A 57287-nucleotide genomic window follows, 5' to 3' on the forward strand; every position below is an offset into this window, starting at 1 on the left:
CATGCACAACAAAAAATACACAAAAAGCAACGGAAAATAAGCTCAAAATCAAACTGATTAAATCATTAACTGCATCTGTAATTAAACTTCAAATACAACTTTCACATGCCTTAATTCAAGCTTGCTCCCGGCGGAACTAAGCCAATGATGTTGATAGAAGAAATCATTTAGAATAATACATATTTTTGAAATGATCAAAAACACTTCCTTGTTTAGAAGGAATCATTCTCTAATTACATATGTACTTCAATTACCAAACCTTTAAATACCTCAAACGTATAACCATAACACAGGTGTTTGTACGGATGTAAGTATACCTGTATGATACGTATTTTGCATTAAATAGTAAGTATATATTATATGTGCTAGTCTGTATTAATAATTGAAAATTGTAAGATTTGGTAGTTCAAAAATTCAAATCAAAACATCAATTTTCAAACATGTATGAACCAGAGACGTATAATACATATGTCTCTGTATGGACCAAAAACTATCATACAGAGATAAACCAATGTAATATATTAAATTACACAGGTACATGTACACTATTTATTGTACAATGCTTTTTTGTGATATTTTTACTTATTGTGTCTGTTTGTTATGTTCACACATTGTTGTCAATACAATGGACTTTGATGGGACTGTCATACAAGTGAGAGGTTTTAGGTAGCTTTAAAATCATGTTTAATTAACCATTTTCTACACAAGAAAATGCCGGTTCCAAGTCAGGAATAGTACAGTTGTTATCCATTCGTTTGATCTGTTTTAGCTTTTGACTTTGCCATTGGATTAGGAAGTTTCTGTTTTGAATTTTTCTCCGGAGTTCAGTATTTTTGTGATTTTACTTTTTATACATATAGTGATTAAGATTATAACACAAGATTGACTGCTGTATCCCTATTTTAGTTTTGTTCACACATCGTTGGCAATATAATTGAATTGTATGCGACTGTCATAGAAGTGGGAGGTTAGAAAACTATAAAACCAGGTTTAATACACCATTTTCTACATAAGGAGATGCCAGTCAGGAATATGACAGTTTTTTTGCATTCGTTTGATGTGTTTTTGAGCAATTGGTTATGCCATTTGATTAGATTTTGAAATTTTACCGGAGTTCGGTGATTTTGTTATTTTGCTTTTAAATCATGATTTTTCCCCCAAATCTCACAAATATTCAGTATGAAAATGAATATATTGCCCCAACGAGATGCTGGATGTAAAAACGAACAAAAAATTAATTAATTTTGCCACGCAAAAAAAAACCCACTTCAGGTGAAAATGAATATCCATTCAGAACATCCCCCAAAGATTATATACAAACATTTTCAGTCATACTTATTGGAATTTTTAAAGGAGAATTCAAAATGGTTTCCGTTATTTTTTAGCAATGCTAAAGAGACGTCCATTTTCACTGAACAACTAAACATTTTTATATAGGGGCCAGTTGAGTCCCACGGGTGCGTGATTTTCTCGCTGCGTTGAAGACAGATGTTGGCTGCTCTTTGGTCGGGTTGATGTCTCTTTGACATATTCCCCATTTCCATTCTCAATTTTAAACCTGTGGCTGAGGTCATGGTTTTTTGTTGTTCTCATGACAAAAATTGTTCTCACTTTACTACATGTATGATACTAAACACTATTTTGTAATTTGAATTAAATTATGATAAATTAATTGACAAAGCCAATTAAAAGTTAAAATGTAAAATTACAATTAAGAAAGTTTACACACAATTTCGAATTAAATGATTCGAATTCAATTCGAATTAAATGTACGTGTGAACGAGGCATGAAAATAATAGAAAACTTTGTTGATATTTAGAACAAGTTGCTTTAAAAAAAAATATCAATACGTGAACCTTAGAACTTTTTTTAAAGCTAATTCTTCTTTCAACTAAATTGTAAATTATATCTCAGTGTTTTCATTATCATGTGTGTGGAGAATATTATTTTCTTTTTATTGTAAATCAGGACAATTTGGGTATGTTGAGAGTGGTGTTAAATATAAAGTGAGGATATAAATAATGTTTTTATTTCGATATTAATTTTTACCAACGTGAAAGGTCAAACTACTACCAATGGACGACACTTCTATGGTTTTTATTGGTAGAGGTAATATTTTACCTAATTCCCTCAGTCATTTTATTTACTTTTCTGGCAAAGACATATTAAATAGATATAGGAAGATGTGGTATGAGTGTCAATGAGACAACTCTCCATCCAAGTAACAATTTATAAAAGTAAACCATTATAGGTCAAGGTACGGCTTTTTACACAGAGCCTTGACTCACACCGAACAGCAAGCTAAAAAGGGCCCGAGGAAAGCTAACGGTCTAATCTATCTAAAACCAGATAAAAACGAGAAACGAGAAACACGTATGAACTACATAAACAGACGACAACTACTGTACATCAGATTCCTGACTAAGGACAGGTGCAAACATTTGCAGCGGGATTAAACGTTGTTGTACGATTATTTTGTTTCATAGAATGTGGAATGTTTATTCCTACCAATAAGACAAAATTTAAGCTTCTTGCTAATCATTTGTTTTGTGCATGCCGTAAAACCCTGTTCCACATTAGAAATGGGTTTGGATCCAACTGATACAATCAATTTGCTGCTTATACATGTATATATATAGTTAATATACCTGTCCTAAATCAGGAGCCTGTTTTTTTGTTGTTGTTTGTTTTTGCATTTTATCGTGTCTGATTTTCGTTGTTTAGTACAAAACATTGCCATTCATTTGATGAAAATATGTGTATTATGGTGAAAATATACCACCCATGGGCGCTCTTATAACTTGTTTGTCATGATAACTGTCCATTAAACCGAAATTCATTGTTTCTTAGAAATAATTTAACAAATGCAGTTAAACCTTTTTTGTTGGTAATCTTTAAGGGATATTCTTGGGTATCAATTAATTCTACTACATTGATAACTGTTTCTTTTAAGTTAACAATAATCATATTTGTGCATCATAGGCAATAAGAATGCAATTCCATTTTTATCTTGTGTGACTATTTCATTAATGAAATCTGTTGTATCTAGATTTAAAAAGTTATGCCTCTTCAATAATGGTTTTATATTAGGTCAATTAATTTCTCAATTTCGATCCATCACGTGGGAGAGTTACACCTATTGATGATCGGTCGTAAGAAACCTTAATTAATGTACATTGTATCATACTAGTTGACCAGGTCGCAATGCATCATTAATTATTTCTAAATTAATTTTATGAATTTTTGGAAGACTGAAGTACATGTGTCCATGTTTTGAATCATTATAAAAAAATTATACGTATGGAAAAAGCTGTTTCGTTTTTTTCTATAAAGATTTTTATATTACTATATATATATTTTATTATCATATAGCAAATAAGTGAGTTAACGATCAGTGTAAAGTTCTTTATTGCCATGCTTTTAATATATGGAATACCCCGTATGGAGGTGCTCTTAATTGCAGGAAGCTAATACAGATAAGAAGAACAAATGTTCCGAATGAACAAAAAGAGAGTTTCCGGATATTTCTCCATAGACCATATTTCTAACTAATAAATATGCGTGAACCCTCAGGGGTCACGCAAACAACACCTGGTTAAATTTAACGAAACCGCGTCTACTCTCAATTCTATTATATTTGATGACTTAACAACAGTAGTATACCGCTGTTCGAAAGTAATAAATCGATTGAGAGAAAACAATCCGGGTTACAAACTAAACCGGAGGTAAACAATATTAATAATTGTCATGCGTAGTGTCTTATTCACCACAATGGCCGATTTTTTCGTCACAAACCCATCTTCATCCAAATCGGTTTCCGATGGCCAAAATATTTCATTAGCCGTTTCTTAAATTAACTCGAGTTGCTAATCACTTGTATCACATGCATCTGTATTGTACTGACCGCATTTTGAAAATTTATTTTGAAGATTATCATTGAATTACACATTGACTGTCCTTATCTTGACTTGGTACAGGAACTTTGGAGAAATGTTTGAATGAAACCGATTTCCTAACACATCAAGAGACCTTCCTTTCCTGTTTAATAACCTTTTTCAATCTCGCATTACTCATGCAACTTGTGTTGAATAAGATTGTTCAATTCATATTACATAATCTTTCAAGAAAATTAATACAAAATATTTATTTTTACAGATTGTTTGAAATCCGTTTATGGGAAATTGTATAAGGAAATGTCGTCATTATGACAATGATTCTATATATGCTGTGTCTGACATTTTTGATCGTGAACAGATCAGCAATGATTCAAGTTATACAGAAAGTACTATAAGAAGTGGACAGTCTGTAGGGCAACCTCCGTCAGTACTGTCGTTTAAAAACGAAAATGAGAACGCTACTGTATATATTGACAGTGACGTGTGTTTGATATGCTTAGAACAATATGACGACGGAGAACACAAGCCGGTCATTTTGCCTTGCGGACACATACTTTGTACTGCATGTGTCAGAATTATGGCACACAAACGTAGATATAAGTCCATTAAATGTCCTGTTGATAGGGAAAAGCACAATATCAGACAGACAAGTATACCAGGTATTAAGGCTATACTATAAAAGAAAGAAAATGCGAGTGTATTTTAATGTTTTAAGTCTAAATAAAAGTTAATGTTGAAAATAATAAAAATCATTACACTTAGTGTAAACAAGCAATAAATTATATTTACGATCGTTGTTACTAAATATAAAGCAACAGATTTACTCGTAAACCTATTTATAGAATAGAAACAATTCGCCTAAGTGAATCGGATAAACTCCGAATGTAGCAAATAAGAGTTTATCGACATTTTAAGCGTATCAAAATGCACGTCTACAGTACAAAATTATTAGCCTGGTAACTTTGATGAGTTTTTAGGAAGGACAGAACTTTTCTGTCAGTTTTACAACAAACTGAATTTCGTGAGGTTGTCGTATTCAAATTAGAGAACAATTAAAATTCAAAGAGAAAGAGAAAAAAAAACAATACAGTATGGCCGTTACTGAAGCGAAAACATAATTTAAATGTTTCTAAAAGATTAATATATCTCCAATTCGTACTTGCTTTTGGTGTACGAAATTATGCTGGAAAATGCACCAGTTCGAGGTAAGATAGATGAAATTGTGAGGCCAAATCAGAGGAGAATCGCTCCAGTATCAGAATCTTAAGAGGAATTTAATCGATCCGAGATGAATTAAAATGATTATATTATTGTATATTTTCAGAAGAAAGCGATGAAACTTATTCAGCTACAACTACATCGGCAGTAAATAATTTTCAAATACCGAGGATTAACCAGATGAACGACTTACATCCCCAATTACAACATTTAAGGCTGACAAATAACATAGATCCAATCCCGGACTACACTCCACCCTCGACGCCATAAACATGAATTCTGCAGGGTTAATTGATTCATGATTATTGTGAACCAAGAATAGAAGAGTCTGTCGTCTCTGTGATATTGTAGACGAACATCGTTACATTATGAATTGTAGAACATTAGAAGGACATGGAAAATGAGATGTCATATTACTTAACATTGTATCATATGTGTAGTTTTCTGCTATTTATCATTGTGTTACATTTTTAATATTATCAGATTATTACATGGCATTTTTCATATCGCATGTATTATCAGCCCTAGGTTCAATATCAGCCCAAGAGCCGCACGGCTCGAGGGCTGATATTGACCGAGGGCTGATAATACATGTGATATGAAAAATGACATGTTATGATCTTTTTATCATATGCTTCAACAGTACAGAAAAATAACAGATTCATATATTGATCCTTTTACGTGGTTCCCGAAGTTTAAAGAGTAAAAAAGTTCACGGCCGTCGGGCCTAAAATTTGATACATTAAATATACAACCTTTCTATCATATGCCTCAGAGAGAGAGAAAAAAACCATTTTAATATGGACGAATCGGCAAAAAAATAATTCAACAATATACCTAATGATCATTGTTTGGAAAAGTCAACTTTTTAAAGAAACTTTCTAAATTATGTTTCAGAAAAACTTAAAAAATGCATTTATTAAATAATTTGTTCGTTTTTTTTTTATTTTTATTTTTTTATTATTTTAAACAATATACTTTCCAGTATTCAACTAATTGTTTTGTACACTACTTTGTAATGTTTTTCACTGAAAACGTAGCATTGAGGTGTATTTTCCGGAATTGGCCGAGTATTACCGGAATGCCATGTGATAACGTTACGGAAAGGCATGTGATAACAATCGAAGCATGTGATAAACTTTTCATATCAGCCCGCTAAGTACCAATTCGAAAAATATGGAATTTACGTCAATTTAATGCTATTATCATACGGTAAAATTTATATGTTATTTAGTCTAAGTATATGATAAATATTTTGATTCAGCTACAGCATGAATTTTGTTTGTTGGCAAATTAACTTATATGTTTATTATGGGTCAGCATAAGAAAGTAATGAAAATGTTATCATTATCTCTTTTGCCGAGAAAAATACTACAGTTCCACCTGTAGGGATCACACTGTTGGAAAGCAATAAATGTGAAAAGCAAAATATGTGGTATGATTGCCAGTGAGAAAAATCTCCAACAAAAACCATAATTATGATATAAAACGTAACAACAACTAAATATCACTGTACGGTGTACAACAATGAATAAAACTCATAAGTAAGATATAAAATTTATATCACAAAAATATTGAACTCCTAAGAATATCCAAAAAGGAACGTCCTTAATCAAATGGCAAAATCAAACGCTCAAACGAAAGGATAACAACAGTCTTTTTCCGGACTTGGTTCGTGCATTTTCTTAAGTAGAAAATGGTGGATTAAACCTGGTTTTAAAGCTAGCTAAACCTCTCACTTGCATGACGGTCGCATCACATTCCATTATATTGACAACGAGGTGTGAACAAAACAAACAGACATGATCGGTAAAAATGTTAAAAATAGGGGTACAAGTCAAAACGGCATCTGATAATATTTGAAATGATATATATAAATAACTATTGATTAGTATAAATGATCTTTCTAGGTGGGATTTGTTTTATTCATTACATCGTAAAAATCATCACGTTATTTTAAAGCAGTTAATATACATAACGTAACGGTACCAAAATTGCACCAAGTACCCAAATTGCGTCTATTTAGCAAAAATAGCAGCGGAAATCAAGATTTCGTGGAGACTAAACAATTTGTATTTTTATCACTTGATGCTATATAAAGGCAACAGTAGTATACCGCTGTTTAAAACTCGTAAATCTATGGACAAAAAACAAAATCGGGGTAACAAACCAAAACTGAGGGAAAGGCATTAAATATAAGAGGAGAACAACGACACAACATTAAAATGTAACACACACAGAAACGGACTAAGCATTAGACACAATCCGATGAGAATAACAAATATAACATCAAAAGCAAATACATGAATTTGGGATAGAAAAGTACCGTGACACGTCTTATAGTAATGTGAATTCACACTAAAATATAAGAGAAAACAGAACGGCACAACGGAAACACAACGTAAAAATGTTACACACAGAAACGAATTATAATATAACAATGGCCATTTTCCTGACTTGGTACAGGACATTTTTAAAGAAAAAAATGGTGGGTTGAACCTGGTTTTGTGGCATGCCAAACCTCGCACTTTAATGGCAATGTTAAATATAACATTAAAATGACAACATAATATTACAGGACTACAACACAAATAATGCACGTATTTCAACACAGGTAAAATATTTAGATACACACAAAACGTTCACAGTATTTATCAACAGATGAAGTGTTTACTGATAAAGCAAAATGAACGGAAACGTCGCCATGCGACGTCATCAAGACGTCATTTTTTTAAATTAGCAAATACAATATGTTACAAGTATCCATTTTTTTAAAAATGAAGAGTAAACATGGACTAATATCCAATTGTTCAAAATATTTGAAGAAATTAAACACAAGCTCTGTTATTCGACTTTTGACGACCCGAATTTAAGCATCGATGCAATTTGGGTACTCCTCATTACAGAATCATTGATGGTTTGGAGGTCAGTTCAGAACAATTTTTCTTTGATTCCATATGGATTCAAAATTAAATTGGTGAAACCATATAGTAAATAATGATTCATCTACAAAATAAACACATAATGAAAACTTTTGTCTGAAGCATAAATAAACGTAGGTTAAAAAACTGTCAAAATAGGTGCAATTTTGTACCCTCATGTTAAGTTAATTGGTTGAAGTTTTCCAAACAATCTATGACTGATGTTTTGATTATTTTCTTTTGAATTAATTAAATATTAACTTTTACCAATTGAATAATTTATATGTTTGTTGTTTTAAATCTACACAGGTAGTTATTGATGTTTTCCTACAAACATTTAAATATAAAAACAATGAAGCCATAACCTAAGCTGTTATTAAATCATGAGAAAATTATAACCAATAAAAAAGGGAAACTATGAGCTCCCCTCATTACTATCACAATGTCAGACGACAGCTGTATTAAGTGTACCAAAGTACAACTGCAGTTAGGCCAAGACAAGAGTCAATTAAATGTGAAAGATGTTCAGGCTGGCAGCACAGAATCTGTAATACGGGTGAAATACATATGTTACACGTCAACAAACGACAACAACCACTTAATTACAGGCTCCTGACTTGGGCCAGACACATACATAAAGAATATGGTGGGGTTAAACATGTTAGCGGGATCCCCATCCCCCTAATCTGTGACAGTGGTGTATAACATAACATAAGAACGAGCTATACAAATCAGTCGAAAAAGGCTTAACTCACTAGATGAATACAAATAGAAACACATTTAACAAAAACACAGAGTGGCCGTGGCCGGATACTTGTATATCATATTAACAACATAAGGCAATAAGTACAGATCTTAGAATACTTTAAGTTACTGTCAACTAGTTCAAAGTCACTAATAACTAATAAAAAAATCACGCATCCTAGACCAAGATTCTTACCAAGATTTCTGTATATGTTGATTGAGACCCACTGGAAAGAAATCCACCACTATTATTCTGTGTAACAGAATGTCATTACTGCGTCAACAGCATTGATTTCACTTTTATATATTTTTTTTTACCTCATTTGAATTTTAAAAGTGTGAGAATTAATTATTTTTTTGTCCGAAAATACCGTGTGTTGCACTTTTGTTTTTAAAACATGCTAAATGTTTATAATTATATTGATGTCTAAATATATATTCAAATATTTTGATGAATTGCATTTATTCAAACGTGTCAGACGTGTCAGAAAACATGCAAACATATAGAGTAAGCTGACAATAGTTCAAGTAAAACAGGGGTGGGTGTATACAAATAGATATAGGAAGATGTGGTATGAGTGCCAATGAGACAACACTCCATCCAAATAACAATTCATAAAAGTAAACCATTATAGGTCAGGGTACGGCCTTCAGCACGGAGCCTTAGCTTATACCGAACAACAAGCTATAAAGGGCCCCAAAATTACTAGTGTAAAACCATTCAAACGGGAAAACCAACGGTCTAATCTATATAAAAAAACGAGAATCGAGAAACACGTATAAATTACATAAACAAACGACAACTACTGTACATCAGATTCCTGACTTAGGACAGGTGCAAACATTTGCAGGAGGATTAAACGTTTTAATGGCACCAAACATCCCTTTTTACAACGTAAGATATTGCTACTACCACGAAAAATAGCGCTAAGTAAATATTTTATAAGGAAATTTCCTTAGAAACACTGAAATAAATATTTCAAATTATATATGAAAATTAAGATTGTTTCTTAAATTTTCACATTATGATAGAGAAATAATAAAAATATAACATGCATAGGCTTCGGAAGACACAGATTATAAAAAAAAAAACGTTTGCTTAGCGTTGTCCCATGTAACAAACTCGAAACATTAAACTCGAACAATTCTCGAAATGTTTACGCAACTCTTCAAAATTTTGCATGAATGTTCTATGACGTGATATATTTCAGTATTGGTTCAAATGGCCGTCTCCATATAAAATTTGCATAAAAATTCTGAAAAGAATATGAATAAATGACTGTCCTAGGGGAAATTTAGTTTGGAAACTTGAACATTTCAGTTAAAAAAGTAAAATTTTGACATATAATTTATTAAATTGTAAAGCACCATCGTTTAGTACTAAGTGTAAGCTCCAAAAATTCAAATTAATAAATAAATTGAACTATATGTTCAATTCAAATCAATAAATTTGCAATGTCTTGTGGAAATGTCCGAGTTAAACTTCCATGGCTTCACAGAACTTTTACGGCGAAAAACAGAGATTTGATTCCGTGAAGATTATATTTTGGCTTTGATTACTATACCAATAAAAAGTACTTTAAAAGTTGAAGTTGTATTAAGATTACAGGGTTATCTTTAAAACATAAGGATTAATGAAAATGTCTTGCAAGGTTGTCCGTTAACATTATTTGACGTCGCCACAAGCGTAATATGGGACGGCATGAACTGCATTCGCGAGTTCCTTTCTCCACCTAATGTAAATGTCGTACTTTTAACAAAACGAAATGATGCACATATTACAAACATACACATCTATAAGACGAACTGTTTTTTGGCCGTAAAACTTCAGTGTCATAACTATAACTATAAGCCATTTAATTGTCTTTGCTTGAATAAAATCACACTCGGGTTGTTTATATAATGCAGCAATATTCCCCCAAAAAACACATAATTACTAGGAGAAAAAAATAATATCTTATGTAAATTATTAAATCATATTGGATTGGAATCTCTCGGCATTTCTACTTGTGTTTTATACTTTGCATTTACCTAACAAGGAAAGCAGGAAAAACTTGATGGTGCATGCGCGTTTCTAATTTAACGTTATTTTTCTGTTACACTAAATGGTAGCAATATATGACATTGCGTTATATAACATCACAACATAGAAAAACACACGATAAAATATCTATTGGAAGGCTTAACTCAATCAAAAAACGTAACTTAACACACTTTGAACGAATAAGTTTGATCTGCGATACCTGAATGCAAATACATAGTTAATAACATTTTTAGGGATAACTATTTAAGGTATGTTAAAAAAAAGTTTGAGTATATGCAGTTATTTCTTTAAGGCTATGGTATTGATAAACATGCATGGGTTACACGAGTCGAACCCTCCGGGTCCACTTCGTTTTATTAACTCGGGCTACTTGGGTAAGCGAGCTAAACAGTTAAATCAAACAATAACTTACAAGTCGAGTAAACTCTTCAAACCCTTCAAAAAAATTAAAGAAATGTTTTAAACGATCAAATAATAACTTACAAGTCGAGTAAACTCTTCAAACCCTTCAAAAAAATAAAGAAATGTTTTAAACGATTATTAAAATATTAATTTTTACATCGCGATAACATTGAGGGCATTCTGATGTATTGCTTTAGTCTATATTTCCATTACGTAACTTTCGTTTTGGGTTTGTAACCGATCTATATAGATAAAGGAAGGTATAAATACGCGGACATTAAGGTTTATGTACCCTTCTGTAGCCATTTTTGTACGAATTTTTTAAACATCAATTGTATCAAAACTACAGATATAACGAATAATAGAGACAGGCCATTTTGAACATATACAAGGGGGAAACTTGATGCAAAGCATTATTATTTACTGTTGCATTGCATTTAATAGAAAAGGAGTACATTGTGTCTAATAAACCAAGATTTTTATAGAAAATCCACAGCCTTTAATACAGAGATTTTTGTTATAAAATTTGAAACATAGATTACTCACTTTCTTTTCTATGATGTGCTAGTGTTTGTTTTTTACAAAAAGTTCTAACCAACCTGTAAATTCCAAAATACCTCGTGCAGAGTAACTAAATTCGAGCGCACCCTAAAAGGTGTACTTGATTTGGTCCATATTTTTATTTGTTCTAACAAATAACTACATTAACAAACTTGTTTTAAGGAAATCAATGCTAGCACTGCATGTAATAATCCTATATCTATCGGTCATCAAATTGCCAAATATGATAGAACAAGGATAAAGGCTGTGGATTTTCTATAAAATTTCCATATGTTTAGCATTGAAGCAACACAAGGGTACATAATCCTTAACAAGTGCAAAATAAAATTCCTTATCGTTTGTCATAAATACATCTCTTCAATGAATACTGATAAAAATATTTATATTAATGCACACGTGCCGAAAAAATGTGTTAAGGTGTCAGACCACCAATTAAAAATCCCTATCTGTTCAACCAAATTTCACAGCTTTCTAAATATTTTACCTTAAGTTTAACTTCATAGAAACCAGGTATATCCTGAATTGTACATATATCAGCTTTCTACATGCCAACTTTCACCATACCTTTAAAGCCTTCTAACAAAATAACTGACCTTTGAACAGAGGCACTCCAAAAATAATCCTTGGTTTTCTGGAAATCTTAAATTAGTATACTATGGAGCGCATTAATCCTCAATTTTTAATGCAAACTCATAGACAAGTAAATTTTGGCTCAAAATGTTCTAGATATATTTCTCTTTCACCTAAAGTTTCATTTCTGCAAATTTGTTGGTTAGTTTAAGTAAACAAGGACACCAAAAGCACTATTTTGTGTCAGAGAAGGACTTCTTTTACGTTCTAAATTGGAGGGAGTAATTGGTGGTCTGATACCTAAAAGCATGCGGAAGAACGTTTAGCGACAAATCCGGCAAGGACTGGTATCTCTGTATGGAAGATTGCTTTTGCGGGAAAATATGAATGCCTACTCATATCCAATCTTTAACAAAAAAACGAATTTTTACAGAAGAGTGTCCACCATGCATGCACTTGCACTGCACTTTTATTAGAATAGTAGAATAGAATGATATACAAATGGATGAAAATTGACGTCATATAGAAAGAACACATCTTTTTGCAGATCATTCGAAAAGAAGAAATAAGTTTAACTGCATAATGTTAGAAAATCATTAGAGAAACAGATTTCACCACCAAATCTCGTGTAATACGATATTTATCCACTCTCGGGCAAGCCTCACGTTTTAAATTTGAAAATTTAACTGTCTCGAGTGGATAAATATCGTATTACACTCGATGCAGTGGTAGAATCTATATGTAATTGTTATATTAATATAAAATATAACAACAAACCAGTGTATAATGATTTGTATTACTATAATAAAATAGTTATTACGCCGGTGAGGTTGAATTTCATGTCATTTATTCACTATCCACACAAGAACTCGTCTCAGAAAAAAATATATCTTTGTACATTAACCTCAGTTTCAGGTATAGAGATGAGATTTTTTTCTGTGACAAGTGGTTTTCACCATCCACAAGAACTTTCGGTCATCCGATGTTCAGTACTTCAGTACTTTGACTTAAAAGTGTTATATCTTATTAAACCATACGAGTAATGATATGATTTGTTGGTGTTCATAAATCAAATGTACATTTTCATAGTACTTTTCAAAAGTAAACATCAAAATTATCTCTTTACAAAGAAAGCGGCAATATAATACTAGCAGTTTATGATATTTCCAGCGCCGGAAAAATGGACATTGCTATTATAGCATATGCCTTTCTGACGGATTTAATTAACTAAAGGTAACTATATTAATCACTGCTGGTACAAAAGCATATACGTTTTTTTCTGTTTTGCCTGTGCCTGTGTTTTAAAATGGTACTGCCGAAAAATGTCAAAATTCCATCTTCAAAATAAGCCGATGCAAGCAAAATAACCAAATGCTATATAAATATGCTACTTGCCTACAAACTATCATATTTCCTAGTTTGCCAGCAATCCAACGCCAAAATACCATCCTCCTTATCAAATCGTACTAAATCGATGAAAACATTTTCATTTTGCATTGTATCAATTACTGAGCTGCTTTTTTTCCTATTTTGGTTTTATAAACTTTCTTTTACCAACTGTTACCCAATGTAAGATAGTAGTAGCTTAAATTTGAAGATCTTTTGTTTACAGTTTTAACTTACTTCACTTGTTCTTCCATCTTGTTTTCTTACTCGACTCGACTAAACCCGCCATCGAGGTAAGTAGAACCCGACTCAGGTCAAAAGGTTAAGTTGGTGACGTTTTGGAAAAACTATATCCCTTCAATTTGAACTATACATGAAGTCTACATCGGTGTACATTGCTTCTCCAATAGATCCAGTTTTATGGCTTTCGTTTTCTATATAGGAATTTGTTCGACGTTATTTTTATGACTCCGCAACTGAAAGTTGGGGGCACATTGTTTTAACCCCGTCCGTCTCCCCGTCTGTCTGTCCGTTCAATTAATGAATAATGAAATAGTTCAGTAATCGCTATTCAACGTTAAGTGATGGAAAGTGAATAATGAAACAGATTATATTTCAGTATTCACGTTGAAAAGTGAATAATGAAATAAAAAAAAAAACATTTTTTGAAAGTGAAACTATATCACGTATTTCTGATTTCGTCGGCGTAATGTTGGTGTAATCTAACAATTTTTCAAATCAATATAAGAAAAAAGTCAAAACACTCTTTCAATTTTTTAATTTTATATATTTATCTAGTTTCGGTAAAGAAATTCCTTGGTTCAATGTATAGACGACCTGGATATCAAAGCATATATATCAAAATTAAAATACTCATGCAATGTTGTCTTTTATAATAATTTTTACTGGAGCCTTGTGCTGCAATGACCATTAGAGGGGTTACGGAGGACCTATATAACGCCAAAATACGCGTGAAAATTACAAGAAATAGTAAATTTTGTACAATGAAATGGATATTTTGAATAATGGAATGGACTGCTGCGACCCGTCAACTCCTAATTACAGAAAACTTTCTACACCATTTGTTAGCTTATAGACAGAGGAACAAAATGGTTACACATAATTTGTGCCGCAATGACATTTTAGAGTGGTTACGGAGGACCTAAATGCCAAAATACGCGTGAAAATTAAGAAATAGTCAATTTTGAATAATGAAATGGATATTTTGCATAATGGTATGGACTGCTGCGACCCGTTAGTCCTTAATTACAGAAAACTTTCTACACCATTTGAAAGCTTATAGATAGAGGAATAAAATGGTTATAAATAATATGTGCCGTAATGACCATTAGAGGGGTTACAGAGGACCTGAATGCCAAAATGCATGTGAAAATTAAGAAATAGTCAGTTTTGAAAAATAAAATGGATATTTTGAATAAAGGAATGGACTGCTGCAACCCGTCAGCCCCTAATTACAGAAAACTTTATACACCATTCGAAAGCTTATAGAAAGAGGAATACAATGGTTGTAAATAGTATGTGCCGCAATGACCATTAGAAGGGTTACGGAGGATCTAAATGCCAAAATACGCGTGAAAATTAAGAAATAGTCAATTTTGAATAATGAAATGGATATATTGAAATATGAAGCCCCTATTAACGGTCCTGATATAAACACAGGAGGGAGATTTATTTCAATCTTTGATGCATCGGACTACTTACACAAAAGTTCCTGGTTCGACCCCGTTCCGGAGAGAAAATTTTAAGGACTTAATTTTCCCTTGACACCTATTTGCGAGTATGGTCTTGAGAAAACGATAATAGTCCGTCGGAAGGAGACGATAAATGGCTGACCCGTGTTCAGAGAGAGTAATATCTCTTGCACGTAAAAGGCACCCTTGTAGATTTCGAAAAAGAACAGGCTAATGCCGCTACAAGGCAGCACTCGTACCCGCAAAGTGGAAAGGGATTAATATAAGTTGCAATAACTTGTTTCCCTATCCATTATAAATAAATATGTTTAAACTAAAAGGCCCCGAAATGACAATGTAAAGCAATTCAAACGAGAAAACTAACGGACTAATTTATGTACAAAAAATGATCGAAAAACAAATATGTAACACACAAACGACAAACACCGAATTACAGGCTCCTGACTTGGGATAGGCACATGCATACATAATGTGGCGGGGTTAATAGATATAAGAAGATGTGGTATGAGTGCCAATGAGACAACTCTCCATCCAAGTCACAATTTATAAAAGTAAACCATTATAGGTCAAGGTATTGTCTTCAATACGGAGCCTAGGCTAACACCGAACAGCAAGCTATAATGGGCTTCAAAATTACTAGTGTAAAACCATTCAAACGGGAAAACCAACGATCGAATCTATATGCAAAACGAGAAACGAGAAACACTTATGAACCACAGAAACAGACAACAACCACTGAACCTCAGAATCGTGACTTAGGACATGTGCAAACAATTGCAGCAGGATTAAACGTTTTAATGGTACCAAACCTTCTCCTTTTTCTGAAACAGTAGTATAACATCACAACATAGAAAGACACACTATAAAATATCAATTTGGAATGACTTAACTCAATCAAAAAACGAAGTGACACAAATAAACACACAATGAACGAATAAATTTGATCTGTGATACAATGTAAATACAGAATTAATAAAAAAAAAATAAGGCATAAATTGTTAAAGTAAAAGTATAAAACTGCTGTGAAATGTTAAATAATTATAGAAAAGCATCAACTTTGAAAAAAAGTTACGTTATACACACGTAAATGAAAATAATTTTGCTTTCAATTATACTTCTTCTTCTGTTAAACACATTAGAGGGATCCCAACCCTCCCCTTAACCCGGGACAGTAGTGTAACGGTACAACATAAGAACGAACTATAAAATACAGTTTAAAAAGGCATCAGATGGATAAAAATACAAATACTACAAATACAAGTGGACGTGGCAGGGTACTTGTACATCCAAACAACATAAAGACAATAAGTACAGATCTAAGATTACTCTGGCATGCATGTTTCTTGACAACGTTAACGGTTAAGATGCATCAGACGACTTTCATTTGTCACTGAACTTTTTTCAGTTATAGTTCTGTAAAGTATGCCGAGTTTTGCAGTAATCTTGGTGTTTATTCGTCACATAATTTGCTGCTTGTCGTGGTGCCATCTCTAGTCGGTCAGTATGTTTTACACTATCAATTCAAACTGGACTGGCGTATTCTGTTATAGATTTTACGAGTGTTTTATACGTATTTCCCTTTATTTATTTACATGTTTTAAAACACATAATTAAATTTAATCGTTCATCTTCACTCATATTTACCACTTTACTACGAGTAAAGGGCTTGTGCCTCATTTGTTACTGAATTTACACTGTTAGGAATCCGTATATTGAAAACAATACGATATCATTTTCGTTTATGGCATCTATATGTGTGTGCATTCATTTTATGGGTAAATATAGTTAGCTATATAGGTAAATAATAGATCTAGACCAGACTCAAGCTAGCAGCCACGCTCGAGTCTAGAAGAACACGGTGTATGTTCTTCGTTAAAAGTTAGAACGACTGTTGTAAATCAGTTTTAATAATGTCTTTGCAACCCTTTACGGTACATAGCCATGAAATATACCCGGACTCAAGTGTTCTGTCGATACGGAAAACTCTATTGATTTGACCCCTGATTTCTGACAAACGAAAGTATGTCTGCGTCATGGCGCAACTTTTCTTAATGACTTAAGGTGGTAGAATGTATTCCTATACTTTGATGAGCTATATAGAGGGCACTCTAAAACAACAATAAAGCTCATTTTCTACTAAAAATTAAAAGAAAAATGTTGACAGAGCCTTTCACATTTGAACAAAATTTCAAGTTTTCCTGAAATTATATTTAAAGTTTCGTTCATGTCTTTTGTTTATATGTATGTAGAGAGCCTTATTCAAAATTGGTTAAATCCAAATGAGTCACTCTCTTCAAATACATATATTATTTCAATTATTATTATTAAAAATCAATGCGCGAAAATGTAGTTAAAAGATGTGCGCAAACGTAAAATTTGCAAATCCCCACTGAATGCCCGCAAATGTAGTAGTGCCTACCTAAGTTTGCAGTCTTCATTATGATTATTTGAGACATTGACTTGTATAAAGCTTCGCAATGATATTATCCAATAAAAAAAATGATGTACTGAAGTTTTATTATTATTTTGTTTTTATTGTTGTTCTTTTATTGTTTTTTTTGTTTGTTATCAAATTGAGAATTTAAATGGTATCGCAAAAATGTATAAACTAAACACCTACTGAGACTGAGGTTGTCCAAATTGATAAAAAATAATCCATAAAACGTGCAATAAAATTTCATTAAAGTTTAATTTGGACATTTGGTTATATCTACTGGGATACCAAGCTATTCAAACAGATCAAATGGTCGCCATAGACCTAACAGAGAGATCAATACCCACTACGATCATAAAGATAAATTCATATATAATGTAGGAGTACCATGTGATAGGAACCTCTTACTTATGTTTGTTTACTTATCATACTTCAAACTTCTCCTTCGAAAATTGAATTGTTTGACAATGCAAATTTCCTTAAACCGGAATGCTTCTTTTAATGATAGATTTCGTTTATCGAATATTTTAAACGATTAATTTTCTTATCAGCGAAAACTTAACAACGGGGATAGTACACGACGGAAAAGGACTCGAAGGTGAAATATGTCTTAATTTATAGGAAAATTAGTATATGTAAATTGATGTTGTAGCCTTAAGGCTAGAATTGTGTGATTCATCAAATAAATTAAATCCGTCAAACAATTGATTTGTGATCGACATGACAATATCTGTTTTGTTGTTTTTAATCGTTCTTAGTAATCTTGAATGTGGTATTTGAAATTTTAATAGAAAACTGTTTGAAAATGTTTGTTTCTTCGAAAGTTCGTGCAAAAATCACGGATTCTGACCCAGTTTTCAAAACTCGATATCTTGGTGATGTAGAAGTATATGTTCCAAATGGAACTGGATGTACCAATGCACCTGTACAGAAACTATGGGATAATTCGGGAGAGGAGAAAGCGATGAATAAAGTGACAACGGTTATTAACATTCATGGAATATTTATGAAAGATTCGGATAAAAAGAAAGACGAAGGAAAGTTATTTCCAATAGAAAATATTTCGTTTTGTAACGCCGAGAGCATTGCTAATGGAAAAATATTTAGTTGGATATCAAAAGAAGAAAGTAGTCCTAGATTACTGTGTCATGCAGTGCTATGCAGCACCCCTGAAAAAGCCAAGTCTATGGCTCTTGTGATGTCTAGAGCTTTTCAAATAGCTTATAAAGAGTGGAAAACGGAACAAAATAACATCGTAAGAAGTCACAGGAAAGACAGTGTGAAAACTAAAACAGCTGATGTTGATATACAATTGAAATCGAGATACCAGATTGATCAAACACGTCCGCATGGACATCAAAACGGTGTCCAAAAATACAAGCCCGATGTTGCGATAACTGAAGCGATTCCAAATACTTGTATAAAGAATGGTTCCGATTCTGACGATTCTAAATCAATCAAATCGTCAACTAGTAGTGGGAATGAAAGTGTTAACTCGAAATACAAAGATTCAGAATGTCAAACAAATGAAGCGAAACGGTCAGACACAACAGGAGATTACAAAGAAATTCAAGCGAGCAAAAAGATAGACAATATAGATAAAGACACATTGACAAATGATCTAAAAGATATATCTATAACAGGCGATAACAATGTTTTAGAAACGGAAAATTGTATCGATGGTTGTACCGATAAAATAGCAACAGTCCAAGATCAAAATTATATTGAAATCACAGCAACCATAGTAGACAATAGTACAGGAACTATTTCTGAAAAGCTTTAATCTGTATATCTTGTTGAAATGTTAATATGTTGTACTCTTTAAGGACATAGTTTTAAAATTTATATTTATCTGATACATAATCTGGAACTGCTCAACTGCATTGTCTAAACGGTGCTTTAATACATTTAATACATGTACTAGAATTTGCAAATATTTCTTTTTATTTCGTACATTGTACATGTTGATATCGTCCCTTTACTCCGCTTGAAACTAGTGCAAGACTACTGAACAACCAAGTGAATGTCGGGTTTAGTTTTTATTCAATCTGGTTTATTTATCTCATCCTCGGCCAGGAACAAAACATGGAACAATGTGTAGTGTTAAGTCAGACCAACCTGTTGCTCACAATAATTAGCTTCCGTAAAATCTATTCTATGTTCGAACTATTAAAATCAGACATGTCAAATATATCAAAATAGTTTAGTAGATTATCATCAAAGTTCTCATTGTAGTGACAAAACAGACTTAATAAGGTAAACGGCAGATCCAATTTTCATAAAATATGTACGTAATAAATATACTGAGAACCCACCAAATAGCAAAAATGTTTTGTTTAGTTGTGCGTGGCTATGAACTAGCTGTCAGTAACTGTGAGATCTTGTTTTTTTATTGTTGGGATGTACAAGTACACGGCCACGTCCACTCTGTGTTTTTGTTAGATGTATATATTTATTTGTATCCATCTAATGAAGTAAGCCTTTTGCATATGATTTTTATACGACCGCAAAAATTTAAAAAAAAATTGTTCATATATTGGTATCACGTCGTCGTCAGCGCCGTCCGAAGACAGATGGTTTCTGGATAATAACTTTATAAGGTAATAAAAATCAATAAAATTTTTAACACAATGTTTATAACCACAAAAGGAAGGTTGGGATTGATTTTGAGGGTTATGGTCCCAAGGGTTTAGGAATTAGGGGCACAAAGGGCCCAAAACAAGCATTTATGTAGTTTCAGGATAATAAGTTGTGTTTAAGTATTCCGATTGCTCTGAAATTGTACCTTAATGTTTAATACCACACTTAGAAGGTTGAGATTTAATTTAAGGGTTATGGGGCAAACAGTTTAGAAATTGAGGGCCAAAAGGGGCCAAAACAAGCATTTTTTTTCTAGTTTCAGGACAATATGTTGTGTATAAGTACTTCAATTTCTCTAAAATTGTACCACAATATTAAATACCATTAGCAGAAGATTGGGATTTAATTTAAGGGTTATGGGACAATTAGTGTAGGGCCAAAAAGGGGTCAAAAACAAGCAATTTTCTAGGTTTCGGACAATAACTTGTGTGTGACTATATTGATCTCTCTGACATTGTACCACAAAGTTCCATATTACAAAGGGGAGGCTATGATTCAGTTTTGGGTTATCCCGGAATATGTAGGAATAAAGGGCCAAAAAAAGGGCTAAAACAAGCATTTTTTTAGTTTCCAGACAGTAACTTGTGTTTTAAGTGTATGGATCTCTCTGAAATTGTACTTAAAAGTTCCTTATATACTACAATGGATAGGATTGGATGGAGTTTTGGGGTAATTGCTTTAAGGGGGAATCAAAACGTTTTTTTAAGAGGTTACACAATTTTTCTCTCCAAAATTTCGCAAATTTCAAATTTTTGAAAAGTTTCAAGAAGAAATCTTTTTAAATTGCACAGGATTGCGCAATAGATTTGTAAGATATTGACATTTGTTTTGTGTCAGAAACCTATATTATGTCAAAATGTTTTATCACAATCCAAATTCAGAGCTGTATCAAGCTTGAATGTTGTTTCCATACTTGCCCCAACTGTTCAGGGTTCGACCTCTGTGGTCGTATAAAGCTGCGCCCTGCGGAGCACCTTGTTATGCGTCGTTCTTATGTTGTACTGTTACACCACTGTCCTAGATTAGGGTAAAATTGGAATACCGTTTATATGTCTAACCCCGTCACATTCTGTATATACGCGCCTGTCCCAAGTCAGGAGCCTGTAATTCAGTGGTTATCGTTTGTTGCAGTGTTACATTTATGTTTTTTAGGTTGTTTTTTTTTTTTGTCGTATATTTGAATTAGTTGTTTTACATTTGTTATTTCGGGGCTTTTTATATCTGACTATGCGGCATGGGCTTTGCTCGATGTTGAATGCCATACGATGACATATAGTTGTTAATTTCTGTGTTCATTTAGTCTCTTGTGAAGAGATCTTTTTATTTATATCATGATATATGGAAAAGCATTAAAAAGAAACTATCAAATATCTGCCATCAACACAAATATGACACCAAAAAATAAAGACGTACAACAATAATGAAGTGTCTAGACAGGGACTATATTATTAAGACCTGCATGGATACATTTATTTTTGTACCAAAGGCTCCGTTTGTTCTAGTGGAAGAACAAACGTTTCAAAAAAAAAAAAAAAAACTACAACGAAAATCCTCAAACATATTTTTCTCTGTAATATAGGTATTTTACAACCGACAAAACACATTCACAACTGAGCAAAAACTAAAGAATGTCATATCATTGAATTACTACTCGTTTTTTTTTCAAACAAGAACCACCACAATATAAGAAAGTCTGATATACATTCTGCATGTTATTTTTAATTGTTATCTTTCATAGTTTATTCTATTAGTTAATTGTTCAGATGGACCAATGAGCCACTGTGAACTTCTTCCGGCACTTGGCATTCTCTGTGCTTGTATTCGATTGTCATCCGTTAACTTTTACAAAAAAAACCTCGGAAACTACTGAATCAAATTGAACCAAGCATGGTCTATAGCCTTTTTGTGTTTCTTTGTTAGAAATGACGTGGCTCTGTACTTATACATCCCGCATATTTCAATATGCATGAAATACTTGTTAAGCAACCAACATTAAATCAATATAAAGCTTAAGACATATTATATTCAGAATCGTCCATTAAGATGAAAAATCAGAAGGTGTTGATTGACTCAAATGATTGGAGCTTATGCGGCAGACCATATAACTACAATGTACATGCCATACATGTTGCAGTTTCTTTTCTATATAAATAAGATGTGAAGGGTTTTCAAATGAGACACAAAGTATAAAAATTTCAATTTTTTTTACAAAGTACTGCCTTCAACACGGAACCTTGGGTCATACCGAACAGCAAGCTATAAAGGGCCCCAAAATGACTGGAGTAAAACAATTCAAACAGTAAAAACAAATGGTCTTATTTATATAAGAAGAAGAAACGAGAAACACTTAAAAGCCACACCAACAAACGGCAACTACTGAAAAACAGGCTCCTGCAAACAGAAAATTAAAAAAAAAACAAGAAAACATACACTAAACGAATAAGTTTTATATATGACACAGTATAAATATTAAAACGTAGGTGCCTATTACAAAGAAGAAAGTTTGTTTTGTAAAATGAGATGTACGTTTTCATATAGGGTAAAGGGGAGATAACTTCAATCATTTTATTCACTGAATACCATAATGAATGAGTGTTTATTAAATGGTGACTGAATACCGAAATTATTAACATCCCGATTGTGTTTCCGCTTGGTTTTTGTTTATTTAAAAAAAAGAAGATGTGCTAATGAGACAACTTTCCACAAGAGAGAAAATGACACAGAAATTAACAACTATAGGTCGCACACGGCCTTCAACAATGAGCCTAGTTAATTCCATATACACTGTAGCTAAAAAATGCTCCGAAATGACAAATGTAAAACAATTCAAATCATAATTCTAACGCCCTAATTTGTATACAAAATAATGAACGAAAAACACAAATATATTATACGACAAAAAACGACAATCACTGGAATACAAGCTCCAGACAATGTTTCTTTATATATTTAATAGTTTTAAAAGACTTGACGAATCGCACTATACATTATGACACATCTATATTTATATTACTTGTAGTATACTTGCAGTAGGACATTTCTAGCCTTAGAATTTTCATAGATTCAATGCTGTAAAACCAAATTACTTTTGCAGATACTTTTATTTTGCGTTTATTCCTTTCTCGACTAACTCGCGGCGATTTAATTTCGCGATTTTCAATTTTACTTGATTTATATTATTTAAGGAATATCCAACTCTTTGACATTCACGCTATTTTTCTACTGGCGAAAGTCGATGAAATAAATTACTCGAGAAAATTAGTTGGTTTATAGTATATCGTGACGTTTTAGAGTCAAGCTATTTAATTATTAGGCCAACTAAATATATATGCATGTGTCCCAGTAACGCCCTGAAAAAAATAGGGTCGGTAGGTAGGTTCCCTCCTCTTTTTTTAACATCCATGATATCAATTTATGTTTGATATGTTGTTATTTGTTGTATGCTTATTTAATATTCAAATTATTTCCTCTTACCTACTTTCACCTTGCAACTGGTATATATAAATGCTATGCTTTTCACTTTGCATCTAAAATGTACATATTCATAACTGCTTGCACTGTACGCTTTTTAAAAAGCTTTTTCTTATGTATGAACCCTTTAGTTCTTAGTCACCCTCTGCATAATGCTAATTGGCTTGTAGTGTTTTAACATTATTTTTCCATAGTATAAAGTATGTTCGATAGAAATCAACCGTTATGCAAATGAATATCAGTACATGTACATCTGTTAACATATGAATATCAGTACAGGTACATCTGTTAACATATGAATATCAGTAAATGTACATCTGTTAACATATGATATTGCAGAATAAAAAAATCTATATGCAAAGTCTATATTTAACTGTTTGAAAATTTAGTTGAAAAAAAATCCGCTAAAAAACAATTTTTTTTATCTTTTTTATTTCTTTCAAAATCTATCAAAGTCTTGTACATGTACATGAATACATGCACTTGTATATGTTTGATTTCTATTATAATGAGCACAGCTTCGTAACATATAGACAATGTGAGTGGTATTGTAATGCATTCAGTGATGTTCTAACATCTGCTCACAGGCACTCGTCTCAGAAAAAAAAATTCCTATATACCTGGGGAAAAAATTATGAGACGAGTGCATCTGCTTTGAAAATAGATGAAAAAATGATGCATGTCAGACTGCATGAACAACTATTAGAGCATTTTCATTATACACGTATCAGGATACGTGCACGGATCGACGTATACGTATCGACCAGATTTGTTTACAATAATGATTTTATCCCGATCTCAATTAAAATTAAATGCATTATAAAATATTTTCATCGGGACCAACTTGACTTAATTTATCCTTTCCTCATATACGTGTTATACGATACGTCGATACGGATACGCCAGTAAATACTTGATTAATGCAAATGCTCTAGAGGTCGGTCATTTACAAACGTATCAACCGTATCGTATACGTTGACGTATCCGCATCTGCAGATATATCAAAAAATATTATGTGATCCCAAGCTTATTAATAAGACCATGCTTCATTTAAAAATGAAACCAACTACTTGATATCTCTTTGAAACAATCAAACATACACTTTCAATATTTGTGGTGTCTTGTGAAAATAAGGAGTTCTATCAACTACTTTTACATGCCCTTAAAAAGGAGCCAATGTAGGGCAGGTACACGAATATCGTACACAATCCTTTAACAATCTAGTTAAAAAATATTTCAAGATCTTATATGAATAAACACAAAAAAAAATCAAATGTACTACTTAAATACATGTAAGGAACTTTGAATATTGTTCATTTGCGATTTGATCATAAAAGGTAGTAGAAAAGTACTGAGTATCACTCTATTTGTCAATTAACAATTTGGTTCTACGCGATAAGTTCATACATACAAACGATTTAACCGTATTCACTCCTATCATGCCTGTAAACTTCCAACTATCCGAAATATCTTTAAAAGTCGGGTTACATATTCCACAAAAACTCGATATTTCCTAAAAGAGGGACGAAAGATACCAAAGGGACAGTCAAACTCATAAATCTAAAACAAACTGACAACGCCATGGCTAAACATAAAAAAGACAAACAGAAAAACAATAGTACACACGACACAACATAGAAAACTAAAGAATAAACAACACGAACCCCACCAAAAACTAGGGGTGATCTCAGGTGCTCCGGAAGGGTAAGCAGAATCTGCTCCACATGTGGCACCCGTCGTGTTGCTTAAGTGATTACAAATCCGGTAATTAGTCTAATTCGGTAGGTCATATTCATGAAAGGGAAGGGGATTGTAGTTACGACGTAAGGAACATATCCGATATCATTTGTGAAACGGTTATTCCATAACGGTCAACCAACTCGTGATGGCGTCCGTAAAATTTACGAAGGGATGATTTCAACTTCACCATTTGGAACTCTTGGTTTAATAGCTTCCTTGTGAGCAGCAAACCTCTATCAAGAAAATCATGATAGGAAATGCAAGCACGGGAATATCGTATCAATTGGGAGATATATACCCCGTATGCAGGTGCTGCTGGAATGTTGCTACTTAGAAATGGAAAGTTCACAATTGGAAAGCTGAAATCATCTCTTTTGTCGTAAAGTTTTGTTTTCAACCGACCCTCATTGTCAATTTCTAGATGTAAGTCAAGATATGAAGCCGACTTAACTGTATCTGTAGTATCCTTTATCTCTAGTTCGATTGGATAGATGCGTTCCACATAGTCACCAAATTTTGAATTGTTTAGTGAAAGAACATCATCTATATAGCGGAAAGTAGAGTTAAAGGATATTGCTAACTTCTTATCTTTCTTCCTAAGAAGTTCCTGCATGAAGTCAGCCTCATAATAATAAAGAAACAAGTCGGCGAGTAGAGGGGCACAGTTTGTTCCCATTGGAATGCCGACAGTCTGTTGAAAAACACGTCCTCCGAACGTAACAAATATGTTGTCAATCAAGAAATCAAGCATCTTGATAATATCAGTTTCAGAGAATTTTTTGTTTGAATCAGAGTGATTCTTTACAAAGTAGGATTTATCCCTCCCTAAGACAAAATACTTGTATCTACGTTGGCCATTCTTTTTTATGAAGCAAAGTAATATCAACTCTTTCAATTTGTCTTTTAGTTTGGAATGTGGAATACTTGTGTACAGGGTAGAAAAGTCAAATGTTTTAATACTGTTACAAGATGAAAGAGAGTTAGATTGTATGTACTCTAAAAGATCTTTTGAATTTTTAAGTATCCACATCTGATTCACGCCACCTTTAGAATAGGCAGTTTCACAATAACTTTGAAGCCCGTCTTTGATTGCTGATAAAATAGATGTTAATAATTTAGAAAGAGGTTTCGTGGAGCACTTGGAAGACCCAGCAATATACCGTTGTTTGTAAGGACACTTATGTAGTTTAGGAATCCAATACAGTGATGGAAGATCCAGTTCTTCATCTTTGGTTGAAATTCCAAAGGAACATAGAACAGACCTATGATTATCCAGGATTTCCTCTTTGGTAAGTGTCGTGAGGGTATATAAATTACTGCATTAGAAATTAATCAGTCCCCCATTTGCATTATTGAAAGTACATAAAATTAAAGCTCGGGATCATATACTGTTTTTTGGTGTATCTGTAAATGCGGATACGTCAACGTATATGATACGGTTGATACGTCTTAAAATGACCGACCTCTATTAACCAGGATCTGCAATCATAATTTAGCCCAGGGGTTTCAACTAGCTGAGAAACACTTTTAATTTTAGTTAATTTCAAAGAAATTCTACATAAAAAGTATATTATAAGTATGGTAAGTCAAGGGAAAAGGAGATCGGAACAAACAATGTCCTCTGCTTTTCAAAAACATCCGACAAATTTCTCAAGTCATGTCCAGTATACCTCATAATATGTTATTCCAAATAAATTCATAACCCAAAGGATGAAGATCAGCAATATTACAAAAGCACTGTTATTGTGCTTTAAAATGTTAAACTGGATTATAAATCAGACATGTTCAAATGTAATCTTGTGTCGTGGAATAGTTAAGACATATATCAAATCTTCTTGTTTTTCCTCAGGGGCTGCTGCTCTTTCACTCATAATTGAGACATTTTCTTTTCCTCTCTTTTTCACTTCGTGTATCTTGCTTTTTTGGTTTTAGGATTTGTCACTTTCTGTTGTTTCTGCTTCTTTCAGAACCTCGTATGGCTTAAAGTGTTCTTTACCTTCATCTAACATTGGATTTGGTATACAGTTCAAGTATTCATTTTCCAACTTTCTATGCAAGCAACTAGTTTCATGAACACATATTTTATCTGGAATGTGTACAATGTTCCAATGCAGTTCTTATCTTTCCATTCACTATGTCCTTTGGCCTTCTGTGTATTTACTTTTTGCAACTTAGACAGATTAAGTTAGGGAAATATCTCTCGTACATGTGGTTTTATGACATGTATTTCCTCGTCTGTGGCTGGATCAACACCTCTCATTTGCTCATATTTCAAAGAGAGAATTTGAAACCGGTTTCTTACTATTGACTGAACTGATTCAATAGACTCAGTTCATTTTTCCTTCAATTCAGAATGTTTTCTTCTCTCTGGCATACTGTTGATTCCCTTAAAAAAACATTTTTTTTCATCCAGCATCTTTCTTTCTGTTGCACAGTTCTGAAGACCATAGTCCAGAACAGACATGACACGCTCTGCGGGATTCCTAAAGCTATGCCCCGATGCACATCTAGCTGTTATAAACAAGTCCAAGTTAAACTCTTTGAATAGACAAATACTAGCTATTTTCAGTGATGCCAAAGTATTTCCTCATTGTAGTTTACATCTATGATATTCTTAAGCATGGCTGGATGTCTTAATGGAGACGAAGCTTGGAATACTGAATCATTCATTGGTATGTACACCTGTCCCCGAACAAACGATTTTTCTGTGTTGTCAGGTAGAACAATGAAGTACAACACTTAGTGTCAAAGATGCAGAAGTCATGTAATGGTCCAAAGCTACAATCTGATTTGTCACGGTAGCTATGATCTGTCTCCTCCTTACTCCAGTTGATACAGAACATCCGGGATTACCAACAGGAACCTTTGCTTTGTCATCGGAGAAGAATAGCATTACATATTTTGCCGTTTCAACTGATATTTTAAAATTGCAGCACAATAAGGATCATCAGGATGTTGAACTCCTAATTGTCTCCTCTGAATTGTATGTTGAGTATTGAGACGACTGGTAAAATTCAGTGCTGTTTTGGTATATGGGTTAGAAGGTGCAAATTGAAGACGTACTAAACTTTTGGGTGGAATCAAGGTGTCAGGTGAACATTTTTCTGTTGCTTGTTTTATCAGATCAGAAAGTTACATCCAATGTGCCATATGAGCAACCCCAGGTCGCTTATCATCAGCGGCAGTGACTTCTTCAACCATTTTCCCTAAACATCAAAGAAAGTATCAAATGTGCGAGAAGGACGACCCAGGTTTAAATGTCGCAAGTCTATATAAGATCTTGTTCCCCATAGAAAATCATTCTGAGTCTCTTTTGCATATCAGGGTGGTTAGAAGTTGACACATCAAGTGCCAGTTCACTATAAATCAAAGCAACAACACTTGGTTGTATTTTGGCAATGTAACTTTTTGTGCTCTACTGTGCTATTACTTTAAATGAGGTCTCATGTTTTGTACCATCCTTGCTCCTTGTGCTAAAAGTTTAGGTTCAGTTCGGTTGGGTGCATTCTGTACTACGCAAACTGTTGTAAATATTGGTCCACCAATACAGTATTTGATTATATTGGAAAAGATAACTAGAGTTCACTAAAGAAACGATATCTTTTTGTGTTGTTTTCGAACTGATTTTCCAAATATTTCATCAAATATTACTGGATTCGGTTCTCATTTTCAATTATTGAGTAATTTGATTTTACAAACTGTGTACCATTTCCGTGTTCAATTGTGGCATGTTTATCTACTGTTCTTACTTTATGATCACTTTTCATGTTTTCCTCGGATTCCTGCGCTTTATCATCTAAATACTTTTTATATCCCAGAAAAGTATCAGCTTTGAATTTTCAGCCATTTCTTTCCATGCAGGTGAATAGTTCGTGTATGGTTTTGTTAGTAAACTGAAAAGTGCCTCAGCATGAAAATTCAAAAGACCACTTGAAAGGGGATGACTTTTCTTTGTTTTTCTTTTTATGTCATTTTAACTTGTATTCTGATCAACTGAAGGTGGGACTTATGAAACGTGGCATCATTTATAGTAATCTGCTTGTCTGTTATATACCACAAGGCATTGCATATGACCTGGAATAAAAGAAAGCATTTAAGTGTTAAATATAATTTTTAATTAATTAATTTATAAAAATCACAGACTTTGATCTTAATCGCCTCAATGCAATTTGTGCCAAAATTTAACTTAATCTTTTAGTGGTTTCAGAGAAGATATTTGTTAAAATTTACGAAAACATTCAAAAGACAGGCAGACAGTACCAAGTGAGGGCAAGTGAGCCGAAATGTATGGCATTGGTATAACTTGAACATTATAAATGAAACCCGATCATGTATTGCTTTTATAACCTTCCAAGGAGTGTATTAAACTCAGGAATTTGAAACACATATTTGAACTTGATCTGAGTTATATTTGTGTTATGTAACTCGATGCTAAATTTGATGGATTGTTTGATTGATAATATGTTAATAATATTGAGAATAAAAAAGTGTACAAGAGAAGAAAATGTTTAAAGTGTTGCAAGATATTTAAAATAAAAGCAGAAGGGTATATATGTCGTGTACATGTTATTATTCACTTGGAAACTCAACATATGCCCTCACGACACATATCAAAGAGGAAATCCTGGATAATCATAGGTCTGTTCTATGACCAAAGATGAAGAACTGGATCTTCCATCACTGTATTGGATACCTAATCTACGTAAGTGTCCTTACAAACAATGGTATATTGCTGGGTCTTCTAAGTGCTCCCCGAAACTTCTTTCTTCATTATTAACATCTATTTTACAAGCAATCAAGGACGGTCTTCACAGTTATTGGCGTGAATCAGATGTGGATACTTAAAAATTCCAAAGATCTGTTAGAGTACATACAATCTAACTCTCTTTCATATCTTGTAATAGTAGTAAAACATTTGACTTTTCTACACTTTACACAAGTATTCAACATTTAAAACTAAAATACAAATTGAAAGAATTGGTATTGCTTTGTTTCATAAAAAAGAATGGCCAACGTAGATACAAGTATTTTTTCTTAGGGAGGGATAAATTCTACTTTGTAAAGGATAACTCTGATTCAAACAAAAAATTCTCTGAAACTGACATTATCAGGATGCTTGATTTCTTGATTGACAACATATTTGTTACGTTCGGAGGACGTGTTTTTCAACAGACGGTCGGTATTCCAATGGGAACAAACTGTACTCATCTTCTTGCCGACTTGTTTCTTAATTATTATGAGACTGAATACAGGAACTTCTTAAAAGAAAGATAAGAAGTTAGCGATATCCTTTAACTCTACTTTCCGCTATATAGGTTATGTTCTTTCACTAAATAATTCAAAATTTGGTGACTATATGGAACGCATCTATCCCATCGAACTAGAGATAAAGGATACTACAGATACAGTTAAGTCGGCCTCATATCTTGACTTACATCTACATCTAGAAATTAACGATGACGGTCGGTTGAAAACAAAACTTTAAGACAAAAGAGATGATTTCAGCTTTCCAATTGTGAACTTTCCATTTCTAAGTAGCAACATTCCAGCAGCACCTGCATACGAGGTATATATCCCCCAATTGATACGATATTCCCGTGCTTGCATTTCCTATAATGATTTTTTGGGATACGATTGCTTTCAAGCAATCTGTAGACTTATACCGGTGGCTCAGAGCATTGCCCTCACGTCAATCGTTTTCTTCTAAACATTAAAGAACATCTCAGATTATTATGATTGTCTTGCTTTAAAAGGTAAAAACAAACAAAGAGATTGAACTTCAACAACTTTCCTATAATGTTCTTTTCATAATCTTCATGTTTGATAATTCCCTTGAATTATATGCGTGTTTTAAACAACACGGAAAATCAGAATTAAGCAGTATTTATATTTAGTATTTTTATAAATTTAGAAACACGTCAGAGGGAATTCCCAGTTTTTGATAAAATGCGAGAGTTCTCTGAATTCCGATAAATCTACTTCCGTCATTTAAGAACTGAAGTGGAGTTTTTCTTATATGTTACCGTTATAAAACTGATATTTGAGATTGTACTTCTATAAAGAAATAGAGAACCATCTAGGTCGTTTAATAAACATTTAATATACGTTCTTGCTCCAGGGTTTGTTTTGGAAATTATGCGCATGCGTAGTTTTCTTGACTTCAAGGGGTTTTAGATTGAGTGGTTGCTGTGGATTCTCCACTCAATTAATTAATTTATAACTCATGGGATCTTTTCTATGTATTTCTACTATTGAAGGTTATTGTTGTTGCATAATTTTAAATCATATACATCATTTAAATTAAAATAAATGTTGTCCTCATCGTAGAACACCCCTTCAGACGAAATAGAGTCTTCCATATTATCGTTTCGAGTTGTCTCCCTTCCGGAAGTAACTTCCGTGAATTCTAAATCAAAAGAACACGTCGAGTGTTAACCCGAATAATCCAGTCGTTATATTACGATCACTTCGATCATTCTGGAGGACAATGACCGTACGGGGGCGCTGTAATTATTCGAGTTAGTCGAGTATTAGCTCGTTCTGTCAATAAACGTCGTATTAAAAACGATCGCATTTTAAACCGATAAATGTGTACGGAAAGGAGTCATGATCACTGACCCAAAGGAAATTAAATATTTAAAGAGTTAGGAATGGGGTTTCTCCTAGAATTACTGTAGGAAAATAGGTGATAAGATACGAAGTGAAATACCTTCTCTCAGTCTGAGCACATCGAAGAGAGAAGCTCTACTGTGATAGTCGACTTTGGTATATTTTTACCCCCTTATTGATAGGATTTCAAACTCCTGTGGTCTGAGCAGAGGCAGATTTAGAGGGGGGCAGGGGGCCCGCCCCCCCCCTATTTGGGATAAAAATTGGTTGCTTATATAGGAAATCATTGAAGCGTGATTGGAGCGGGCCCCCTCTTAGACCAGTCAGTGGGCCCCGACTTATGTAAATTTCTGGATCCGCCACTGCTGAGCACAGGCAATTGTTTCTATCCATTGGAAGACCCACTATCAACGTATATTTACGAGTAAATATACGTTGATAGTGGGTCTTTCAATGGATAGAAACAAGTGCCTGTGAGTCTGAGTCTCAGTGACTGCTGTGGAAAGTAAACTTGGAATTGATAGTACAAAAATAAAACATAGGCCCGATTACATTGTTCATACACTTTTATCCGTGATTGGCTATTTTGTAACTATTTTAAACGTACAGTTGAATTAGTTTTGAAAATAATATTATCCAGCTACATGTATACATGTACATGTGTCAATGAAACAACGGCAATCGTATCCCTCAGAGCAATCTGCTCTTTGATTTGATAGAGGGTTGCTGCTCACAACGAAGCTATTAAACCAAGAGTTTCCAATGGTGAAGTTGAAATCATCCCTTCGTAAATTTTACGGACGTCATTACGAGTTGGTTGACCATTATGGAATGACCGTTTCACAAATGATATCGGATATGTTCCTTACGTCGTAACTACAATCCCCTTCCCTTTCATGAATGTGACTTACCGAATTAAACTATTCACCGGAGTTGCTATTACATAAGCAACACGACGGGTGCTACATGTGGAGCAGGATCTACTTACTCTTACTTATTTTCTACATTTGAAAATGCCTGTACCAAGTCAGGAATATGACAGTTCTTGTCCATTCGTTTTTGATGCGTTTTGTTATTTGATTTTACCATGTGATTATGGACTTTCCGAATTGATTTTCCTCTAAGTTCATTATTTTTGTGATTTTACTTTTTTCCGGAGCACCTGAGTTCACCCCTAGTTTTTGGTGGGTTCGTGTTGCTCATTCTTTAGTTTTCTATGTTGTGTCATGTGTACTTTTTTTGTCTGTTTGTGTTTTTCATTTTTAGCCATGGCGTTGTCAGTTTATTTTCGATTTATGAGTTTGACTGTCCCTCTGGTATCTTTCGTCCATCTTTTGTAGACGAAAAGAACGTCTGGCGTACATAATTTTAATCTTGGCATCTGCTATGAGTTAATTCATATAATATTGAAGACACTTCACCAGTGTTTTATACAAATATAAATGTCAATTCAAATGATGAACCAATACAAGATGACATTGTTTTTTATTCAACAACAACATTGTACAACATTTCTTAACGATACAGATTCAACATGTTAAATTCATGTACTAGAGACAATAAAATGGAATAAATAACAGTCTTTAAAAGTATCATTCATCACATAGCAAGAACTTGTTGAGATGCATTTAAGTCAATTGACAAATTTCCCATAATACGTTTTGTGCAATACTTGTAATTAAAAAAAACGAGAGAGAAAAAAACAGACCATTATCGATGTACTTTCCTTCTTTTTTTCTCCAATTTGATTGCGTAAACCTTATCTTATATAATTACGGCAAACAGTTGATCATAGTTGCATAAGCAATTTTCCTACTCCAAAACAAATCCTAGACAATCAACTTATGTCACCAATGCTTGCATTGGGTTCAACACTCTTCAAGAAATATTATGTTCAGTTGCTGAGTTCATATCGATTGTTGATCATACTTACATAAACTGTACTTTACAATCAGTTTGTACTATAAAACTTAAATGAAGACATATTTTTAAGACATTTTTCTAATGTTCAAAGTGCCGTTAATAAATGGAAAGGTGTCAAACCCCATCAGTATGATCATAGTCACATATTTGATGGGTGTTAAAAACCGACAAAGGTGAAGAATTTTAAGGAATTAGATGCTACAAAAGTTGATACCAGAGAGACATTCAAACTCTTAACATTAACACTAAGAAGCGTATGAAGGTAAGATTTCCAAATACGTATATTCTAACATTTAATCCAGCAAAGCGCATTGGAAGAACTACATTAATCAAATGCTATTTTCATTAACTAGCACTTTCTCGATTCCACTGATGGTTGACTATTAGTCAAGAATGTGTCATCAATTCAGAACTCAGTAGTCCGTGTTTCGGTACTCTTCGATGATGAACAAAGACATTAATAAGAAACTATGGTTTCAACATCCTCAGGCAAAATTGATAAAGTATTGATTTGGCTATTTTGATGTCCCTTTTGGTAATATAGCTCTTCTCGTATTTGCCCTTAAAGCCAGTGGCGGATCCAGGGGGGGGGGGGGGGTTCCGGGGGTTGGAACCCCCTTTTTTTGGCCGATCAATGCATTTGAATTGGAGCATATAGTTGGAACCCCCCCCCCTTTTACTCTGGGTTGGTAACCCCCCTTTTAAAAATGGCTGGATCCACCACTGAAAGCCGTCTTTTTTTATTCCAGCGTCACTAATAAGTCTTCTTCTGTAGACGGAATAAGTCTTCTTCTGTAGACGGAACGCGCGTTTGGCACAGCTATAAAGTTTCAATCCTGGTATTTATGATGAGTTTATCTTCGCGCGTGGTCCTTTGCTTTCAAATGTTTCGGCTAGAGTGTTCCCGATGAATGTTAATCTAGCAAAGCGTACCTCGGTTAATGTTGCTAACAAGCACATTTTTATACATTATTTTTTTTTAATAAACTATCATGATATTTGGAAAGAGAAAAACAACTTATCAACTTCGTAAATATACCCGTGCTTTAGAAATTGCATACCCGACATTGGTGAATCTGTCGAAAACCAAAATTACACTATCGATTAATTTTGGCAGTTTCCATAATTTTGTGAAAGATGGCATCTGTATCCAAAATATTCAACAGAACGCCAACATTATTCTCAGGCAATGCCTTAAATTGCAAACATGTTCTAGATTATCAACAATCGTCCTCGAAAGGGAGATTTTTTTCATTGTCTGGTTCTTATGGTAATACTTGAAAAATCAAAGCTTTATAAATCCTGTAAAATGATAAAAACGTGATAATAAAAAAAAAACCTAAGGGTTTTGTGCATGAATCAGGCATTAAAGATTTTTGTTTAAAACTTAGAACATTTTTTTATTATTATGAATTGCTTGCTATGAGGTATGTTTTTTAAATTGCTCACAGAACATTCTTATTTTAAACGAACAAAAATATATATATACCTCTCCCGTAGATCTATGAATTTCAAAAATTTACCAGCATTTATGAAAATATAAGATTCTCGGAAAATTTGATTAATCAACTCAAGACAATTTATCATCTCGGTCTTAATGACAATATCATAAAACAGGGTAACATGTTTTAATCAAATGGCATGATAAAAAAATATTCCTTTCATATTCGTATGAAAACAATGGTGGATAAAACCTTGTTTTATAGCTAGCTTAACCCCTAACTTGTTTGACAGTCCCATACAATTCCATTATATTGACAACATTGTGCGAACAAAGAAAACTGATCAATAGATAAAAAAATAGGGGTAAAACAGTCATCATTGCGTTATAATCTTACTCACTATAAAACAAAGAAATATGTCTACAAAAAAAACCAGAATGGCATATATAAAAAGCACATTCGCAAAAACAAAAGTAAAGAATACAAAAAATTACCATAGCATAACACCACAATGACGGGTTATATAAATACCGAGCCATGCAAAATGAATAAAACCACAAATTATAAGAAGTAAGAGGCATCTAAATGTTCAAAATATGCCGCACATCCCCATGTTTTGAACTTTGAAATTAAATTATTCTAGGATATAATTATTTACGAAACTTCATAGTAAAAGTGTTACAGTTTTAGACGTAAAATGAGTTCCTGTTGGAAATTGCATTGCATATATGAACAGTATCTTCTGAAAATTTGATAGTTCCGACTTTATATTAGATAAATCTACTTCAGACAGAGCGTGGTCATAAGTATTCGTCACTTTGACATTTTTCGGTATATATTGTATATAAAACTACATTTTTTCAAAAACATATTTTGGGGTAATTTTTGGTTTGATTTTAAGCAACTTGGTACCATATATTTAACCAAATTAAATTTTAAAAAAAATATTGTATGTGTTGACATCAAGGGAAAACTAAAACACCTGAAGACAAAACTATTATCAAATAAACAAACACACTTTAGACAATTATTCGTCTTTTAGGGCCTTCTTGATAAAAATCCAACCATAAATGCCCTCAAAATATTTTTTGAAAAATTGTGATTTTATATGAAATATATAGCAAAAAATGCAGGTGACGAATACTTTTGACCAGGTACTGAAAATAGAAGAAACTTCATTTCATCCCGGCGTTAAGTAAGGGTTCTACAACAAATGTGTCAGTACTTTAAACTAGTTTCCTGACTACTATTGACGAAGTTATATTTTGTGAGAAAGCATATGAAAATAATGTATGTTTTAGATATTAAACTGAATCCTTTTGATAGTTCTGTCAATACAATGGACAGTTATGTCATTTTGACTTTCTACACTTCACTCAACACAGCATCTATGTACGTGTTGGAAATACAGTTTTTCGGCGGGTGCCCACATCAAAGCAGACATGTTCTTGTGTTGTAGTAAATCACAATTTATGGACTCCACACTTTGAACAGTTTATCTACTGTCACTTTTATAATTCGGTAAGGATACGACTAAGTTTTGCTTTATAGATTAATGTAATAAAAGTTACCGTTACCTTTAAGATTGTTTTGCCTTATATAATCATCTATTATGTAATTATGTAATTTATGAACTGACCAATTCTAGATTTGGATATAAACTCATAAGTAGAAACTAAAATGACGGTGACGTATATTTATTAATTTCTGTGTTATTTTTGTCTTTTGTGGAGAGTTGTATTATAGGCAATCATACCACCTCTTTATTTTATATTGACTACGTCATTGCTAAAATTAGAAAAATACCAACAAATGAGATGAAAGGGGACATTTAAAAATCTCAAGTCGAAGAGAAACTGACAAAGCCATGGCAAATAAACGAAAGACGACCAAAAGAAAAAAACAAGTCCACTATCACTTCATATAAAAACTGAAATCTGAGCGCCACAACCCTATCAAAAATGGTAGTGATATCAGCTCCTTTGGGTAAATTTTGCTCCACTAGCGGTGGTCTTGTGTCTGTTTTTCTCTCAATTTTGTGTTGACGGCAGATGTTTATTAGTCTGTATAATAGTTTATTAAAGGTAACAGGATATCAAAATATTTATAAAGCCAAACAATTACAAAGTTGAAAAGCATTGAGGAGGATCCAAAATTCCAAAAAGTTGTGCCAAATACGGCTAAGGAAATCTATGCCTGGAATAAGAAAATCCTTAGTTTTTCGAAAAATTTAAACTTTTGTTTACAGGAAATTTATAAAAAAAAAATGACCACATTATTGATATTCATGTCAACACCGAAGTGTTGACTACTGGGTGGTGATACCCTCGGGGACGAAACGTCCATCTTTTTAGTTCTTCTCCATACTAGGTGAGATGGATACATTATTAAGATTTGTTGAAGACAGCACGGTTTCATTGACGTTTATCAACCATTTGCGTTTATTCATATTAATAATGGAGCTTGTTTCTTGTGCCGTTTAATATTTTTCCCCGCGGTTGAGTTTTATCCTTCTCCATTTTTTTCATCGTTCAGTTTTACACAACTTCTGACATTGCATTGTATGTTTTCATACCTTTATCTATCTTTTGGGCTTTGGTTGTCAAGTAGATCATCACTACCAAGTCAACACAGAAAGTGTAGCTTGGTCGGTGGTTTTATCCCGAGAGTCAGGCTTCGTCCACTACAACAAACAAAATGACTGTAATAATATAACCAATAGTGTTTTTTTTAAATAACACACAATTGAAGTTTTTGATGTTTGGATCCATATAAAATACATACATGTATATAAAACATCGTCTATTAATATTGAGAATCTAATTTCAAAAACTAAGTTGTTATTGAAGAACAAATTGAACCCAATTAAAAAGAAATGTGAGCCTTTTTATTTTGTAAAAATATTTTAGAAAACATTAGAATGTCTGCAATTACTGACCAAAGCCTTTTCGTGATATCACACATCTACCTACAGTTCCCTAGGGTAAGTATGTACTGTGTATATAATTTCCCATTACAAAAACATAATCGTGAACAAATTAGTTTGGCTAGCAGGGTACAAAAGAGGGACGAAAGATACCAAAATATACTAACAACGCCATGGCTAGAAAGGGAAAAAAGACAAACAGACAAATGATAGTACACATGACACTCAACGTATATTTGTTCCGCCTAACAGACGTTCCAATGGAAACTTTGTTATACACGTTGTCATGATATATATTCCTGTTGGAAGAAATATTCTATACCATTTATTCCGTTAGGAACATATACTGACATTCGTGACAACACAACATAGAAAACTAAAGAATAAGCAACACGAACCGACCAAAAACTATGGGTGATCTCAGGTGCTCCAGAAGGGTAAGCAGATCCTGCTCCACATGTTGCACCCGTTGTACAATCTAGGTTAACCGACCAATTCATCATAGAACTTTTTCTGTTGAGCTGATCAACTTTTCAAATAGGATTAGTTTTATAAGATAGAGAATACGCCGTATACTAAACATATGGTGGAAGGGAGATAACAGTTGTACTACTTCTACGTTCAGTACACATTTGGGTTCTACCTCTTGTTCCGGGTAACAGTCACTCAATTTTCAATCTAATGTATCTTTCAAACTCAAATTTATTTCGAGTATACATCAAATGATTAAACACACCCAATTTGTTTTCGTTACAGAAGTACTGAACTATCTGGATGGTAATATACCCTCGAGGATTAACAGACAGCCGGGACAAGTATCGACCCACTCGTAATTTAAACAAGAGGCTGTCACAACGACAGCAAACCGGATTTATTAATATTTATTTGTGTCCTGGCAATATCACAAGAACCATTACTGATGAATGGTGAAAGTGAAAATCGTCAATATCAAATTTGACCTCCATTTTGTCATCAGTATCAACATATTAAAATTTGAAAAGCTTAGATTGAATGGTTCATGAGCAAATGCAACAACGTGAATGGAAAGGCCATTTTACAATCTTTCAAGAACCATAACGCCTGAACGGTAAAGGTCAAAATCGTCATTATTGAACTTGACCTCTATTTTGTCATCAGTAACAACATATAAAAATTTCAAAAGCTTTGGTTGAATGGTTCATGAGAAAATGCACGGACACGACTGGAAACACCATTTTTCAATCTTTCAAGAACCATAACTCCTGAACGGTGAAAGTCAAAATCGTCATTATTAACTTGACCTCTATTTTGTCATCAGTCACAACATATTAAAATTTGGGAAGCTTTGGTAGAACAGTTAATGCGTAAATGCACGGACACAACTGGAAACTCCATTTTTCAATCTTTCAAGAACCATAACTCCTGAACGGTAAAGGTCAAAATCGTCATTATTGAACTTGACCTCCATTTTGTCATCAGTAACAACATATTAAAATTTGGGAAGCTTTGGTAGAACAGTTCATGCGTAAATGCACGGACACGACTGAAAACTCTATTTTTCAATCTTTCAAGAACCATAACTCTTGAACGGTAAAAGTCAAAATCGTCATTATTGAACTTGACCTTCATTTAGTTGTCAGTAACAACATATTAAAATTTTAAAAGCTTTGGCTGAACGGTTCATGAATTAATGCACGGACAACATTTGATTGCCGCCCGCCCGACCGCCCGGCCGCCCGACTGCCCGACTGCCCGACTGCCCGGCCGCCCGACCGCCCGGCCGCCGTACATCCCCCAAATCAGTAACCGACATTTTTGTCACAAAAATCCGGTTAAAAATCAGTATCAATTTTAGTTTCACACTTCGACAATAAAAGCTCTGCATTGATGCTGAAAGCCGAAATATTAGAAAAATCAAAACCCTAAATTCAAATTTTGAAGCAATGATTTTAACAAAACGAACCACACAAAATTTAGTCAACCCGGACAATGAATGTGCAAAGTGTGAAAAAAGTATAAAAGAAAAAACTATACCAAGTTTGATATGGATTTGCAATTGTATCCAAGGAAGCTCTACTGATAGTTTGCATTTATTTCGATAATTGCTATATAATGTTTTATATCTAACAACATTAGAGTTAACACATCGGTACACGTAGGTACATTATAATTTATTATTTTTATGTAATTGCCAATAACACTGATTTGATTGCTATGACTGCTACTTCAAACCCTTCCTGACATTTTTCATCCGGTTTTGAATCATTGTTTTTTTTCTCAGTTTACTCCCTCGCTCATCTTAAATTTAACTGTTGTTCCCCTAACTAACGTTTTCATAGTGGAATGGCTGTTAGGGTTTAAGTTACGAGTTAAGAGCACTGTGCGAAGGCAAAATACATTTATTAAATGTTACGTATTCATTTAAAATTTTGGATTATATATATTGTTGTCCACTGAACTTCTATGTTTCCTTGATTTGTCACTATGTTGTTTTATATTCTTTCCCACTAATTTGTTTCAATCTATATCCAAAGAGTGGTACTTTGATTATTATTATATAATCATATACCAAAATGTTTTACCCACATATTACTACAGACTACCATTTTTAGCTCACCTGGCCCAAAGTGCCAAGTGAGCTTTTCTCATCACTTGGCGTCCGTCGTCCGTCATCGTCAATTGTCGTTAACTTTTACAAACATTTTCTCCTCTGAAACTATTGGGCCAAATTAAACCAAACTTGGCCACAGTCATCATTTGGGTATTTAGTTGAAAAACAACTGGGCCAAACTTAACTGAACGTAGCCACAATTGTTATTAGGGTATTGAGTTTTAAAATGTGTGCAGTGACTCAGCCAACCAACCAAGATGACCGCCATGGCTTAAAATAGAACAAAGAGGTAAAATGTAGATTTTGGCTTATAACTCTAAAACTAAAGCATTTAGAGTAGGTTAGACAGGGTTAAATTGTTTATCAAGTCAATATATATCTGCCCTGAAATTTTCAGATGAATTGGACATCTGTTTGTTGTGTTGCTCCCCCTCAATTGGTAATTTTTGAGGAAATTGTGCCATTTTTGGTTATAATCTAGAGTACTATTATAGATAGAGATAAACTGTAAATAGCAATAATGATCAGCATAGTAAGATCTACAAATAAGTCAACATGATCAAAATGGTCAGTTGACCCCTTAAGGAATTATTACCCTTTTTAATCAATTTTAAACAATTTACATTAATATGGTAAATTTTTGTAAATTTTTACAAAATATTTTCCTCTGTAAGTAAAGGGCCAAGTTTATCATGGATAGAGAAAATTATAAGTAGCAAGAATGTTCAGTAAAGTAAGATCTACAAACACATCACCATCACCATAACACAATTGTGTCATGAATCCATCTGTGTCCTTTGTTTAAAATGCACGAAGACCAAGGTGAGCGACACAGGCTCTTAAGAGCCTCTAGTTTCTTCTTAAAGTGCAGACTATTCACTAGATATATATATATATATATCAATGACAAATTATAGTTGCCAACATGATGTTGACATTTTTTTAATGGAAATTGTATGAAATTGTACCTATATACATGTCATCATAGAGGAATGAAATTAACATACATAACAAATAGATGCACTCTTTGAAGAACAATCATCCTGCATAGTATCAAGCAACATTGTTTGGATGCATCTTAGTCAATTGTACAAAATACCTTTGTTTACAGTCTTATTAAGAATAAACAACAATTTATTTCGGAAAGATACGCAATTTTGATACTCAATCAAGTTTCCAGACAATCGATCTGTGTCACTAAGGCTTTCACAAGTTTAATTGTAACACTCCCTCTTGATATTATAAGTATTTCCAGTTTTAAACTCGGGCATTAGACTTTCATATTGATTTCTGAACAGAATAATATAAAATGTACTTTGGTAAATCTTCATATATTTCTAGAAACAAAAAAGATACCAATTTTAGTTGTATTTTCCCTTTTAACATTTCATTCAAAGAACTAACGAATAAATCAATATTAACTTTGTAATGACCATTCGGTTCCTCTACAACATTGGATTTCAAATTTCAAATAATTTTAGTATTTGGCTTTGTTTCATGAATAAGGTTTATATAACGGCTCTAGAGGACTGCAATTATAAAGTATTTTTTATAGCCTTGGTGGTGAGTCTATAAGTCCCGGAGGGTATCATTGGGTTAATGCAAAACCAAGGAAAACTCATCAACTATACGATAAATACAACGGAACAACAGGAACACGGAACTGATCAAACCTTGAAAATATACTGTTTATGAATTTTGAAATTATTAAGAAAATATAATATAAGCCCAAAAGAAAGATTATAAACAAGTTTAGATTGAAATCAACGTTCAAACCTATGATTGCGTGGAATAAAAAACGCAATTTTTATACGTGTCCATGGAACAAATTTCGTTGTTGAGGGGTCTAAATACAGCACAAAGAGAGTGAAAATATATATTATAATAAAATGCATTTGACTAGCAGGTTGAACCACTGATGTTCTGTTGACTGCCATTGGCGATTGCCAAATAAATTGATCACAAGGTGTAACAAAATGAATCTCTATATACATTTAATACAAAGTAGAAAACAAGAAATTTGCGGCTAAGATGGTAAACCACAACAAAAGGTGCTAAATTTTAAACACCATATCCGGATTTCGACAAATAATGTGTCTTCAGTGATCGAAAAGTATTTGGAAGGCCATTTAATTTACCTCAATTTAGGATAGACTTGAATTTTAAAGATATATATATATATATATAGAGAGACAGACCGGGAATAGCCTCTGTGAACGGATGCGAGTTCACAAAGAACAAATAAAACACCCACAATACAGAAACTCGTCAATTAGTGCCCATCTTGACACTTGTGGTAAAAAATATTTTCAAATAATACCTTTTTTTAAATGTAAACGGGATGAAGCCTATCGAAAGGAGATGGAACGTTATTTCATCACAACGTTCCGATCAAAATTAAATCCCGAGAACTTTTAATAACGAACAATGCCGGAACGTCACAAACCTCCTTAACGACGTCACCCATAACGACGCCATATCAGTTATCCTGAAGAGTCCAAAATGGAAGGATGCAATCGATTGAATGGAATTGTTAACTTTTTATTTATTTTACTATTTTATTTAATAAATATATATATCTGCACATGTGAAAATTATTTATTTTTTATTTTATTGATTTTATATTTACGTTGTGTCATAGATTATTCGTTCAGTGTATGTTCACTTGTGTTAATATGTCTTTTAATGGAGTTAAGCAATTTCAATTTGTATTTTATAGTGTGTCTTTCTATGTTGTGATGTTACACTATTGCATCAGATAAGGGTGAAGGTGTGTACCCATTTAAACGTTTGGCCTCGCTGCATTTGTTTTTTACCTGTCATAAGCTAGAAACCTATGGTCAGTGGTTGTCGTTTGTTGATGTGGTTCTTTAATGTTTCTCGTTTTTTGTATAGATAAGACCGTTGGTTTTCCTGTTTGAATGGTTTTTGGAGCCATTTATAGTTTGCTGTTCAGTGTGAGCCGAAGCCCCGTGTTGAAAACCGTACTTTGACCTATAATGGTGCACTTATTGTGACTTGTATAGAGAGTTTTCTCGTTGGCACATCTTCTTATTTATATTGGCTTTCTAATATCCTCCTTGCACATTCCTGGTGAAAATTAATCCGGAAATGCGCTTCGACTCATGAAATTTTAAAGTGTTATTTTCATATTTTTAGAAATGACAGGTGATTGATTATCTATTTGGATAATATTTCGTGTCTGTAGTTAAATGATTACACCGCTTGTTGTCGAGCCTTCGACTTTAGTCGAAAAAGCGAGACTAAGCGATCCTACATTCCGTCGTCGTCAGCGTCGTCGTCGGCGGCGTCCACAAATATTCACTCTGTGGTTAAAGTTTTTGAAATTTTAATAACTTTCTTAAACTATACTGAATTTCTACCAAACTTGGACAGAAGCTTGTTTATGATCATAAGAAAGTATCCAGAAGTAAATTTTGTAAAAATAAAATTCCATTTTTTCCGTATTTTACTTATAAATGGACTTAGTTTTTCTGCGAGGAAACATTACATTCACTCTGTGGTTAAAGTTTTTAAAATTTTAATAACTTTCATAAACTATCCTTGATATGTACCAAACTAGAACAGAAGCTTGTTTATGATCATAAGATGGTATCAAGAAGAAAATGTTGTGAAAATAAATTTCCACTTTTCCGTATTTTACTTATAAATGGACCTAGTTTTTTCTGCGAGGAAACATTACATTCACTCTGTGGTTAAAGTTTTTAAAATTTAATAACTTTCATAAACTATCCTTGATATGTACCAAACTTGGACAGAAGCTTGTTTATGATCATAAGATAGTATCAAGAAAAAAATTTTGTAAAAATAAATTTCCACTTTTCCGTATTTCACTTATAAATGGACTTTGTGGTTTAAGTTTTTAAAATTTTATAATGTTCTTAAACTATCCTGGATTTCTACCAAACTTAGACAAAAGCTTATTTCTGATCATAAGATATTATTCAGAAGTAAATTTTGTAAAAAAAAAATTCACTTTTTCCGTATTTTACTTATAAATGGACTTAGTTTTTCTTCCAGTTAACATTACATACAGTCTGCAGTTAAAGTTTATAAAACATTTATTAGATTCATAAACTATCCTGGATTTTTTTACCAAACTTGGAAGCTTCTTTCAATCAAAAGACAGTATTGTGAGGGAAATTTTTATTGATGTTTTTCCTCATTTTTGTTGAGTCTGCGATTAACAGAAAAAGTAGGCGAGACACCGGGTTCCGTGGAACCCTTACGAATTTTTTTTTGTTTGTTTGTTTTTTAATTAAACAATTTCATTTTACAAGTTTATAATTTTGGATTCTCTAACTTTTAAACGAAACAAAATGAAAAATCTCAACAATAATAAATCAATATTTTTATATCAAACATATTACGTATCTCAGTGATTGAAGTTTGCTTAAGTACACCTAACCCATATACGTAACGCGTATTTTCATTACGCATATATGTTGTTCACACCACTATCAATGTTAAGTATTGTTTAGAAGAAATAGGCATTGAATCAGAAAATTGATTTTACCTCAGGGTTAGTTCTTATTTAATGAAATATGAATGCTGACGTAAAAAGTAAATATACATTAAATCGTTAAGTTGGTTGCACTCTACCAGGATGTTTATTATAGCTTATGGTTTTAAACTCTTCTATTATTGTAGACATAATTAGAAGATTTTCAAGATAAGCATTTACCTTATAATTCAATTCAAATAGGTCACTCTAAATAAAACTTCTGTTTTGACTAAAATGTACAAAATGGGTGGAAATATTTAAAACATTTGTTTATACGTGTGTATGTACAACACATTTCGTTGTAGAAGAGTCTAAATACAGCACAAACACCATTTCCAAAAGACCAAAATAGTGAAAAAGTATATTTAAACAAAACGCATTTGACTAACAGGTCGAACACATAATGTTCTGCAACCCTGCTGACTGCCATTGGCGATTGCCAAATAAAATTGATCACAAGATGTAACAAAATATATCTTAATATAAATTTAATACTAAACAGAAAACAATAAACTTGTGGTCAAGATGTTATGCCACAAACATAAGGTGTCAATATTTTTTGTACACCAGATCCGGATTTCGACAATAAATGTTGGGGATCGAAACTGTATTTGAAAGGTCATATAATTTACTCTCAATTTAAGATAGATTCTTGAATTTTTAAAAGAGTCAATATAGGATAAACGGATCGTATAAACCGGATGGAAAATATGATACAAGCCCAAACGAAAAAATATAAACAATAAATACGTTCAAACCTATAATTGCGTTGGATAAAAACCGCAATTTTTATACGTGTGCATGTTAAACAAATTTCGTTGTAGAAGGGTCTAAATACAGCACAAACAACATTTTCCATATATAAATATAGCCTGTGAATTTGTCTGACAAAAGTCTAATACCATGAAAAGTAAAATCACAAAAATACTGAATTCCGAACGGAAAGTCCCTTATCAAATGACAAAATTAAAAGCTCAAACACATCAAACAAATAGATATATTCCTGACTTAGTAAAGTCACTTTCTTATGTAGAAATATGAGGTAACTTGTTAAAAGTGCTATGCGACACATTAATTTTGTTGATGAATGCTAACCCTTTCGGAGAACCTGATTTCACTCCCGGTTTTTAGCGGAGTTCTTGTTGTTTCTTATTTATTTTTTATAACTGTTGATGTAAATGTCCTTTGGTTTTGTGAGTCTTTGTTTACTCCTTGGTTTTGATTGTTATTGTCTTCTATACCTATTTTTGATTAGTTGAAATAATTAAGATAGATGGATCGGTCAGAAATTATACATTTCCGACAAATAATATATAAAGATGCATTTTTTTTTAATTTTTCAGTGCGATGCGAAATTGTTTTTCTTGAGAACAGAACTCTCAACAGAGGTGAAAACATAAGGTTAGCTAACTCTAAAACCAGGTTTAACTCAACATTTGCTTCGGAAATGCATGTACCAAGTCTGGAATATGAATGTTGTTGATCTTTCGTTCATTTTGTTGATGAATTCTAGCGTTTGATTTAATCATATTGCATGGACTTCCCCGTTTTTTAAATTTACATGAGAGCTTGGTACTTTATTTTTATTTTTGTTTTGGTTTAAATGCATTTTTGGTCATTGAAAGGAACGAGTGATTCATTATTACTTTACAAAACATCATTATAGCTTTACAAAACATTAAGTTAACAGGAATATTAAAGCAGAAACAAAATAATCAAACGTAAAACTGCAAATTACCTTTCAAATTGTTTTACTCGTCTAGATATTTTTTTGAAAAGACGGTTAGCTCTTGATAAAAATCGTTAATTTTGTCAAAAATTGTAATACATGTAGAAGTTCTAATGCAGCTGCATGTTCAATGAATGCCTTTCTATATAGATAATAGGCGGGATTGTACCATGACTTTACAGAGTTTTGGTTGTGATTAATAATTTGATTTAATTAGAATTACGATTGCTTTTTTATAATGTGAAATAAAAGAAAACTCATCAAAGATACAAGACATACAACATTGTTCACCAGACGCACGTTCCTTAAACAGAAGCAACAAAATAATGTCAGCAAATCATATTATAGCAATTTGGAACTTCCGGTATAACAAAGTCAGAAATATGACAGTTGTTATCAAATATTCCGATGTTTGTATTGCAATTCAGTGTTTCTGTTGTTCTTCAGTTTTTCTCTTATAGTTGTCGTGTTCCCTCGGTTTTAGTTTATAACCTGGATGGGTTTTCTCTTAATCAATTTACGACTTTTTTAAAAACAGCGGTATACTACAGCTGCCTTTATTTAAAGATTTTATAATCGAGGCTTTTCTTATACGGATTAAACTAGTGAAAAACATTGTTATCAATAAAATTAACACAAATAGGAAAAATTCAAGGTTAAAATATTTTCCTTCAAACCTCCTCCTTACAAACTTCAGGATGAGTTTAGAATACAAATTTGCTTGACTTAAATTCTTCAAATGATATTAACTTCAATATGTTTGAATTATCGGGAACTTGAGAATTATTTTTACATTCAAAAATGCTATTGCTGTCTGTCGATTTCGACCGATGAATAACAAATTACCGATTGGAACAGCAAGATGGAAACCCGCTTTGGAAAAGAACTGTTTCTGCTGCCACGGAAACAATCGACAAAATTGAGAAAAGTATCGTTAAATCTTTTTAACGTACATTTGTTATTTATAAATATGAAGACTATTTAACTTCATATTTTATAAAACGTTATATTCGGTTAATTTTTCTAAATTTATGTTGTATACAGGAAAACTAGTCCTGAAAAGGCCTGTTAATTAATAAAAAAAAATATTAATATCTGGCTAGAGACTTTAGTATCTGCTAGCTTTCAATAAGTTAAAATGGGGTCTGTCAGGGATGTTTGGCTTTATTATCCATTCAGCTTCTGGGGTTAATAACATCGTATTATATTAAGTCATTATTAGCCAAGATAAAAAAAAAATACTCTAATATTAACAGATAATAAACGTACGAATTAATCAAAGGACATGTAATTCTGACGTCCCCCACTGTCAACCCTCTACCTGTTCATAAGAATGTGTGACATATTTTCGACCTTTCTAGATAATATAACTACCTTCACCTTCGAATTAGATTAATTTAAGTCGGGTCATGTGCACAGCACCGACAAATGCCTATAGATAAATACTTAAGGTCATTGTTCAAGTTCGTTGATCTGAATTTTGACGGCATATCTTTGTTAAAACATTAAGTCAAAACGTAAATGAATTATGAACAACATGTGTAAGTCACGTTGTGATCTGGTTCCAGAAAAGCACTGGAAATATTATGTTCTTCTGAATACTTTTAACTTTATTTGTTGAATCAACCTGTTTGGAGTATCCAATGTTTGTATCAATACTGACAACAGTAGTATATAACGATGTTCGAGGGTAGATTCAAAGCTTGGAAATCCATATGCATGAAAAAAATACATAAAAAATTATAACAAGATTGTTAATCTTAATATTCTTGACTAAGGCAAATATTGATAAAAAAAAACAAGCATGATACCAGTTAAGGGTCATTGGTAAAGTTTATTCATTTAAAAACCACTACAAACACCTTTGCAGATGAATTAAACAACTTGTCTTTTTCAAAACGTTAGAAATGCTTTAGAAAAAAAAATAGTATCTGTATGATGAGAATTAAGAATATCTGACCCCCTGTTTACAGCTAATGAAAATTGTCGTCAATTATGGCTTTGAGTTACGAATGCATTACTCAGAACCTCGATCAGAACACCACCAAAGTTAACGCAATCAAGAATTCGCTTTACAAAAAGGTAAAGCGTTAGTCATATACAATTGTGATAATATTGCGACAGTTGGCAACTTGTATGAATAAAAGGTCACGTGGTACATACGTCAATGACAAAATTTACTAAATGACATTAATACGTGAATAGTAGATGAACGTTTTGGTTATGTATATAGTTCTTTGAGGCCAATGGCAACTCAACATTTGGGATAATTCTCCCTCTTACATGTAAATTCTCTTTATTTAATAACACATTAATATTTGATATGTAATAAATAAAATTCTGTTTTACGTTCTGGTTTTGCATATTTTTTTCCAATTGCAAGACCGTGGCTGCTCACCACCTGGAGGTGAAAGTACGATTTAATAGTGTCTATTTATAAGCACTTGATAATATTGTTTTAATCTAACATGGTGGTAAATAAAGATTGGTTTTATATATTGTCACTCAGTACATTTCCAAATTTAAAGCTGATTTAACCGTATTTAACAATATAATCGTGTGGTACAGTCTGATCTCAACTAAAATCTTATTTTCATTAAGTGGTATAAAACTTCCATGTGTATTATTATTTCCAAACACGCGTGGTTTCACTATGACCGAATTTTTATGTAGGTTAAACTTTTAAAATTAAATAAAACATATCTTACTTATTACATATCAAATTTAAGTTAGATAAAATTACTTGTAGTTTACCTGTACAGATAAACAAATTAAATTAGACCAAATGTAACGTGAATAAATTTGTTAGCCCCGATGATACCATGGATATACTTATGATTTAGTCGAAATAGTTTTCAACCACGTCAATGTACTTTATATTTCCAAAACAAGTTCATCAAAATACATTGAGAGAATGATTGTTAAAGCATGAGACAAATTGAGGGTTTTTTTCTTGTTGCAAGGCAATTCAATTTTAGCGTGATTCCCTATTCTATTTTCGATAACAGTTGTGACCTTGACAAAGGATTCTCTCATCTATTTTCGGTTACAGCAGAGACCTTAACTAAATATCTAGATTATAAAAAGCCATTATTTTGCATTAACCGTTACTTACTAACGCGCATCTGGCGTAAATACAAAATGTAATCCTGGTATCTATAATGAGTTTATTTAAGATGGTATATAAAAAAATTAAGATGGTATATAAAAAAAAAATCATAGAAACAAGACTATTATATTAGATATAGGGTTTTTGATATATGTGGGTTTATGATATATGGTTACAAGAGCACAATTGTTCGTAATTTATTTTCCATATGATATCATGCAGTGGTGTTCCATATCTTATATTTTGAAGACTACAGCAACTAAAAAAATCAATGACAGCAGTTCCTGTTATCAATAATGTTGGCGTAGCATAACGGTGAAAATTTTATATTTGTATGGTCATGTGGCGAAAGTTTATTTTAAATTTAGTTAAAAACAGCATCTAATTTTTCGTTTATGGAAAAGCCAAATATCTAATGTTTCTGACTTGCAGAAATTCAATGTATTTTCTATATCTTGTAAAATATGAATTCGATTTTCTAGATTTCTAAAACCTAATTGAAGAATCCTTCGATTAAAAGTAGGTCCAATCATATAGTATCCGACTAGAAGCCGTACATGTTTCTTTTCCGAGTACCATTTTGATGAAAACAAACTTGCAAAAATGGAAACATGCACTGGTTTTCTCGTTTGGATTGTTTCATATTGTCATGTCAAGGCCTTTTTAGCCGACTATGCGGTATGGGCTTTGCTTATTCCGTACGGTGACCTATAGTTGTTAATTTCTGTGTCATTTTGGTCTTTTGTGGAGAGTTTGGTCATTGGCAATCATACCACATCTTCTTTTTTATATATAATTGCGCACATGAAACCATACATTGCTGTCTTTGGTCTTTACTGAGAATGTATAAATTTTAAACTTAACCATGTGATATAATTTAGTGCGTTAATGAGTATAAATGGAAAAAAAACACTTAACAAATTCCATGCATTCAAATTCAAAAAATTCCTAGATTGACACGCTCACACCCAAACATTCGGCAACGTAAATATGCTGCAACATAAAAAAACTATTTAAGCAAAAATGACATAAACAAAATAGCTGAAATTAGTCGCAAGGTTACGAAGGAGTTAAACCTTAGTTTCTTAAAATATGGTTATAAAATAGAAAAGTTGGGATTTTTTCCACACCCTTAACAGCTTTCCGGTCTAGTTCAGTCATTCAACATACAGGACAAATTGTTGCAAAATTAAAAAAAAATTAAAATCCTGATATTGGCAAACCAAGTACATTTTCGTTGCTTTGCTGATGTGGATCTATACACAAGGCACAAGGCCTGATATATACCCGTTAACACGATGAAAATAGAACATTTGATTAAATCAATGTACTTATCTGTATTCCCTATGGCCGTTAAGTCGCCCACATTTAAACGGAATTTGTCTTATAAAGAGAATATAATTGTATTTAAATGTAATGAGATTTTTATATTCTAGTTGTACAATTATATAATCCAATTTCAAAAGTTAACTTATATTCTTGGAATTGTAATTACATCGGTTGGTACCAAGAACTTGTTGATTAATATTCCGTATCTACTTCACAAATAATACACGATGGTCTTGAAGTATAGATTTTGCGTACTAACGTTGTTTATCATCTTAATAACGTGTTATATTATTCTATTATTTGTCTTTATTAATATTACTTTTACTGTCTGTTTTTTAGATATCCTTTTGACGTAACTCTGTGCTTATGTATCCCATCATACTTTGAACCACAAAATTATTTTATGATGTGACACTGTACATATGTATCTTGTCATACTTTGAATGACAAAATTATTTTATTTATTAATATTACTTTTACTGTTAAATTTGTTTTTTGTGATATACATTTGACGTGACTCTGTACTTATGTATCCCGTCATACTTTGAACCACACTATTATTTTATTTATTATTATTACTTTTACTGTTAAGTCAGTTTTTGTTATATCTATTTTAAGGGACTGTATTTATGTATCCCGTCATACTTTGAACGACAAAATTATTTCATGTCTACCTGTGCGAATTTCAAACGCGCAATTTTACACCAGTACTTAAAACCCTCCATCTTTTATGGGTGACTTTACATAGATAACTAAAATCGTATAATATAAGCAAAATGAGGATGTTAAATTTGATGTATGCCTTTTTGTGCTTCTTCGTTACATTTGTTGTTTTTATAGTGATTAAGATGATAACACAATGTTGACTGCTGTACCCCTATTTTTGACCTTTTTACCGATTGTGTCTGTTTGTTTTGTTCACGCATCGGTGACAATAAAATGAAATTTGATGCGACTGTTATATAAGTGAGAGGTTTAGCTAGCTATAAAACCAGGTTCAATCCACCATTTTCTACATCAGAAAATGCCTGTACCAAGTCAGGAATATGACAGTTGTTGTCCAGTCGCTTGATGTGTTTGAACTTTTGATTTTGCCATTTGATTGGGAATTTTCCTCGGAGTTCAGTATTTTTGTGATTTTACTTTTTACAATAGTTTATTCAAAGGTACCAGGCTTATAATTTGATACACCAGACGCGCGTTTCGTCTTCATCAGACTCATCAGTGACGCTCAGATCAAAATACACGAGTAGGGGTACTTACTTCTCTTAAGTAGACTACTAAAATAAGAATAATTGGGAAGGACAGGAAACTATTGTTCTGGTATTTTCCCTTAATCTGATAAATACTAGTGGATAACCATAAAACATGTAATTGCATCAAATTTAAATAATAACTTGGAACATCAGTTCAGCTTCGACTGTGCAGCTATCGAGTACGATCAATATGACAATGTCACAATCTTGATGATCAGTCTATCACCTCCGCCAGTACTCCTATTCCTAGTTCTACTGCACGTAGATTCATGGATACTGTCATTGAGTAGAGAATAATGTTTTTGATATAATAAAAATAACAAAATTTACCGTTAATATATCAATATTGTTATTTCTTTGGCTACAATGAACATATGGAAATGTTTAATCCTCCACATTTTGCATTAATGTTTGATGTAAGTCGATAAACAGCAGCTTAAAAATATGTGTGTGAGCGTATATTACTCTTAATGAGAAACTCATTCTTTTTCATATAGGAGATAAGCGAAAGATACAAAAGGAATAATTAAACTCATAAGTTGAAACAGGCTGGCTGTACCACGACAAAAAAAAAGAATTGGACCAAAAGACAAACCTTGAAACAAACAACAGTATTTAAACCAAGGTGATTCAATCGTTAATTGCAATCGGATACCATAAATGTATCATGCTTTTAAACAACATATGGTAAAATCGATGAAAGACCCCTCTCCTTAATTATTGAAAACTATCGTTTAGCATTAAGAATAATATCTTGGTGTACCTAAGATACACCCATTCGAGCTAACGCCCTCAAGGTGAATATTATACATAGCATACACCATAGATTGCTAATTGCTAAGAAATAAATAATGGCAACGATTTATTGCGGGGACATATCATAGTCAACAAATTACCAACTTATCAGAGAATAAAAACTTATGACCAAATAAGACGTAATCCGGATTTGGTGTATCTGATTTACGCCAAGATTTCATGGGTAATGCAAAGGGATTAAATTTGAATATTTCAGAAGGGGGTTTTCATCAATTTGATCTTATTTTATGGTAAAGCATAATAATTGAAGGGTATTACATTTAATGATCGCAAATGCATAGATACTTATTCGTATTGCGGCTTTTTTTTTTATTATAGAGTAACGGTAGTGTTCCATATTTTCTTTCTTGAAAAATGCACAATATTGAAAAATGTGTTGCAGTTCATGTTACTTTTAATGTCAGCAATGTGACACCCAAACATATGTATGGTCAAATGGCAAACGATAACTTGAAATGCACTTGAAAAAAACAGCTTAATTGATCAGGCAATTTTTTTTTATTAGCTCATTCGTACATCAGTTAGGTATATTGTGTTCACCTTGTGAAATAGAATTTCAAAACTTCTTTATTATTGAAGCTTTAGATTCCATCCCTGTATCACAAAATGACGAGACATATTTCATTCTGGTACAAAAGTCGTAAAGTAAACAAATGGTTGTTTTCTTGTAACCCTTTTAAGTCTGATTTTGATTTTATTGGCGGTTTGATCTAATAATAAATATCTTTTTCTAAATTAATGTTTTTGTAGCATAACTAGCTTTAGTAATGTTTACGTTTCTCTGTGATGACAGTTCTTGCGTGTTTTTGTGTTCACGTAGCATTGTCATTTTATGGATATTTTTTTTAAAATATAATCATATAAGCAGAAGGTTTGGATAGCCATTTAACAAGGTTCAACCCACCAAATATAATGTCCTGTACCAAGTCAGGAATAAGGCAGTTGTTATCAAGTAGTTCGTTTCTATGTATTTTAACGTTTGGTTTTGTTGCATATCTGTGTTTCTGTTCTTCCTGGAACCCGGATTTATTTTCTTTCGGTCGATTTTCACCGGTATACTACTGTTGCTTTGATTTACGGTTTTTAAACCAATTTTTACAAAATACAATTGGAGACAATTTTACTTAGACTTACGATAGTGTTTTGGCTTTTTGACTTGATAATACGGGTATTGCAAATGTGTCAACGCACCTGTCATCACTCCTTCTAACGATCACCTCATTCTTCTTTTGTCGCCATGATTTTTCTTCATATTGATTAATGAGATTCATCATCGTCAAACTACTGTGGGCGTAATTTCTGGTGTCTTTTGGTAAAATTTAATACAAATGTAGCCTTCAAAGTGATTTAACTTGAAAGAAAAACGACAAAAACATATATCAACTGCGAACCAACAATTATTATTTTTCTGTATTGCAAATTCATTCCTTGTATGCCATAAAATACATTGGACAAACTTTTAGACTGCAGCTATGATTGTGCATATATCATATGCATACTCAGTATTTATGAGACAGTGTTCGTCCTAGTTATGATAATGTTAGCTCCCTCGAAAACGCCGTCTGTGCTGTTAAAAAGTTGTGGTTGATATACAGTTTGTATTGGTTAAAAGATGCATGCATATGAAGAAAGTTAATATGATTTTTTTTCTAAACAGGCTGGTATGGAAAAAACTTGGCCTATAGCATAAATAAAGAAATAACGTTCTTAATCACGCTATGTCATACCTATTGGACCTTGTGTACTGTTTCCTTGTACTTTTGTAGAATATTTTGGAATCGATGCATTCTGATATTACCTGTAGTTTAAGTTTATAAACCATTGGATCGAAACCCATTACCTCTGAGCCATTCGATCGAACCAATGTATCAAAAGACTAGGTCGTTGGATTGAATTCCCAAGCCAATGCACTGATGGAAAAACTTTCTGACATTTTCCATAAATCAATTTATTTCTATTTCTAACGTTTTGTGATTTGTCGGCATCAATCTCAAACACACATTCCGCAACAAAAATAAACTAGTGTTCGGATTATGATAACGAATTGGTTCTATGATAGCCTTGAGGTCTGTTTTGTTTTATTTTTATACCTGCAAAATAAATTGCCTTGTGGTTCAGTTTGTGGATATTTAAGCCAAACTAATCATAGCAAATCTATATTTAACATTATATATTATTTACTTTCCCTGCTTGACATTTAAATACTACTTGAATACTTTACCTATTTACCTAGCGATGTCTTTCTCAAACAACAACACAAAACCTATTTCTCAACCTCTTCAGACGAGTGCATAATTCGTATATCAAACATACTTATCTAGCCGTCCTTCCCCTTGTCAGAAAAAATATTATGTAACAGCAGCTGTTAAATATAACATTGCTTTGCCAATACGCATGTCCCTTTACTTATGATGAATCAATTTATTGACATTTCTTCTCCGCCAATACTAAATCATGTGATAGCGTGTTATTGGTGTCCTATTTACCCCAGTTGCACTGTAATAGCGAATGACCTTTACAGCAGCCATATTGTTTCGTTCTATTTAAGGCTTCCACGTAAAACATGTCTAGGTGATTTATTTTGCTGAGTTGTTTGTCAAGAAAGGTGAAGGACGACTGGTAATTACCACTCCCAAAGCGTATTATCGGAAATCCGCGGCACGAAGCTGTGTAAAGTCACGTGGCTTTGCTTGTTTTGCAAATCAATACTGCTGTAAATGTCAGTGTACTTTGGGGTGCAGTTAAAGGGAATTCATATGAGGTTAATAAGGGATGAATTAACATATATAAACCGACAAAAGATATCGATTTTATTTATTTAAATTTATTTGATTATACGACCTTGTCATAAGATTTGAGCACATATGTCATTCAAATATTTTGGTGTAGAGATAAATTAATACACAGAAGAAGAATATTGTTTTATTTTTACTTTACAATAAATAAACTAACGGAAGATTAAGATTAAAAAAGAAGACTTTTTTTCGCTCAAAGTAATGGGTCTATTAGAAGAAATATGGTTATTATATCTATGATGTCATTTACTAGAGATAAACAAAGAGGTCCTTAAGAGGGAATAACAAAAATATATACCGTCTATTGAATAATTTACAGTATTATTTTAAATAAACATTGCATATGTACAGTCCATTCTACATTCTTATTTAATGTAAGGATTAATGCTCAGAGTGAGACCAACTATTAATTTTTTATTGCATAGAAATATGTAAGATGGTGGGACTTTAAGGAAGATGACAGATTATTCCCAATCATAACAGTATATATATGTTAAAG

The 57287-nt window shown here is 32.7% G+C and overlaps 1 protein-coding gene, 2 long non-coding RNA genes and 1 pseudogene across 3 annotated transcripts; 2 read left to right on the top strand and 2 right to left on the bottom strand.

Annotated features, from left to right (window-relative positions):
* Positions 1-284: 284 nt before the first annotated feature.
* LOC143067482 (uncharacterized) lies at positions 285-6388 on the top strand. The gene is made up of 3 exons (XR_012975956.1): positions 285-345; positions 4156-4555; positions 5221-6388. It is a non-coding gene; the product is annotated as an uncharacterized LOC143067482 (long non-coding RNA).
* An 11924-nt stretch (positions 6389-18312) lies between these two features.
* LOC143067484 (uncharacterized) lies at positions 18313-19822 on the top strand. Its single transcript, XM_076240791.1, has one exon. It carries the CDS (start codon positions 18694-18696, stop codon positions 19669-19671), a length of 978 nt encoding a protein of 325 aa, XP_076096906.1. The 5' UTR covers positions 18313-18693; the 3' UTR covers positions 19672-19822.
* Positions 19823-27577: 7755 nt separating this feature from the next.
* LOC143066237 (uncharacterized) lies at positions 27578-32215 on the bottom strand (annotated as a pseudogene).
* Positions 32216-53305: 21090 nt separating this feature from the next.
* LOC143066368 (uncharacterized) lies at positions 53306-56317 on the bottom strand. The gene is made up of 3 exons (XR_012975579.1): positions 56223-56317; positions 55185-55344; positions 53306-53453 (listed from the first exon to the last, which is right to left on the bottom strand). It is a non-coding gene; the product is annotated as an uncharacterized LOC143066368 (long non-coding RNA).
* Between the last annotated feature and the right edge of the window lie 970 nt (positions 56318-57287).

The sequence above is a fragment of the Mytilus galloprovincialis genome, chromosome 3 (genome assembly GCF_965363235.1).
Source record: "Mytilus galloprovincialis chromosome 3, xbMytGall1.hap1.1, whole genome shotgun sequence".
Taxonomy (NCBI): domain Eukaryota; kingdom Metazoa; phylum Mollusca; class Bivalvia; order Mytilida; family Mytilidae; genus Mytilus; species Mytilus galloprovincialis.

What these genes read in the sequence shown, in the direction of transcription:
- LOC143067484 (XM_076240791.1), top strand. Translation starts at nt 18,694, where the DNA reads ATGTTTGTTTCTTCGAAAGTTCGTGCAAAAATCACGGATTCTGACCCA.